Below are 72,089 nucleotides of genomic sequence, written 5' to 3' on the forward strand. Positions count from 1 at the left end.
TGTGGAGGCGGGGGGGGGGGGGGGGTGGTTGTATTTTTGTCGAGCCCAAATGTGAAGGAAGAACGAAGTATTTTTGTATGGGTTTAACGGTATTCCTACATCAGCCAGTTTGTTCAAGCAAGCTGTCTTTTTATGAGCCTTTATAACTATATTTGCTAGCTTCAGCGCAGTTAAGATCTCGATTGGCAACATTACAGATAATATTGTGGTTGGAATCCAATGTGTTATCCTCTAGATATCATAAATAGTTATGTTTGACTTCCTAACAGGTCTGATGTGGTAGTGAATGACTTAATATAACCGCATATCTTGCACTTTTATTTTCTAAACCAAGTTTTTCACAAAAGGTGTCAAATTTTTATAGCTTTCATTTTAAATTTTTGCGTTGAGATAAAACTTTAGGACAATTTTGTGCTGCAGTATTTGAAACACGATAAAACATTTGTTCTGCAACAGACGCCAAACATTGCATAACTTGATCGTTTTCATAATTATTGTTGGTAACATTTTCAATAACATTTTTCAATAGCCGCGAAGCAATAGTGAGGCTAATACTGTTCATCATGGCTTTTTAGATTTTTACAATTCGAAGACTTTGAATTGCATTGCGGTAATATTTTACACAATTGCATTGCAGTAGTTACAGCCCGAAGAGGTTGGCTGGAGTAATTTCTTTTTACAGCTTCTTTCTACGTCTTCTGAAACGAGTGCGTTCGAAACCTAAAAATGTTTAAGTAAAATCGACGAAAAAAATGAAGAGAAGAGTGGAGAAAGGAGCTTTTCTTGGGTCGCATTTTTGAGAGACAACAAAAACTACAGGTGTGAAACTTTTGTAAAGAGCGCATTTTTTTTGTTCGCCTATGGCTTTTTAATCTTTTTTGTTGAATTCACTTACTGCTAAATCTATCATCGTGACTTAATGAAACCGAGTCACCCTGCGAATAAATTAGTTTTGGTATCACTATTGACATGATAACCTCTATTCAATATCAAACCAGAGAGAGCGTGTCCGCAACTATAAATGGATCTTGCGCTCTCAGCTATCAAGATTTTAATAACTTACAACTTCACTTAAGCATAAAACTCCAGTGATGTTTTCCTTTGCGAAATTTCAACTCACTGAGATAACTTATTAACCCTTAATATATTGTGACAAGTTATTAACAGAGAACTTTAAATATTTTTGAAACGTAAAACAATCTTCGGATGTGCAGTAAATCAGATACCACCATCTAATATCTCCTAATTTTAACCTACATTGAAAAGTAACTTAGACTATGTCAGTTTGTGCCTACTTAACACTATTCAAATCGCTCATTGAAATACTTCTATCCCTTCATGCTCAGAGCATATTTGATGCTGTTGAACATTCAAACATTAGTTGATAGTTTCATTCAATTATCTACGCCAATTGACCATATAGCAAGCGTAGAACTAGGGGTTGAAATCTCAACTTATAAATGTTGTGTCACGAGCTTTAGATCTCGTCTTTGCATAAACCACGCAGGAACTTCACTATCTGCTCAATAAATTTTATAACGTTTATTAACGAAAAGTATTATTCATTTTTTAATAGCTGCGATGATAATTGTCGAGCGAAGCATTTTTTGTTCATTATTGTCAAAATTGTTGTTACGACCATATGACCTCATGTTCCCTTCACATCAGCTTTTCTTCTTTCTTGCATTTCGCCCACAAGTTGGAGAATATGTGCTTCATAGACTGTAGCGGAAGGAATGGCAATTTGTTGACACAACACTATTATTTTTTTTAAAAAAATGGCATGGCTTGGAAAGCGTAATCAGAATATTTGTTCTAAATTGTTCAGAATGCAAAGTATAACGCATTTTAGAGTTTTTCTGGAGTTTGCTTTTCTTCGTTTTTGGGAAACAGTTAAAATCCAAATGAAGTAAGTGAAGAGTGTTGCTGTGTTAAACAAAAGTTTATAAACTGGAATCCAGAATCAGCAAAATTTGTGCTTTTTGAAGAATGTCATTATGAACAGAAACTTTTGTCAATAAATGGTTTTTTTTCTAGTTGCTTGCTGGTTCAAAACTCTTTTGATGTCGAGACATTGGCTTATTGGTATTTAAAAAATTGATCTTAAACAAAATGATGCAAAATTTCAGTTTGATATCCACTAATGAGTTTGAAATAGGAGAGAGAAACAGGCCAAGCATGGTTTAAAACCGCACCTATCAACAACACTTTTTAAAGTGTGTGTTTTTTTTAAATCTACGTTTCGTCTATAAATTTAATGAGCTTGAGAATGCTGCAAAACCAAATAAATTCTTATTATATTTATTACCTTGAACGGCATAATGTGTACGATGATATAAACGCGAGTGAAGTTGTACCAGAAACACGGCAATTTGAGTTCGAATTTGCCGTTGTGATCCCACAAGAAACAAAGATGAGTGTGGTTTTAAAGGAATTGTTTGAAACCCAAAAACGGCATCGAAAATAAGTGCAAATTGATTTTCTTAGAAACTGAAAAATTCATACTAAGGTTACACAACAAATCGGGTTCAATTATGTCGTGAGACCGAATTTAGAACGCATTTGGAAACTGAAGTCAGGCTATTACAATAAATAGACCTATGTGTAAAAACTCTAGCGAACGCTTGCAGATTGAAAACAAAATCAATCACGCGCTTTGGTTTGAGTAGTAAAAAATTAAGTTAACTTCATGTTAACATCGGTTAACTTAACCGATGTTGTAATTACTCAAAAAGTTCTAACAACAAATAACTTTAGACAGAATTTCGAAATGAAGTAACGATCCTAAAACTACAAATAGCTGCTAATTTCAACTGAAGCAGTTTTGTGCTGCGGTATGATCGTGATGTCACGAAATGCATATTTTGCGTTGTTTTTATTAACATTTTTTTTAACGAAGAATTTGTAATATTGAATGATTGTCTGTTTCCGAGTTGCATTGTCTTGAGCAAAACTTTTGATTATGAGATATTGTGTCAACTGTTTTCAGAAATGTATCCCAAACAACGTGATTCAAAAATTCAGGAAAATTCCCACAGTATTCGGTTAGGTTTTACTTCCGAAATGCGTAATAAGTTTGTTATCCATCAACATTGTTCCCCGACGTTGTTCCCACTAGAGGTAAGATGGCAATGATACATTGCGAGCTGTTGATTATTAGTAATTTGATTGATTTGCTTCTCCGTATCGATCTGAAAAAAATTGTTCGATGAAAGTTCTGTTTTCAGCACTTCTTTATCTTTTGCAGACAAAAAACCTTTTTTGGAACGGGTTTGCATTTCTCTGCAATGAATAATGTTTTTCATGGGCATATTAATACTAATTTCATATTTCAAGCTCAGTCATCAAAACTCAATTTACATTTGAGGAAACATATCGAAAGTTTACAACGTTGTGTTTCAAACCATTCCAACTATTGTTTCGATTCAAGAAAGTTACGGAAATTTATTCTGAGGATATTTACCTAGCTAAGGACCCATGCTGAGGTCCCAGACCAAAACCAGATATGTCCAGACCGAAATGAACGCACGAACCACTAACAGAGACATGACTACTCGAATCATAAGTTTCCTTTTCCGATAACGGTTGATGCCAGTGCTTCATTTAGCAGGTAAACAAATTTTTGCGAAAATGGATTGCAGCCAAGCATGCTTTTCGATGCTTGTCTGCTCGAGTTGCGTATTCAATTACTGGGAATCAATTAGTCAATGGTCAATTATGCATTCGAGAAACCTGAAATTTTCGTGGTCATACATTATCAGGAGATAGCATCAAACCTAACAAAGTTAATCTAGAAAATTTTCCACAAAGAGTAAATTAAGTTGAACCTGTAAAATCAGCATGAATATTAGTTGGGATTCTTCAGTACTTTCAGAAATTTATTCCAAATTAGGCTAGAACACTGCAACCATTCTTTAGGCGACAACGAAAAAAAAACACGATCATTTTAACTTCGGAACATCACAAAAGCCTTGAAAAGCTGAAGGAAGACCTAGAAAAAGCGTGTTCATTGTCATTAAAGATAGAAAAACGAAACTATCAATTCGTAATCATGTGTGATGCAAACTTCTATGCAGCAGCTTTTGTATAAATCTTCGAAGATTACTGTATTTCCAATAACACCACTTTAATAAAATCTTACATAACAATGGCGTTTGGCTCAAATTTATTCTCTCCAATACAATTAAAACATTCAGTCTATGCCAAGGAATTTCTAAATATACAGTATGCTTTTGAAACGTTTGAATATGACGTATGGGGAGTCGCAAACAAACCAATTATCGTTTGAGAAGACGACAAAGTGTAACACGTTTCCTTCAGGCCAAGCGGCTAAGGGGCAAACACTGCAACGCTGTTGACTGCGTGCCTTCATTCAACTTTATATCGGGCCCTATTCCAGAAAAATCAAAAGCAGCTACGTTTTATTTGCCTCGAGGACTTATAATTCTGGCACCAAAACATAAAATGCAGCCAGAATGTCAAATAAACCTACACAAAATAAAAATTGACATATTAACAAATACACAAGAATATTCATTAACGTCAGCAGATTCTACTGAAGAAATTGCGCCAGAACCTACTCACTGCAACAAATCAGATATCATAGTTACAATAGAGAATATAAAATAGAAGCAGAAATTACAGAGCTGAGTTCAGTGAATTCATAGTTTAACATGTGCATTATCGGAGGAAAACCCACTGGGTGAATTAGTCTTGAGTGAAATCCTCTTACCACTGAATATTGAGAAAGAACAAGGCAAGGACCCAAACATAGTGAAATATAGAAATCGGATATTAAAGAAAGTTAAACCGGAAAAGACCTATTCAACTCACGATTTGAAGAATTAACCAAATCACCTTAACCGACTGAAATTAGAACATAGTACACTGTATGTAATGTTCTTTGATCATATAGGACAAAATTACCATAAACAATTGATTGTTCTTAAACATTTACTAACATAGTTTCCGTATCGTATTCACGACAGTAAAATGAAGGGACACTTGAGAATACAAAAAAAAACTTGAATTCCGAAGAAATCACGGTTTTCCTGGTGTTATTGACTTTATAATAGCGTATATTTGTAATTGCTTAACGAGTGCACAAGCAAAATCGCCACAGCCCAAGTACTAAACACCTGCACTGAGTCCAGTCGGTTCCAACACCAGCCCACCAGCTGAAATGCTCCAAATACACATTGAAGGAAAATTACCTTATAAGAACTATTCGTCAAATCTTTTAACAAAAATAAAAAACTATGATTGAAAAGGAGCCACCGCTCCACTGAAATTGCATGAAAATTTTGTTATGTTGAGGCCAAGTTTGTAAAATAAGCAGGAGAAAATTAGCAATCTACAAGGTAAATGGAATGGTCTATATCAAAAGAGAAAACTTTTTCGAGAAGCAATTACTTAGTCAGAAAAGTTTAAAAAAACATTACGCAAAAAGTCCACAGAGATTGATTAAATTATATCATATCAGAGTAAAGAATAAAAGACCTTGCTAAAGATGACAGTAAACAATTTACTGCAGAGTCTTTAGTGCCAAAGCTTTAGGAGGACCCGAAATTTTTCGAGAGTAGTTTAGAAGAAATGCTGAACAATCAATGAGTTTTAAATAGGGTAACCACAGTAGAAACAGAAATAACAAAACCAAAAACAAATGATCAACTCCAGAAAGGAGAACGGCTGATTCAAGCTTCTCTAATAGCTAAACACAATCAAGTGCTGACTCATTAAATTGGATCTTTAACACTCCGGAATCAATTGGAATTGATCTAGTACATTCAACATCAAATTCAGAAGTTTTAAGTACAGAACCCGTCAATATCAGAAACGCGGACCCACTACCTGAACCAGAAGCACCGGTATCAAATTTAGCAAAAAATAATAGCAGATAAAAAAGGCTGAAAGAGCAACGCAAACAAGTAGTAGTGGTTGAAATTCAATTTCAACAGCTCAAAAAGCAGTCCAATAAACTGTAACAGTGCAAGCTAAACAAAACCAATCACTGCAAATTTTGGCGCGATTCCAAGATTTTTTTGTGTCAGGATGCAGACTGAGCACTTTCAATCTAGTTAAACAACTTTTCGGTTATAGACTTATTCTATTTTATTTACTACAACATTATCTGTTCGTAAAACAACACATTGATTAAAAGAGAATATGGCTTTGTTTATATAAATTTCGTTACTAAGCTAACTATTTTATACACTTAATGAACACAAACCGTTCCAAATTTTCCGCTGGCAAAACTGTGCATTACACAAATCAAATGTGAAGAAGTGAAAATAATTATGCCAGGTTATTCATGTTTTTAATAGGGTAATCATGAGAAAAACCTATCGAAACTCAATTATCTGAAATTACAAAAATAAGGGAAAAATCCGTTAGCCTACGATTGTAGCTGAGGTTCTTGTGCATTCACTGAATCTATACTCATTATCGAAACTTCTCTGTGCTAGCAGCCTAAATCACAATACATTTTTCAAACGTACTTTTATAAGACAATTTGCTTATTTGGCCGCCGTTGATTTTCAACTCCAACACGACGTGTTTGATACGCAATCCAGAGACTTGCCACGCCGGAGAATTTTATTTAATGTAGTTCATTTAACTGCTGTACAGTCTCTGCCAACACCACGGTGCAATCTTATCTGAAGACTTTCTAATAAAATACAAACAATTTTTTATAATTATATTCCTATATTCACTAATTTATTTGCCTATATTAATTGTTACCTATATTTTTATTTTGTTTTTCTTCATACTTTGCTTTTCGATCGGTCAAGAAGAAGCTGCGCCTTACGATTTTAACTTGGATCAGCAGGGCGACGGCGTTTACTTTTATTTTCAATACTAGCAGTATTTTGACCAGAAGAAGCATAAGATTGTAAATGCTCTTGTATTCCACTGAGTCGTCCATGTTGTTTATCGGGAAAACTACTCCATTCAACTGCTTTCTTTATTCCATGAAAGTTAACCACACTTTTGAAAGCATTGTTTTGTAAACCCTTGCAATAATTGTGCCAAACTAGTATCACTTTATTTTTCGGTTGTGAAGGTTATAATTGAATGCGCGCATAAAGCAGTCTGGCAGAGGAAAAAATATTTGTTTAGAATGCAATACAGAAGTTTTTTGTATTTATCTGGACCATTCTTTACAAATTGATTGAAGTTCATAACACTTCTAGGTTGCTTTTCTAGTAATACACATTGTTTGCCACGGTTACGAAGTATACGCAAATAAAAAGTTCCCACCAGTTTTAACCTGTACATCTGTATAATACGGAATAATTTGAAATATCACATCAAAATTAGTAAAAATTAATGACTCGGGAATAGAAAAGGCACATAATCTAAACAAAAAAACTCGGAGAAAACAAAAATTAATATAAATCAGAATCAAGACAGGAATGAGTCCGGTATAGATTCTTGATTCATGGCAGCTGTTTATAACAATTGGAGACAGTTTATATAATTATCAACAAATTCGGTTTTCTTCATCGTTTAAAGAGCAATTATCAATTTTGAATAAATTATAATTTTTTAAGCAACGGGTAAATTCAGCCGGCTGTTATTTAATGAATGATTGAAGACTTGATTGTCAACTCTGCAACAACATCAGACAAGTTTGAAGCCCCTTGAACGTTAATAATTGGGACGGGTTTCTAGCCAATGGACTTTAAGGTCGATTTTTTATAGAAACCGTTCTTAAAAAATTCATTTTATTTCTGTCATGATCGCAAAAGTTTCGGTTTCCTCGGCATATTTCGTCTTAAAAATTTATTCATCATTAGTTAATAACAGAAAAAAGTTTCACGTGTTTTTCTTGAGACCTAAAAAATTGAGTTCGACTTAATTATTAAATTTCAGAGTTTTTTTCAAAGTACATCCCAAAGAGCAGCAATTAAGCATTGCCAGCAGCATACACACAATGCAAAAGTCAGAGAGAACAACCAACCATACTGTAATACTGGCGAGTTCACTTCAACTGATACGCAGGGAAACTCCATGCTATCCGAGGTGAAAACAACCACCCTAGACTCCAAGAAAATGGTTGCATCTTTGCAACATAACACTTTTGTTTAAATGTCTTCATTTATATCATTGAATGCCAGAACCAACAAAAAGAGAAACACAAAAAAACGAAACAAATTTCAACTGAAAACATACTTATCATAAATGATGAAATAAAATTATTAAATAGATTTAAATGAGCCAGAATTTTTTCAAAAGTATGCAGAAATTAGATGAAAAGTTACACATTGAAAGGTGCGGTCCACTATAGCCCACTACAATTTTAGCAGTTTGCAAAAACAAATAGAACATTTCAGCTATTAAACGTTTACAACGAACCAGCGAAGTAAACGCTCAACTTAAACAAGAAGGCTTTCGGAATAAAGAATGCAACAAACTAATCCTAGAATTATTTTGTTCATTTTTAATACAGAATATTGACTGCAGGACTTTTAAAAGGAATCTTATTTCCTAAAAATGTTAATAGCAGCTCCCGTGGATGTTTTCATTTGAGTCTCATTGCTTGAAGTTATTTTTTTTTACAATAATTTGTTGAAACCTCAAAAGGTACAAACTATTCTTAGCTTTGCCCCCTGAGGTTGAAAATCAAATTCTACCAAAAATCTGTTATATTCTCAAAACATGGTTTTGTAAACATATCTAGGTCTAATAGTTACATTAATTATTTCATCAAGGTATTGCAAATATCAAAACAACGGAATAGAATTTTTTTTAAAAAACTTTGCTGAAAATTTATGGACGCTCATTTTTTCGTTCCGTTACCAAAACATAATAAAGCAATTTACGAACAAATCAAACATCTGACCACTACATTGTCAACACCTTGGAACAAATACGAGTGTAACAACCAAGATTCTGACAAGTCATTTCGCTTAGTTATTCTAGCTTGGTAGCTAAAAGTTCGTTGTTCGTTCTTAATAATTTCAATGTACTTTATAAAAATCAGAAATTGAAATTTCATTTGCAGCATGTGGGGCAAAGCCCCGAGGCGCAACAACTCTAAATATCAGATTGTACATAAATTTTTATTTCACTGTACTGATTTCTCACTTAAAATCAAGCCGCAAATAAAAGATATAAAAACACAATCACTTCTCACTGAAACGCTGGAAAACCATCCATAGCATAACGATAAACAATGCTATTAAACTGCTAAAATAAATTATCAGAGGCTTAATGGCTGAAAATCAGTAATTCTACGCACAAGATGAGCTGCTACCAGTGCAAACAAACTTAGCAGCGTCACTGCTTGCAACTAACAATGAGATTAATGCCTACAGAGTCGCTGTTTATTCAGTTTATTGAATTTTGTCATATCAATGGTTTACTAAGTTATACCAATTTCTTCACAACCAGGATCGAGGTTTTTTGAAATTCTAAAAAAGTAGCTTTAACTCAAGTTCGCCAGACAGATAGATTAACGCTTGCTAGCCCAACGAAACAAATTCTTACATATTACGATACAAAGACTTTGGCAAATATAGTTGTAGTCAGTTCAAGAGAAAGTTTCCTTTTAGCAGTGCTCTTTGCATCGAAATCGACAGCTTTCAACTGATACAGAGCAACTCCAGTGTCAAAAGCCAACGGAGTGGAAGATGGTTGCGCGTCTCAATATGATTTGAAACTAAACTATATTGCAATAGATGAATCTACAAGCCGCATAGAATTACCCCAAAAACCACAAATTGACAACTGTGTGGGTTCCAGTAGCTTTTTTATGCGTAAATGGTTTATCATTGTAAACCGCAGAAAAAACGTGTCGTGGTTCCCTATTAGTTGGAAACCAGTTCTCAGCATTGCAGATTTGTAAAATCTTGATGGTCAAACGTCCGATTATAGAAAAAGCAAAACACCTTGGTAAGGGTAAACGGCTGATAACATATTCCAGGAAAAACTTAGATATTTTTCTCAGTGATTTGAGTAAAACGGAACATTTTGAACGAACAAAGATTCTTGGATGTCAGGTATTTGTGTTAGAATTAAAATGCGGAACGAAAATAGAGACTCATCTAATAGAACTGAAAGCGGATATGTATTTTTGCAAAAATTGCTTTGCAATAAAGAGAGACATCAAACTAGCTGATCCGTTACAGCATCTATTTCATATGCTACCAGATTTTTTGAAACTGCCGCACATCTCATCAATCTTTGAAGCTCGCAGAGAATCTCTCGAAAAACTAGATGATACCTCAGAACCTATCACTCTCAACATGAATAAGTTGAGACCAAGCATTCAGAACAATTTTGGAGAAGCTGGAACCTGAAAAATTCCATTGATGATTGGATTTTGTTCTTTTGTTATTATTGCATTTTGTACGAACATATGTTATACATTGTTATCGTCAACGATATGCTAGAGTTATTACATCAGTGGCTGTCGAAAGTATATATAAATCAAAATGGATTTTGGTTTTTTCTGCAACAGATTATCAGCTTTTACAGTTACATCTTTTGTGTAAACTTGCGAACAAAAACATTGTTTTGAATAAGCAGGAGTTGATACAACGATTTAAACTGACGATTCAAAAGAGTGCTCCAGCAGACATTGTTATCGCCAAGGATATGCTAGAGTTATTACATCTGTGGTTGTTGAAAATATAATTAAATCAAATTAGATGTTGGTTTTTTTCTGCAAGAGATTATCAGCATCGACAATTACAGCCTTTGTGTAAACTTGCGAACCAAAATATTGTTTTGAATGAGCAAGAGTTGATACAACTATTTAACCCGATGATTCAAAAGAGTGCTCTTGTAGATATAGCAACATGCATACAGCTTAGATATATAACATCATACAGCTTGTTTTCAAACGAATTGCGCGAAATTTTTATACCACATTTTGATAAATCAATATCTGGAAACTGGATATCCATAACAATGAAAGTCTCAAAATACAAACCATAACACCAAAAGCCTTCCTGTTAATGTAGTTTTTATATGTTCCAAAGAATCAATGCTTTATGAATTAATGCTGAGTAGTGTAAACATTAACATTAGAGAAGTGCAGAAAAATGCCTAACTTGTGATTGGCTTCAGTTCTATTTCATTCAAAGCTATTTCTATTTAGATTTACTTCAATCTTATGGGGAAAAAGTTTGAATTATTGATTGAATCAGTTGTAGATAGCTTACTATTAGAAGGATTGGATTTATAGAACTGAAAGAGTGGAAAGTTTTTGGTTAGTTGAAGGAGCAGAACTAGAAGAAATGAGGATGAGGATTAATTGTTATAAATATTATTGTTTTGGGATGGATAACTGCCAGACCCACGTCCGATGACCTTAAAAATATTTTAATCATCATCAGATGATTAATAATATAATCAGAGATCATAAATATAAGTACAAAAATTTCGTCGAAAAGAGCCAATGCTGGTACAGTGCTGGGAAAGGAGCCAATTCTGGTAAGATTGCATTTGCAGATGTATCCATAAATTATGATTTTACCTCCTCAGTTGAGAACCACTGAGGCTGGGAAATTTTGATGAAGATATAACAGAACCAACAAATTCCTTTTTCCGCTCAAAATCCACTCATAGCGGTCAAAGAAATGTAATGACTTTGAGCGGATTTTGCTCTTTTGTTATTATTGCATTTTGTACGAACATATGTTATACATTGTTATCGTCAACGATATGCTAGAGTTATTACATCAGTGGTTGTCGAAAGTTTATATAAATCAAAATGGATTTTAGTTTTTTCTGCAACAGATTATCAGCTTTTACAGTTACATCTTTTGTGTAAACTTGCGAACAAAAACATTGTTTTGAATAAGCAGGAGTTGATACAACGATTTAAACTGACGATTCAAAAGAGTGCTCCAGCAGACATTGTTATCGCCAAGGATATGCTAGAGTTATTACATCTGTGGTTGTTGAAAATATAATTAAATCAAATTAGATGTTGGTTTTTTTCTGCAAGAGATTATCAGCATCGACAATTACAGCCTTTGTGTAAACTTGCGAACCAAAATATTGTTTTGAATGAGCAAGAGTTGATACAACGATTTAACCCGATGATTCAAAAGAGTGCTCTTGTAGATATAGCAACATGCATACAGCTTAGATATATAACATCATACAGCTTGTTTTCAAACGAATTGCGCGAAATTTTTATACCACATTTTGATAAATCAATATCTGGAAACTGGATATCCATAACAATGAAAGTCTCAAAATACAAACCATAACACCAAAAGCCGTCCTGTTAATGTGGTTTTTATATGTTTCAAAGAATCAATGCTTTATGAATCAATGCTGAGTAGTGTAAACATTAATATTAGAGAAGTGCAGAAAAATGCCTAACTTGTGATTGGCTTCAATTCTATTTCATTCAAAGCTATTTCTATTTAGATTTACTTCAATCTTATGGGGAAAAAGTTTGAATTATTGATTGAATCAGTTGTAGATAGCTTACTATTAGAAGGATTGGATTTATAGAACTGAAAGAGTGGAAAGTTTTTGGTTAGTTGAAGGAGCAGAACTAGAAGAAATGAGGATGAGGATTAATTGTTATAAATATTATTGTTTTGGGATAGATAACTGCCAGACCCACGTCCGATGACCTTAAAAATATTTTAATCATCATCAGATGATTAAAAATATAATCAGAGATCATAAATATAAGTACAAAAATTTCGTCGAAAAGAGCCAATGCTGGTACAGTGCTGGGAAAAGAGCCAATTCTGGTAAGATTGCATTTGCAGATGTATCCTTAAATTATGATTTTACCTCCTCAGTTGAGAACCACTGAGGCTGGGAAATTTTGATGAAGATATAAGAGAACCAACAAATTCCTTTTTCCGCTCAAAATCCACTTATAGCGGTCAAAGAAATGTAATGACTTTGAGCGGATTTTGCCGCTCAATTTTTGCATTTTATCCGCTCATTCCTCGACTAGGGCATTTAAGCGGGCTGGTATCAAATTTCAATGCGAACTTCAGTTTTTTGGACTGCCTTTATGATGCTTGACAACATTCTTGTCATTTTCTGGTATTGAAAAGAACAATTGATTAGTGTAGCGGACGCTGACAGATTGGTCATTTGTTAGGAAAAAAGTCCATGAGTGATTATTGGTCTGAGGGAGGAGAATAATGTTTTTTGTTTTGGTGAAATCATAGTGTTAGCTACTCAAAAGGTATGTTTTTGATTCGGTTTACCCAATATAGTAACGCTTCTGAAAATAAATTAGATGCCGCTCAAATAGGTGGAGGTCCTCTCAATAAGATCTTCTGTCTCGTTGGGACTGCGTTCGATCAAATGTCACCGTAGGGATTCCTAATAAATTATTGCTGAATATGCTGAAGTCCTGCGTTTCTGTAGGTCTTGAATTTATTTTTGCTACAGTAGGAGCAGTGTCTCTTCGTTCCTGAAGGATATAGTTCCAGGTGATGTTCAATCTCACAATGAGATCTATCGTTTCACTCAATGCATTTTGCAGAGTCTCAATGTTTTCCCCGCAATTATCTTCTGATATAACACAATTAGTGCTTGATTCGATTTCTCTTTCCCATAATTGCAAAGTTTCAGGTGTTTAGAATCAGGTGTATTCTTTTTCATTGGTTTTGTCCTCGGTCTATTTGGGAACTTGAGTGCTCTTTTGATGCCTAATTTATTTCACTCTTCAGCTTTTGTGACAAACACTAATGATTTTTGATGTGAACTTTTCTTCTTTGTGTACAATGAACGGCCTCAGGCATTCAAAAATATGAGCCATGTCTCTTCTTCTCCACACAGAGTGCATGCGGTGTGGGTCGGCAATATGACCATAATTGTGGCGGGTTGAACGGCATCGTCCAGCACCCGCCTAGAATCTATTTAAAGCAATTCAGTTTTTCCAGGGCAAGTTGGACCCGGCAAGTAGCTCCAGGTGAGAGGCGATGTTGTTGCCTGGCATTTCAGAACAACGTGTTCACTTCTTGCCTCTGTAATTGTTGATTGGCATGTTTTAGGGGCGAGTCTGTGATAGGAAATATTCTTTTTATTGAAGTTGCAGCGATACTGCACTCCAAACATTGTGTCTGTGATCGATTGTTTGCTTCCAAGCTTTTTCTTTCGCAGCTCCCTCCCGGCGTATGTTAGGTGAAGCTATTTTATTCAGTTTATACGAAAATTTTACCTTTGTCGTCTGCAGACAACCAGCGATTCCTTTCATTGTCTCATCTACACTGATGACAACTTACCGGCAAAGCATATTCAGCGACTGATATTGCGAGACTTAGGTCCGATGTGCGCAGAGTTTTTGGGTCAGCTCCGAAATTCGATATTGTTAGAAGCCGTAGAGGGTTATTTCTACCTGTGACTCTCTTCCGTACACTGAGGTAGTGTCGTTTGTATAATATTTGAGTTCGGGTTTATGTTTAAGCTGCATTCCTTCCCAGATTGTTTTGTGTTAGAATCACTGATTGTCTGCAGACAACAAAGGTAAAGCATTTGCATAAACTGACCGCGATTGCTCAACCTAACAAACGCCGGGAGCAAGCAAACCTCTGTTTTCTCAGGGTTCTACTTCAACTTGTTGGCTCCGCAATAACTGCTCATTTCATTGAGGGCACTATGCATTTTTTGTTTATCCAATATTCTCAATACTTGAATCTTGAAAGTCCATTGCCCTGTCATCAGCGTAAATGCAATTTCAGTAAATGCGTATCCAGTAGGCAGGGGTTGGTCGATCGTGTAGACACTGAACGGTATAGGTGCTAGGAAGCTACAATGTGACAGTCCATTTTTTTTGTTTCTGCCGTCTGCTTTTCTCATTGTCTAGAACAACGTAGTACCTGAAGCTTGTAAGCATTTTACGGATAACTCGACAGAGTTTTGTATTGCCTACTTGATCGTAATGCTTCCGCAGCAAGAGCTGGTGACTGACCGTATCGAATGCGGCCGACAAGTCCAAGAAAACAGTGTAAATATTCTTTGGGTTACGGATTTCCCAAGTCTGAAGCCCGCTTAATCCTGAATCATAATGGGTTCGAATTTTGGGGCCAGTCTTTTTTAATTATTATTCTTTCAAACAGTTTGTATTTGTGGCAGAGAAATGAGAGTGCGGTAGTTTTTTGGACAGAAATTTCCCTGGCTTTGTTAGGGCAATATTTTTTGTCTTATGGCATTCCCTGGGGAATTGTTCAACCTCAGAACCAGCTGAAATAAATTCTAGTAGCCAATAGAAACCCACATTGGCCAGATTTTTTAACAGATAGGATCGAGCACTCTGACTTGAGAAGTGTGAGCTTTTGTCGGATTTAGAGTCTCTGTATTCCCGTTCCTCGGATGCAAGTGGTGAATGCCGTTCTCATCGCTGATTGGGTCTTCTTTTAAACATTTAAATCATTCATATTATAACCCTGAGGTTAGATGTTTACACGCATTCAAAACTTAACTAAATTGATCAGTATTGTTACTAATATAAAAATCTTATAATTGTGGCTGCTCGTTCTCTTAGGTAAAAATAGGGTTTGAAGGCTCCTACTTTTCTTCTAACGGGTACTTTATTGTGCTGATCGAGCAAAAATTCGGTTTAAACATTTTTAAAGCAAATATCACTGTTTTTATTAGAGGCCAATTAGAGTTTTTATTAAAGAAGGCAGTTCATTCCACTTTTGAACGCTTTTCAAGTTTAAAGATTTTTTTACTCCACTTCGTTTTTCTTCTCTTTTTAATAAAAGTTTGATTTTGTTCTCTTGTTATTTCCAGCGTTTTTGCGACAAGTAAACATTCTGAATCTTCAGTCTCGGATGTTTTACAGTGTCTTGCATCTGTTTGCAAGTGCATTTTTTTGAGATAAGCATTTTGGCTGGCAAGATTCAATTCATATTGAGAAGATCAGCGGACTGGTCAAACTTTTGTCGATAATATTAGACTTTCTTCCCCATTTATTTTGCCTATTTATGCGGTTTTAATTTTTTGCTGCGAAAGTTTGAAGAAATACTCCACTGAAAGGAAGATGAGAGAGTACAACTGACTTGAAAGCATAAACTCTTACTTGTAATTGATTTCTTACAAGATACAATGAACGAATTGCATTAGCCATTATGCTTGAAACTGAGTAGAGTGGATTTTGAAACTTTAGGTTTGACGCCTTCTGTATACCAAGATAAAAACAAGCATGAGCCGGTTTGATAAATTCAGCTTTAAAAGTAATCTCTGGGCCCGTATTAGTTTGATTTACAGCACCGATTTAGCGGCATTTAAAGAGTTGATCCTTTGTCGGGTATTTGTCTGTTTGTTCGTATTTTTTTCCATCTATTAAGATAATATTTTCTTTGTTCTCTAATTTGCATATAATACTAGTTTATGCACAAATTGAAGAATGTTATTTTGACCTTCCAGTTTTTCAGAAAAGCGTTGACATATAATAAAAATTGCGGCAATACTCTGTATAAAGTTCTTTGGTGTCACTTGTGAGACCTGGGCATCCACGTGGTATCGATTGCCTCAAAGCGATTTCTAGGAGGTCCACAAATATTCCGAAGTTATCCGGCTTTAGTTTGAAGTAGAAACCGTTTTTGAAAAGGTCTCCAAAAATTTTAAGTCGGGCTTTTTGAAATTAAAACAAGGTCTGAAGGGCGCTTTTGTTTTTTAGTGCTTTATCGATGTGAACTGGAACGTTGAATTAGGAAATGCTCGGAGAATAGAAAATGTAAAAGCTCCTCGATTTACTATAAGTGAGAGGTAACTCTTCCTGCCAATCTCTTCTTACCAATAACCCTCAGGATCAAAACAGGCTGCCGGGCATTTTCTGAGATTACATGCGGAATCAAAAGTTACCACAAAACCCTCTACTCAATTCATGCACCAAAGAAACTAACCAAGAAATTATAAGGATTGCATATAATACTAGTTGCTCTCAAGCGAAATTGGTAGCAATTATTTCAGCCCGGTCGGTCGTTTTTTAATGCGATTTTTCGCTGGAGCAATTTTGTTGTCTGACGTTTTGCACTTTTCGTCCTCAAAAACAAAATAAGCAGATAGAACTCAGCGGGCATTATTTCCTCTTAAAGCCTTTGAGCACTGTTGAAGCTCAAAATGTTTTGAAATCTTATACTTATGGTGTGAAGGGCTTATATATTCTTATGGTTCTTAGAGGTTGAGGACCCCTCAACTGTTGATCCCCCACTATTACACCCAACCCCCCTCCCGCGCTGTAAAACCCCCACCTCACTGTTGTCCCTTGCCCCACCTCACCCAATCAGCCCACGGTGCATCACCCTCCCGTTTCTAGCTACTGACGAACAACTCGCTCAAAAACACGCAATTTTATAGTATAATGCACAAACTTTCTGGCAAGCTTTTTGAAAATTTCTCACATTTTTAAATTTTTATCTGAGCTGGGTGTCAAGGAACCGCCTCTAGGTTCTGATATTAGGTTACTGCGTTGTTTTTAATTGTATTTGAAAAGTTTGAATATTTTAACATCACGAAATTTAAACTTTATCACATTTGACAAAACGTGCAACTTTTTTCAAGTTTTTTTAACTTCATTTTTCCTTATTCAAGTTGCCCACATAAGGGCAAAAAATCGTCCTACGGGTTTTGCTAATAAGTTACCGGCAAATTTTGATTCGCCATGAAATAGTCAATCAGTTTTTTCAATGTCCCATACTTAAGCAATTTTTATATAAAACTTGCTTTGGCGTTATTTTAAGGTCTTTTAAGCCTCAAGAGCAAAGGAACCTCTTCTGGCGTTTAATATGAGGTCCTTGCATAATTTCTAGATGTAATGGAATGTCTTGCAAGATTTTAACATCACAATTTGTAGCATTTTTTGGACGAATAGCCAATTTTTTCAACTTTTTGACATTTTTTGTCATTATTCAGGTTTTTTGAGCCTCAAGGTTCAGAAAACTTCCTTTATGTTGTGATAATACTTTACGGGAAAATTTTCGCAGGTCATGGATGCATTTTCAACTTTTTAATGTCACAAGTTTTAGTATTTTTTTTCTACAAAGCTGTAATTTTGAATTTTTTTTGAAATCTTTGGTTCATTTTTTTTTAAATTAGTGTAACGTCAAGAGCCGGAGAACATCTTCTAGGGTTTGAAATTGTGTTACTGCATATTTAATTGTTGTAATGGAATGTTTATCAAGACTATTTTATCAATAATTTATGCAATTTTTAAAACATTTGGAATTTTTTCACGTTTGACTTTTTCAGGCACCAGGGTCCCTCGAGCCTCCTCCAAGGTTTGATCGTAAGCTGCTGCATAGTTTCTAGAGTTAATGGAATGTTGATCATTTTTTTTATGACTCGAGTTTTCGTAATTTTGGGATAAAATCTAAAATATTTTTAAACTGTCGGAAATTTTTTATGTTCCAAGTGTATGGATCTTTATGAGTCTGTGAAACTATTTTAGGTTTGAAACAAGGATATTGGATACTCTCTGGAGACAATAAATTGAATCTCAGGATCTTAAACTCCCAAAAATTAGCGAGATTTTGTTGAAATTTGAAATTGTTTCTAAAATTTATCAATATTTTCCATCCATTTCAGAGATTAACGACCATTTCTGGCAAACGAAACTTTTTACGTCTTGGAGATTATTTACTTGACAGAATTTTTGAGACAAGAAAAAGCTTTGATTTTTTTCACTGCCAAGTCGAAAACTTTTGTATTTAATATTCCCTTTTCTGTTTGTTTTTTCTGTATGTAGTTGCAAAAGGCTCAATTCCTTGTTGGGGAAGAACATAAAAGCGTACAGGGAATGCTAAAACAACTTTTACAGATAAAAAGGTGATTAAATAAAGACTAAGTCCTGAATAAGAGAAAAAGCATTTCACATAAAAAGAACATGAGTTTTCCAGGTCAAATTATTCAATTCGATGGCGTAAAATTTGGTCAATTGCCTTCGTAACCTGACGTTTAGACAAGTCAAAGTTAATAGTTTTCATTCGCATCAGATGATTTGCGGCCCGTTGAGAACGATTCAAAAAGTGTTCATCCGTCCTAAACTTCTTATTTTTTAAAATTTCAAAATGACCAAACTGATGGGTTCTTGACGTCGAGCAGACAAAATGATTTGTCTGCTCAAGATCATGCCTCCCCACCCTGAAATTATCTTTCGATAGAGACCTGAAATCCCACGTGGTATATGAGATTAAATGTAATGGGTGCGGATCCATCTATGTTGGGCAAACAAGCAGGCATGTTACCACAAGGATAACAGAACATCAAAAGAAGGATTCACAGGTGGGTTAACATCTAGTTGAATGTCGTGGCGCCACGAATGACACTGAATGGAAAATTCTGGACGCCTGTTGGACGGTAGAAAAACTAATGATTATCGAAGCTATATCCATCAGCAAGCTGAAGCCGACACTAAATACACGCGATGAATATAGGGCGCGGGAACTCGCGTTAAAATATTAGTTCAAATTTTGACTAGATGAGGATACATAGGGCAAAAAACATTTTGTGCATGACAAAACAAAATTTGCAAAACCTCAAAAAGAGGGATACTTAAGTTTAGGGCAAATTCGGAATAACCCTAAAAATACAAGAACATGGCCAAAATCGAAAAATCCGGAATTGGAATATTTTTAATTAAATCGATAACGAATGTAAATATTAGTTGTAGATAGGCTAAATATTGTACATATGGAAAAATGTTCGATTGATTTTTTTAGAATAGTTCCTAGAATTGTTTTAAGTGTGGTCTCAGACAAATTTAAATACCTATTTATTTTATCTTTTAGCAATTTGTAAAACAGTTTTAACCTGACGATGAACGTAAAGTTCGAAAACGTTTGTTTTAAATATCGGAAGTAATTTTAATTTGACAAATCGGTTTCTTTTGCTAAATGATTTATTTGAGGCTAGTAAACTAGAAGTTGCAGAGTCGAATCTCATTATGGAAAATATACCTTTCTCTGTCGGTTAGGGTTTCTTTCCTCTTTCTCGTTCACGTTTTATCTCTCTCTCTCTTTTTGATGCAGCAATTCAGTCCCTCCAATCAACTTTTGCACCCCCGCTGCACTCACCTAACGCCCCTTCAATTCATCTAAAGGTAGCCTCACTAGACCGCGGCTAGCTACTGACGAAGCTGACCGCTCGCCGGTCGTTTGAGAGCAATTGGCCTGACGTTTCTTAACCAAGATGTACACAACAGGTAGAAATTTATCAAGGGTAACAAAACTTTGCCACCTCGAAGGTTGCCTAACGTAACAATAGCCTCATTTCATTGAAGTTTACCTTTTCGAGCACCTTATTGTAGGTGAACCCAAGCCTAGTCCCGGTGCTTTCGAAAAACACATTGTCAGGTCTCTCCAGAACACTGACTTAGACGTGGGAGTATTTCTCATAGCCCCCCCCCCCCCCCCAGCTTAGTTAATAAACGAATTGATTGCAATCGCTCTACTTCTTTTCACCCCGATTCACTTAACCCCGCATGTCTTAACCCCATATGACTTAACCCTTCTATCATTTCACGCCTCTATCAAATTATCGCGCCAGTTAGCAGCCGACGTTAAAGGAATGTTCGTAATTAAGCGGATAACTTAATCCCATGTTCGGTTGTGATAGTTTCATGTCAAGTCCCACGCCCGCGGGGCATGGCGGTGATTGTTTAACTGATTTAATAGTACTTAATTTATAGAAGATAAAAATCGGGGTGAAGTGCTGGAGGGGTGAAACGATAGAGGGATTACTTAAAGAGGAGTGAGAAAGTGGGACATCGATTGCAATATGGGTTGGTTCAGCAACTGGTATGATCCACAAGGATGCACATGACCACTGCGGTAGCGAAGGCTTGACTCCTAACTAGTGCACTATTAATTTAACGCTTTGACGCGGCCCCTAGAGCCTGGTTTGTTGCTGTAAGTTTAAAATAAAATTATTTCTTGCGGTAAACACGTATTTTTAGATTATTGATGGCGGCAAAAGAAAAATCCAGTTCTTTCCGGTCTGTTGCTCAGTTATTGGAGAGCAGCGATGGGCTAGCCTCGTTAGACGATTACAAACAGATCAATTCTTTCTCACGAAAATTGAATTATTTTTCGCGTTTCAGTGGAAATCCTACTATGCTCAAAAAACTTGTTCAGCATTTTTCGTTGGGAATTTTATCTGTTACCAGAGCGGACGATTGTGAGAAATTGCAGTTTATTACCGGAACTTTAGCGAATGTCGCTATTGATTTTAATTGCAGGGATTGTCTGCTCAGCAATACACAGGTTTGTTTACAATTTGACGCAAAGATTGTTTGCTCGCAAACGAAGTTTGTAGCATTTATATTAGTCCTGCGGTCTTTTTAATGAGATTTTTTCCTTGACCGTTTTGACTTTTTGTCCGTAAAAACGGGGTAAACAGATAGCGCGCGGAGGGCATTAAGTGGCTGAGCAACTCTTAGAGCCTCACGCCTTATTAGTCTCTAATTATGCGATTGACCGAAACTATATTTAAGGAAAATTTCCTGTTGTGAAGGGTGGTTCTTAATCTTAAAGTTTGCCCTAACCCTTACTCCAGTGCACTTTTGTAGGGTGCCATTTTTTACTCCACCCATTTTCTCACCAACGAGCTACCCCAGAGATCTGAGACCAGTTCCAATCGTTTGGAAATCGAAAATAGAAGAGAAGCGCATAGTTTTGATAGCTCTGGGGTCAAAATTGGAGTTTTTGGGGCTACAAAAATGCACTATTGGGGCTATCAATTTCATTAACTTTTGGGTACTTTTAGACGTCGAGAGTGGTCGCATCCTGCTGTATTTCAAAAGAGGACTACAGGCATTTCTTGTGACTCTAGAGGCAGTAGAAGTTGGCAAATTGACCAATAAACAGAAGTGCGCTTTTGGACACTTTAGCCCCAATTACTCAATCGCGTATTTCTCAAAAACTACTGGACTGTTTCAAAAAATTTGTTGCATTTTTGGATTCCTCTCGAAAAACTAAGGGAACCCAACCCCTTTGGGGCGAACCGTTAGGCCTAGAAAAATTGATCTCTACAGAATCCATATAAGATCGAGTACATGTTTCACCACAGGTTATTTCTCTCCAAAGACCATTCGTGAGTATCCATGGAACGATCTGACTGATTTTTCTGACATTTTTCATGTAGCCATTATTTTGCCCGTAGAGAGCGATCCCGTTGACGCCGTATCAAAATTTAAAGTATTTGTTGACTCATGGCAAAACAGTGTGCACTTTTGGATAAGTGAAAAATTTATCTGGAATTTGATTAGGTTCCCGTCTGAATTTCTCCAACTTTTTAATATGCACGTAGTCCTCAGTTGATGTACTTTACAGGGATATAAGTTTTATTATCCCAGCTGCAATATAACTATTTCAAAATTCCAGTAGAATAAAAAAAAATCGAAACAAAAAGTGGAGTAATAAATTCACTTTTGCGGTACTTATGGTACTCCGATTGTCATAAAACTTATTTTGGCGAAAAGTATGTGAGCCAAGCGTTAAAATGAGCTATATATGAAGTTTCTAGCACCAATATTTGTCTGTTTTTTTGCTTCGAGCACCTCTGTACTACTGTAATCATAGACCTAATTAATCCAGGGGCCATTTCATGGTTAAAACGGTCAAAAAAAGGCTAGTTTTTAAACCCTCGCTCACTTGTCTATTTAAGAGTTCTTCAAAACTCTATAAACGGCTAGTGCCCTTTTCAAAATACTGATCGGAAAGAGCTGCTTTCTAAAAAGTCATAACATTCGTTTTTTCGTTTGTGATTGATGCCCCTTTTAGGAACTCTTATTCCCTGCATTTATATTGAGTAATATAGATAGCTGCAAAGCATAATAAAAGAGCTTTAAAAAGAGCTGTATATTAAAGCAATTTGAGTAACTGACAAGTTGCAAACAAATATGCGACAACACGTTTAAAGAGGCGTACCATTGTCAATGCGGTCAAAAATTCACTTTTCAATCCTCAGAAAACTTTTATAGCAGACCTTTTCAAAACTTTCTGAATGGCTATTGCACCTCCCAAAAGTGGTCGGAAAATGCTAATTTTTAACCAGTCCTAATTGACTCGCTTTGATGTTAATTCAAGAGCTCTTATTGCCCACATGGATATAGAGTAATACAAACTTTTTATGTAAAACAAACATTAGTGACAAATTACCTATCTTGAAAAATGACAATTTTGAGCAGAGTTGATACTTTCTTTGAACCAAAGATCACAACAGTTATTTGACTGCAAAGACGAAATGCAATCCTTTTAAATGAGCTATATAGTGACTCAAAAACACTTTTGACGGAGAGAATTGTGGAGAAATTGTACATCAAACTCCAAATTTTAACTCCGTGACCAGAACTTCTAGCAAGCGTTTTATTGCAAAAACGGTCAAAATGTGGCTGTTTTTTTCTCCTCGCGCTTCTGTCTCGAAGACTTTTTATACGGATAGTGAACCATTCTTAAAAAGGGTCGGAAATAGCCACTAATTACCAAGCCAAGATTGACTCGATTTTTATTTCGTTTGATGCTATTTCAAGCTAACATTGATCTAGAGTAATATACATGGCTGAAAAGCATATTAAAGGAGCTTTAAAATAAGTAATTTGGGCCAATATTTGTTAACTTTTAGGTAAAAAAACATCAGTGACATCTTGACTATCTTTGACATAAATACCCCAGGTAGCCTAAAAAGTGATCGCTTTTTTATCCTCGCGCTTTTGTCAATACAAGGGCTCTCCATAACTTAATGAACGGTTATGGCAGCGTTCATAAAACTAGTCGGTAATAGCTACTTTTTAAGAACTCATAGTGGACTCGCTTTTCTTTTCCACTTGATGACCATTTAGGAACACTTACGGCCATCACTGATTAGAGTAAAACTGTGGCTGCAAAGCTTTTTAAAAGAGCTTTAATATACGCCATATATGAAGCAATTTGAGGCGGTGTTTGTTTCCACCTGGGTTAAACGAACATAGGTGTTTACATGGAAAAATAAGACGTATTTCGTTCCGCTAGGTATTTTTGATTCCTTGAGTGAAACTTAAGAAAGAGGAAGTACAAATTTATTATTTTTTGTACTCGCCTTTATTAGAGGAGATCAAAAATTTTAAATTCACGATTATTAAACGCCAATATATTCGTTTCAGTTTCATCGAATGCATAGAATGTATGTACTTATTTTTTATATGCTAGGTCTTTTTGCTTCGCAGTGTGAAACTTTAGCAAGAGAAAGTTCAAATATATTCCTTTCCTTTGTTTTTCTTTTTCGGCGGAATCAGAGAATAAAGTCAAAGATAATGGACGCACTTTTAAACGCCTCGGGTTGACATTATACACAGAACACATTTAAGTATTTCGTTCATATAGGTTTTTTTGCTTCCTAGAGCGAAAGTTTAGAAAAGGAAAGAAATTTTGTTTTTTTTTTCAGTACTCGTCTTTATATTAGGAATTCAAAAATATCATTATCATACATTGGACGCCAATTTTTAGGCCTCAGGTTGAAAAATACATAGATTACTTGTAAGTTTTTTTGTTCGGCTAGCTATTTTTGCCTGCTAGAGGGAAACTTAAGAAAGAGAAAGTTCCATTTTTTTTTTACTTTTCTGCAATTTTCTTTGTCATAGGAGCTCAGAATTATTATTTTGCTTCTCGTTCGTTAACATCTGGAACCTGCCATTCGCCTCAGTTGCACAGAATACATAGAATGTTTGTAAGTATTTATCCGCTAGGTCTTTTGCTTTGTAGAGTGAAACTTAAGCAAGAGAAAATTCAAATTTATTTTATTTTGGTACTCTACTTATCTTAGGATTTCAGAAAGTTTAATTTCTCTCAGATTGGACGCCGATTCCTACGTCTCAGGGTGACAGAATACATAGAATAGATACACGTTTTTCGTTCCGCTAGGTATTTATGCTTCCTAAAGTGAAACTTAGGCAACAGAAATCTCAATTTTATTGATTTTCTGTAGTTTTCTTTATCAGATGAGATCAGAAAAATTGATATCACATTGGACGAAAATTTGTTCCCCTCAGGTTTACAGGATAAATATAATACATCTAAGTATTTCGTTCCTCTAGGTGTTTTTTGGTCGCTAGAGAAACTTGAGCAAGAGAAAGTTCAAATTTATTATATTTCGGTACTTTAACTTATCTAATTTCATTCAGATTTGACGCCGATTTTTACGTCTCGTGTTGACAGAATACATAGAATACATGTACGTTTTCCGTTCCGCTAAGTAGTTTTTGCTTCCTAGAGTGAAACTTGAGCAAGAGAAAGTTCAAAATTATTATATTTCTGTTTTCTGCTTTAACGTAGGAGTTAAGAATTTTTAATTTCATACACATTGGACGCCGATTTATACGTCTCAGGTTAACAGAATACATGTACGCATTTCGTTTGGCTAGCTCTTTTTGCTTCTTAGAGTGAAACTTAAGCAAGGAAAATTCAAATTTATTTTCTGCAATTTTCTTTATCAGAGGAGTTCAGGAAAATTAAGTTCTGGGGGCCCATTGGATACCGTTGGCCTGCAGTTGTGTATCTTAAACATGGTTCTCCGAGTAGCTCAATTCGAGTGCCGCAAATTCTGAAAACCTACAAACGTTTCGCATCAAAAGGGTCACCAGACTCGCTTGCGCAATATGATATTCGTTATCGTTTATCGTTTTATTTAGGGTGACTCTGAGATTTTCGAATGTCTTTTTGGAGTTGTTTTCCGTCATCAGTTGTTGGAACGGCCGTTCTTTGTATATCTCTTTGTGCCTGCTTCCATCTCTTTGCCCCGGGAGGTTCTGCATTTTCATCAGGGGCTGAATCTCTGAATTTGTTGTATGTCCAGTTTCTGTCTCGTTGATGTTCCAAATTCAGTTACAAGGAAGTTGATAAAGTCCTTGTATGTCCAGCTTCTGTCTCGTTGATGTTCCAAATTCAGTTAAAAGGAAGTTGATAAAGTCCTTGAGAATCAAGCAGAGTTTTAAAGGTGTCTGGAGCATTGCAAACATCTTTGAAGCTCTGCAGCCTATCTGTTAACTTTGACATTTTTGTTAGATCCTCCGTCATCTGGACACATCGGTCCAACCTCTTTGCTATTTTCTTGAGATTGGACTCCTTTACATTCTGAAGTTTTGTCCACTGTTGCTTTGCTGAAGGCGATGCTCCTGATGCTTTTTGATCAGAGGTTTGAAATTGTAGGAGCCGAGCCTGCCTGTTGTTTGTTGGTGCCAATTGAGTCGTTGCTCTTGCCGCTGCTCGTCTTGCCAACTATCATCCTCCTGTTTGGCCTTGTGCATGATTGATTGGGATAGCTCAGACGCACAAGGAAACTTCCAGACGAATGCACGATGATCCTTCATGTTTGCGACACATTGACGCCCGAGTGTGTCATAAACTTTCAAGCATTCTTTGTGCAACCAAACATATTTCACCGTTCTTTTGCTTCTTTGCGTTTGCTCGAACAAATGGGCACGTTGAGTTATGTTGAGATAATTGCCTTCGAGTTTGCGGCCAGCTTTCAGGTGCCTCCTCATTGGATGCTCGCCTGCAAAGGGCTAAAAGTAGAACTTACATCTCAGGCCGCTGCTGGTTAACGATTTCAACGTAGGTCTTTCTTACTTGGCAATCGGCTGAACAAAAACTGCATTGCTTTCGTTTGACAGTCGTAATGTTTGCAGTATTCTTTCGATGTCTTCATCTGGTCCTCTTTCTTTTTCTTTCGCTGCCCCCTGTTTGCTACCACTGGAGCGTTGAAGGAAATCGCCTCGTCATCGCCAGAGTCATCAGAACTGCCGCTTTCTGGTTAATATTCTGATACTGTCTCTGACTCAGATGACTCCTTCCGACTTCTTGGGCTTCTTTTTGGTCGGTTCGCAATAGGTTGGAAGCGTGGTTCAAACATCGGCTCTCCTGCAGGATCTTTATTTGCTGATTGAACTCGTTTGATTCTGTTAACTCTTTTTGCTCGGTCTGGGTTTCGGTCACCATATCGTCATTTTTGGTCAAGTTGGCCTTTTTTTCTGTGGGCAGGCTCCACTTTGGACAGAGTTGGGGATATAATAAAAAAAAGGGCGCAGCGAACCATTTTGGATAAGTTTTTACCAACTTATGAAAAGGTGACTGCGCTCGATGAAGCTTAAGTTTTTCGATCACAGAACTTTGTTTTGGTCAACAAATAATTTTTGTTCCAAGTGGGCTCATTTTTTGTAAACGGGCGCAATTGAGCCATAGTTGGATATAAAATCGAAAAATTGGTCCGTCTCCCTCCGTCTCTTTCGGCTTCTTTTTGATCGGTTCGCAGTAGATTGGAAGCGTGGTACAAACATCGCCTCTCCTGCAGGCTCCGTATCTGCTGGTTGAACTCGTTTGCTTGATTCGGTAACCTCTTCTTGCTCAGTCTGCTTTTCGGTCACCAGATCGTCAGTTTTGGTCCATTTAAACTGCTGGTTGAACTCGTTTGCTTGATTCGGTAACCTCTTTTTGCTCAGTCTGCTTTTCGGTCACCAGATCGTCAGTTTTGGTCCATTTTGTCTCATTTTCTGTTGGTAGGCTCAACTTTAGCCATAGTTGGGGATATAATAAGAAATGGACTCAGCTAACCATTTTGATAAGTTTTTACCGATTTTTGAAAACTTGACTGCACTCGATGAGGCTTAATTTTTTTTGATCACCGAACTTTGTTTTGGTCAACAAATAGTAATTGGTCCAATTGGGCCCATTTTTTTTTGCACGGGCCCCACTTTAGCCATAGTTGGATATAAAATATAAAAATTGGACTCAGTGCACCATTTTGAATAAGTTATACTAATTTCCGTAAAGGTGACTGCGCTTGATGAGGCTTTTTCGATCACTGAACTTTATTTTGGCCACCAAATCGTCAATTTTGGTCCGTTTGAGCTCATTTTCTGTTGGCAGGCTCGACTTTAGCCATGCGTGAGGACAAAATTTAAAAAATTGAACCCAGAAGACCATTTTGATTAAGTTTTTTTCCGAAAAGGTGACTGCGCTTGATGAGGCTTAACTTTTTTGATCATCGAACTTTGTTTTGGTCGCCAAATCGTCATTCTTGCTCCCATTGAGCTGATTTTTTGGGGGCAGGCTCCACTTTAGCCGTACTTGGGGACAAAATGTTAAAAGAGAGGACTCAGCGAACCATTTTGGATGAGTTTTTTTTATCAGTTTCCGAAAAGGTAACTGCGCTCGATGAGGCTTAACTTTTTCGATCACCGAACTTTATTTTGGCCAACAAATAGTAATTTTTGGTCCGAATGAGCTCATTTTTTTGTGGGCAGGCTCCACTTGAGCCGTAGTTGGTGACAAAATTTTAAAAAAAGGCACTCAGCAAACCATTTTTGATGAGTTTTTACCAATTTCTGAAAAGGTGACTGCGCTCAATAAGGCTTAACTTTTTCGATCACCTTACGTTTATCTGGTCATCGAAGCGTCTATTTTGGGCCGATAGGGCTCATTTTTTTTGGGCAGGCTCCACTTTAGCCATTTTTGGGGATAAAATTTTCAAAAAATGGAATCAGCCGACCATTTTGGACAGGTTTTCACCGGTGACCGCGCTTGATAAGGCTTAACTTTTTTGATCACCGAACTTTGTTTTGGTCACCAGATCGTCATTTTCGGTCCGATTGAGCTCATTTTCTGTGGGCAAGATTGACTTTAGCCTAATTTGGGCCAATATTTGTTAACTTTTAGGTAAAAAAACATCAGTGACATCTTGACTATCTTTGACATAAATACCCCAGGTAGCCTAAAAAGTGATCGCTTTTTTATCCTCGCGCTTTTGTCAATACAAGGGCTCTCCATAACTTAATGAACGGTTATGGCAGCGTTCATAAAACTAGTCGGTAATAGCTACTTTTTAAGAACTCATAGTGGACTCGCTTTTCTTTTCCACTTGATGACCATTTAGGAACACTTACGGCCATCACTGATTAGAGTAAAACTGTGGCTGCAAAGCTTTTTAAAAGAGCTTTAATATACGCCATATATGAAGCAATTTGAGGCGGTGTTTGTTTCCACCTGGGTTAAACGAACATAGGTGTTTACATGGAAAAATAAGACGTATTTCGTTCCGCTAGGTATTTTTGATTCCTTGAGTGAAACTTAAGAAAGAGGAAGTACAAATTTATTATTTTTTGTACTCGCCTTTATTAGAGGAGATCAAAAATTTTAAATTCACGATTATTAAACGCCAATATATTCGTTTCAGTTTCATCGAATGCATAGAATGTATGTACTTATTTTTTATATGCTAGGTCTTTTTGCTTCGCAGTGTGAAACTTTAGCAAGAGAAAGTTCAAATATATTCCTTTCCTTTGTTTTTCTTTTTCGGCGGAATCAGAGAATAAAGTCAAAGATAATGGACGCACTTTTAAACGCCTCGGGTTGACATTATACACAGAACACATTTAAGTATTTCGTTCATATAGGTTTTTTTGCTTCCTAGAGCGAAAGTTTAGAAAAGGAAAGAAATTTTGTTTTTTTTTTCAGTACTCGTCTTTATATTAGGAATTCAAAAATATCATTATCATACATTGGACGCCAATTTTTAGGCCTCAGGTTGAAAAATACATAGATTACTTGTAAGTTTTTTTGTTCGGCTAGCTATTTTTGCCTGCTAGAGGGAAACTTAAGAAAGAGAAAGTTCCATTTTTTTTTTACTTTTCTGCAATTTTCTTTGTCATAGGAGCTCAGAATTATTATTTTGCTTCTCGTTCGTTAACATCTGGAACCTGCCATTCGCCTCAGTTGCACAGAATACATAGAATGTTTGTAAGTATTTATCCGCTAGGTCTTTTGCTTTGTAGAGTGAAACTTAAGCAAGAGAAAATTCAAATTTATTTTATTTTGGTACTCTACTTATCTTAGGATTTCAGAAAGTTTAATTTCTCTCAGATTGGACGCCGATTCCTACGTCTCAGGGTGACAGAATACATAGAATAGATACACGTTTTTCGTTCCGCTAGGTATTTATGCTTCCTAAAGTGAAACTTAGGCAACAGAAATCTCAATTTTATTGATTTTCTGTAGTTTTCTTTATCAGATGAGATCAGAAAAATTGATATCACATTGGACGAAAATTTGTTCCCCTCAGGTTTACAGGATAAATATAATACATCTAAGTATTTCGTTCCTCTAGGTGTTTTTTGGTCGCTAGAGAAACTTGAGCAAGAGAAAGTTCAAATTTATTATATTTCGGTACTTTAACTTATCTAATTTCATTCAGATTTGACGCCGATTTTTACGTCTCGTGTTGACAGAATACATAGAATACATGTACGTTTTCCGTTCCGCTAAGTAGTTTTTGCTTCCTAGAGTGAAACTTGAGCAAGAGAAAGTTCAAAATTATTATATTTCTGTTTTCTGCTTTAACGTAGGAGTTAAGAATTTTTAATTTCATACACATTGGACGCCGATTTATACGTCTCAGGTTAACAGAATACATGTACGCATTTCGTTTGGCTAGCTCTTTTTGCTTCTTAGAGTGAAACTTAAGCAAGGAAAATTCAAATTTATTTTCTGCAATTTTCTTTATCAGAGGAGTTCAGGAAAATTAAGTTCTGGGGGCCCATTGGATACCGTTGGCCTGCAGTTGTGTATCTTAAACATGGTTCTCCGAGTAGCTCAATTCGAGTGCCGCAAATTCTGAAAACCTACAAACGTTTCGCATCAAAAGGGTCACCAGACTCGCTTGCGCAATATGATATTCGTTATCGTTTATCGTTTTATTTAGGGTGACTCTGAGATTTTCGAATGTCTTTTTGGAGTTGTTTTCCGTCATCAGTTGTTGGAACGGCCGTTCTTTGTATATCTCTTTGTGCCTGCTTCCATCTCTTTGCCCCGGGAGGTTCTGCATTTTCATCAGGGGCTGAATCTCTGAATTTGTTGTATGTCCAGTTTCTGTCTCGTTGATGTTCCAAATTCAGTTACAAGGAAGTTGATAAAGTCCTTGTATGTCCAGCTTCTGTCTCGTTGATGTTCCAAATTCAGTTAAAAAGAAGTTGATAAAGTCCTTGAGAATCAAGCAGAGTTTTAAAGGTGTCTGGAGCATTGCAAACATCTTTGAAGCTCTGCAGCCTATCTGTTAACTTTGACATTTTTGTTAGATCCTCCGTCATCTGGACACATCGGTCCAACCTCTTTGCTATTTTCTTGAGATTGGACTCCTTTACATTCTGAAGTTTTGTCCACTGTTGCTTTGCTGAAGGCGATGCTCCTGATGCTTTTTGATCAGAGGTTTGAAATTGTAGGAGCCGAGCCTGCCTGTTGTTTGTTGGTGCCAATTGAGTCGTTGCTCTTGCCGCTGCTCGTCTTGCCAACTATCATCCTCCTGTTTGGCCTTGTGCATGATTGATTGGGATAGCTCAGACGCACAAGGAAACTTCCAGACGAATGCACGATGATCCTTCATGTTTGCGACACATTGACGCCCGAGTGTGTCATAAACTTTCAAGCATTCTTTGTGCAACCAAACATATTTCACCGTTCTTTTGCTTCTTTGCGTTTGCTCGAACAAATGGGCACGTTGAGTTATGTTGAGATAATTGCCTTCGAGTTTGCGGCCAGCTTTCAGGTGCCTCCTCATTGGATGCTCGCCTGCAAAGGGCTAAAAGTAGAACTTACATCTCAGGCCGCTGCTGGTTAACGATTTCAACGTAGGTCTTTCTTACTTGGCAATCGGCTGAACAAAAACTGCATTGCTTTCGTTTGACAGTCGTAATGTTTGCAGTATTCTTTCGATGTCTTCATCTGGTCCTCTTTCTTTTTCTTTCGCTGCCCCCTGTTTGCTACCACTGGAGCGTTGAAGGAAATCGCCTCGTCATCGCCAGAGTCATCAGAACTGCCGCTTTCTGGTTAATATTCTGATACTGTCTCTGACTCAGATGACTCCTTCCGACTTCTTGGGCTTCTTTTTGGTCGGTTCGCAATAGGTTGGAAGCGTGGTTCAAACATCGGCTCTCCTGCAGGATCTTTATTTGCTGATTGAACTCGTTTGATTCTGTTAACTCTTTTTGCTCGGTCTGGGTTTCGGTCACCATATCGTCATTTTTGGTCAAGTTGGCCTTTTTTTCTGTGGGCAGGCTCCACTTTGGACAGAGTTGGGGATATAATAAAAAAAAGGGCGCAGCGAACCATTTTGGATAAGTTTTTACCAACTTATGAAAAGGTGACTGCGCTCGATGAAGCTTAAGTTTTTCGATCACAGAACTTTGTTTTGGTCAACAAATAATTTTTGTTCCAAGTGGGCTCATTTTTTGTAAACGGGCGCAATTGAGCCATAGTTGGATATAAAATCGAAAAATTGGTCCGTCTCCCTCCGTCTCTTTCGGCTTCTTTTTGATCGGTTCGCAGTAGATTGGAAGCGTGGTACAAACATCGCCTCTCCTGCAGGCTCCGTATCTGCTGGTTGAACTCGTTTGCTTGATTCGGTAACCTCTTCTTGCTCAGTCTGCTTTTCGGTCACCAGATCGTCAGTTTTGGTCCATTTAAACTGCTGGTTGAACTCGTTTGCTTGATTCGGTAACCTCTTTTTGCTCAGTCTGCTTTTCGGTCACCAGATCGTCAGTTTTGGTCCATTTTGTCTCATTTTCTGTTGGTAGGCTCAACTTTAGCCATAGTTGGGGATATAATAAGAAATGGACTCAGCTAACCATTTTGATAAGTTTTTACCGATTTTTGAAAACTTGACTGCACTCGATGAGGCTTAATTTTTTTTGATCACCGAACTTTGTTTTGGTCAACAAATAGTAATTGGTCCAATTGGGCCCATTTTTTTTTTTGCACGGGCCCCACTTTAGCCATAGTTGGATATAAAATATAAAAATTGGACTCAGTGCACCATTTTGAATAAGTTATACTAATTTCCGTAAAGGTGACTGCGCTTGATGAGGCTTTTTCGATCACTGAACTTTATTTTGGCCACCAAATCGTCAATTTTGGTCCGTTTGAGCTCATTTTCTGTTGGCAGGCTCGACTTTAGCCATGCGTGAGGACAAAATTTAAAAAATTGAACCCAGAAGACCATTTTGATTAAGTTTTTTTCCGAAAAGGTGACTGCGCTTGATGAGGCTTAACTTTTTTGATCATCGAACTTTGTTTTGGTCGCCAAATCGTCATTCTTGCTCCCATTGAGCTGATTTTTTGGGGGCAGGCTCCACTTTAGCCGTACTTGGGGACAAAATGTTAAAAAAGAGGACTCAGCGAACCATTTTGGATGAGTTTTTTTTATCAGTTTCCGAAAAGGTAACTGCGCTCGATGAGGCTTAACTTTTTCGATCACCGAACTTTATTTTGGCCAACAAATAGTAATTTTTGGTCCGAATGAGCTCATTTTTTTGTGGGCAGGCTCCACTTGAGCCGTAGTTGGTGACAAAATTTTAAAAAAAGGGACTCAGCAAACCATTTTTGATGAGTTTTTACCAATTTCTGAAAAGGTGACTGCGCTCAATAAGGCTTAACTTTTTCGATCACCTTACGTTTATCTGGTCATCGAAGCGTCTATTTTGGGCCGATAGGGCTCATTTTTTTTGGGCAGGCTCCACTTTAGCCATTTTTGGGGATAAAATTTTCAAAAAATGGAATCAGCCGACCATTTTGGACAGGTTTTCACCGGTGACCGCGCTTGATAAGGCTTAACTTTTTTGATCACCGAACTTTGTTTTGGTCACCAGATCGTCATTTTCGGTCCGATTGAGCTCATTTTCTGTGGGCAAGATTGACTTTAGCCATAGTTGGAGACACAATTTTAAAAAAGGGGACTCAGCAAACCATTTTGGATGAGTTTTTACCAATTGCCGAAAAGATGACTGCGCTCAATGAGGCTTAACTTTTTCGATCACCGAACGTTTTTCTGGTCATTTTCTGGAACATTTTTTTGTGCCAGAGGAGCTCAAAAAAATTTTTGTTACACACATTGGATGCCAATTTATACTTTTCAGGTGGACAGAATACAAAGTATACATAAAAGCATCTGTTTAAACTTATATATTAAATTACTTCTCTTTCTGAAGTTCAATTGTCACTGTCATTATCAGAAAATTATAGTCTCTCATAATTATTTCGCATTTTATCCTTTTTCGGGAACCCTCCTCCTTTCTCATTACGGACTTGAGACCGGACAATGTTGCGAGTTTAATGCAAAGTGTTTAATTCGAAGCCGGTAAAAATTCACACAAGAATTGTCTACTTTAAACAAAAACTCAGAAAGATCACTTACATCAAAAGTTTCTAATTCGAATCATTACCTCAATAATACAAAACAATATCACCGGAGTATTAATCAACTGCGATAAACGATAAATTAAAAGAAAGGGGATGTTCACTGGAGTCTATGGGTTCAGTTTTGCTGATTAATTTTACACTTCTCCTTTCCACGCCACTTCTACACTTGCTTGAACATCGTTGCAACGTTATCCCTTGTCATGTTATAGCGTCCATTCATCTGAACTTCGTTGACAGTGAATATCATAGGGTGACTTTCTCCATCTTCACAAACATATGCAATCCATATGAAAGTCTTGTCTGTTGCTGTGTACTTCTGTTTAGACTGCTTCTGTGGTCTATTCACCGCAAACTCAAAAATTTTATCTTTAAACTTCGGAGTCACTGTTCTTTGAATCGATAGTTTCAGAATCGTCATCGTCGGGCTCTTCTTCATCTTGATCGTGAACTTCTGCATCTCTGATTTCCTGGCTGTTGGGCTTCAACGTTTGAGTCCACATCTGATACAGATTCGTCTTTTCTTTCTTGATCGGCTTCAGTGTTGTTACGTGCTGCATTGAGGCTCAGTGTTTTTGTAGAGGCTGATGGATTTCCTTCGATTTCTTGCAGAATTTGACTTGATCCAAAAAGTGCTCTCGCTGTAGCCATTGAGGTCAATGCTAGGTTTTCGAACTTGTCCCTCGCTCTCGTAGTTGGTGCGACTCACTGTTCTGCTATTCCCGACGGTTTGGTTGATGTCCTCTTCTCGGTTGTAAGGAACTTATCCTCAGCACATTTTGACTTCATCATCTTTCAAGCATTGTTGGAGCTGAATGGTGAACATTTGAAATCGTTGATAGTTCTTGTTCAAGTTGCTCATCTGATCGATTGTTTTTTAAGCGTCGTCTTTGGTGTGTTGCGGTGAAAATATGAAACGATGGTCCGTGTTTTTCAACGCGAGAAACTTTTGAAGAAGTTCCCACTCTTCTTTGCCAATCAAAATGTCGCCAATCTTTATGTCGCTTACGTGGAAAGTTTCGTGAGTCCCCTGCAACTTCTCGAACAAAATCTTCACTGCCTCTCGTTCGTTAACATCTAGACCCTGCCATAAGTTCGGTGGGGCGCATTGGATACCGTAGGCCTGCAGTTGTGTGTCATAAACATGGTTCTCCAAGTAGCTCAATTCGAGTGCGGCAAATTTCCAAAAATCTACAAACGTTTCGCGTCGTCAAAAAGGTAATCAGACTCGCTTGCGCAATACGTTTTTCGTTATCGTTTCTTGTTGTTGTGTTTAGGGTGACTCTGAGATAATCGAATGTCTTTGTGGAGTTGTTTTCCGTCAACAGTTGTTGGCACGGTCGTTCTTCTTATTTCTCTTTGTGCCTGCTGTCTTATCTTTGCCGGGAGTTTTTGCGTTTTCCACAGGGTCTGAATATCTGTTTGAATTTGTTGTATGTTCAGCTTTTGTCTCATTGATGTTCCAAATTCAGTTACAAGGAAGTTGATAAAGTCCTTGAGAGAATCAGCCAGAGTTTTGAAGGTGTCTGGAGCATTGCAACCATCTTCTTTGAAGCTCTGTAGCCTATCTGTTAACTTTGACATTTTTGTTAGATCCTCCGTCATCTGGACACATCGGTCCAACCTCTTTGCAATTTTCTTGAGATTGGACTCCTTGACATTCTGAAGTTTTGTCCACTGTTGCTTTGCTGAAGGCGATGCTCCTGATGCTTTTTGATCAGAGGTTTGAAATTGTAGGAGCCGAGCCTACGTGTTTGTTGGTGCCAATTGAGTTGTTGTTCTTGTCGCTGCTCGGTTTGCTAACTGTCATCCTCCTGTTTGGCCTTATCCAGTATTGATTGGAGTAGCTAAGACACAAAATTTCCAGGCGAATGCACGATGATCCTCCATGTTTGCGACACATTGACGCCCGAGTGTGTCATAAACTTTCAAGCATTCTTTGTGCAACCAAACATATTTCACCGTTCTTTTGCTTCTTTGCGTTTGCTCGAACAAATGGGCACGTTGAGTTATGTTGAGATAATTGCCTTCGACTTTGTGGACAGCTTTCAGGTGCCTCTTCAAAGGATACTCGCCTGCAAAGGGCTGAAGGCAAAAACCTACATCTCAGATCACTGTTGGTTAACGATTTCAACGTAGGTCTTTCTTCCGGCCGAACAAAAACTGCATCGCTTCTTCCGGTTGACATTCGTAATGTTTGCAGTATTCTCTAAAAGAGTCTTCTGCTCCTCTTTAATTTTCTTTCGCTGCCCCCTCTTTGATACCACTGGAGCGTTGAAGGAGCTGGCCTCGTCATCGCCCGAGTCATCTGAACTGCTGCTTTCTGGTTTAATGTTTTGATCCTCTCTCCGACTCAGATGACTCCCTCCGTCTCTTTCGGCTTTTTTTTGATCGATTCGCAGTAGATTGGAACTGTGGTACAAACATCGGCTCTCCTTCAGGCTCCTCATCTGCTGATTGAACTCGATTGCTTGATTCGGTCACCATATCATCAATTTTGGTCCAATTGGGCTCTTTTTCTGTGGGCAGGCTCCTCTTTTGCCTTAGCTGGTGATATAAAAAAATGGACTCTGCGAACCATTTTGGATAAGTTTTTACCAATTTCCGAAAAGGTGACTGCGCTCGATGAGTCTAAATTTTTTCGATCACCAAACTTTGTTTTGGTCACCAAATCGTCAATTTTGGTCCGATTGAGCTCATTTTTGTGGGCAGAGGAGCTCAGAAAAATTTGTCACACGCATTGGATGCCATTTTATACTTCTCAGGTGGACAGAATACAAAGAATACTAATAAGCATCTGTTTAAACTTATATATTAAGTTAATTCCCTTTCTGACGTTCAATTGTCCATGATATTGTTATCAGCCATTATCAGGCAATTTTAGTCTCTCATAATTGTGTCGTATTTTATCCCTTTTCGGGAACACTACTTTCTCATTAAGGACTTGAGACCGGACAATGGTGGAGTTAAATCCAAATACAAAGTGTTTAATTCAAAGCCGGTACAAATTCACAAAAGAATTGTCTACTTAAAACAAAAACTCACAAAGATCTATTACATCAAAAGTTTCTAATTCAAATCATTACCTCGATAATACATAACTGCATTAGAGTATTAATCTACTGCGATAAATATTAAAATTAAAAGAAAAGGGATGTTCACTGGAGTCTATGGGCTCAGTTTTTGCTGATTAATTTTACACTTCTTTCCACGCCACTTCTACACCTGATTGAAAATCGTTGCAACGTTATCCTTCGTCATGTTATAGCGTCCATTCATCTGAACTTCTTTTGACAGTGAATATCCTAGGGTGGATTTCTCCATCTTCACAAACATATGCAATCCATATGAAAGTCTTGTCTGTTGCTGTGTACTTCTGTTTAGACTGCTTCTGTGGTCTATTCACCGCAAACTCAAAAATTTTATCTTCTTTAAATTCTTCGGAGTCACTGTTCTTTGAATCGATTGTTTCAGAATCGTCATCGTCGGGCTCTTCGTCATCTTGATCGTAAAGTTCTGCATCTTCGTTTTCCTGCCTTTATTGGGCGTCAACGTTTGGGTCCACATCTGATACAGATTCGTCTTCATTCTTGATCGAGTTGTTACTTGTTTCAGTGTTGTTACGGGTTTCAGTAAGGCTCAGTGTATTTGTAGAGGCTGATGGATTTCCTTCGATGTCTTGCAGAATTTGACTTGATCCAAAAAGTGCTCTCTCTGTGGCCATTGAGGTCAAGGCTGCATTTCTGAACTTGTCCCTCGGTGTCTCGTAGTTGGTGCGACTTACTGTTCTGCTATGCCCGACGGCTTGGTTGATGTCATGACGCATCTCGGTTGTAAGTAATGGATCATCAGCCAATTTCGACTTCATCATCTTTCGAACTTTGTCGGAGCTAAATCGTGGATATTTGAAATTGTTCTGTGATGGTTCTTGTTCAAGTTGCTCATCTGCTCGATTGTTTTTCAGCGTTGTCTTCGTGTGTCGCGGTGAAAAGATAAAACGATGGTCCATGTTTTTCAACGCGAGAAGCTTTGGAGAAGTTCCCACTCTTCTTTGCCAATCAAAATTACCTTTATGCCGTTTACGTGGTTTTGTGAGTACCCTGCAACTTCTCGAACAAAATCTTCACTGCCTCTCGTTCGTTAACATCTAGAGCCTGCCATAAGTTCGTTGGGGCGCATTGGATACCGTAGGCCTGCAGTTGTGTGTCATAAACATGGTTCTCCAAGTAGCTCAATTCGAGTGCCACAAATTTCCGAAAATCTACAAACGTTTTGCGTCATTAAAAAGGTAATCAGACCTTATCTAATTTCATTCAGATATGACGCCGATTTTTACGTCTTGGTTGACAGAATACATAGAATACATGTACGTTTTCCGTTCCGCTAGGTAGGTTTTGCTTCCTAGTGTGAAACTTGAGCAAGAGAAAGTTCAAAATTTTTTTATTTCTGTTTTCTCCTTTATCGTAGGAGTTAAGAAATTTTAATTTCATACACATTGGACGCCGATTTATACGTCTCAGATTGACAGAATACATGTACGCATTTCGTTTGGCTATCTCTTTTTGCTTCTTAGAGTGAAACTTAAGCAAGGAAAACTCAAATTTATTTTCTGCAATTTTCTTTATCAGAGGAGTTCAGGAAAATTAAGGTCTGTTGAGTTCGGGGGGCGCATTGGATACCGTTGTGTGTCTTAGACATGGTTCTCCGAAAAGCTCAATTCGAGTGCCGCAAATTCTAAAAACCTACAAACGTTTCGCATCATCAAAAGGGTCACCAGACTCGCTTGCGCAATATGTTATTCGTTATCGTTTATCGTTTTATTTAGGGTGACTCTGAGATTTTCGAATGTCTTTTTGGGATTGTTTTCCGTCATCAGTTGTTGGAACGGTCGTTCTTTGTATCTCTCTTTGTGCCTGCTTCCATCTCTTTGCCGGGAGGTTTTGCATTTTCATCAGGGGCTGAATCTCTGTTTGAATTTGTTGTATGTCCAGCTTCTGTCTTGTTGATGTTCCAAATTCAGTTACAAGGAAGATGATAAAGTCCTTGAGATAATCAAGCAGAGTTTTGCAGGTGTCTGGAGCATTGCAACCATCTTCTTTGAAGCTCTGCAGCCTATCTTAATTTTGACCTTTTTGTTAGATCCTCCGTCATCTGGACACATCGTTCCACCCTCTTGCAATTTTCTTGAGGTTGGACTCCTTAAACGTTCTGAGGTTTTGTTCACTGCTGATTTGCTGAAGGCGATGCTCCTGATGCTTTTTGATCAGAGGTTTGAAATTGTAGGAGCCGAGCCTACGTGTTTGTTGGTGCCAATTGAGTCGTTGCTCTTGCCGCTGCTCGTCTTGCCAACTATCATCCTCCTGTTTGGCCTTGTGCATGATTGATTGGGATAGCTCAGACGCACAAGGAAACTTCCAGACGAATGCACGATGATCCTTCATGTTTCCGACACAATGACGCCGCAGTCTGTCATAAACTTTCAAGCATTCTTTGTGCAACCAAACGTATTTCACCGTTCTTTTGCTTCTTTGCATTTGCTGGAACAAAGGGGAACGTTGAATTATATTGAAATAATTGCCTTCGAATTTGTGGACAGCTTTCAGGTGCCTCTTCAATGGATACTCGCCTGCAAAGGGCTGAAGGCAAAAACCTACATCTCAGATCACTGTTGGTTAACGATTTCAACGTAGGTCTTTCTTCCGGCCGAACAAAAACCGCATCGCTTCTTCCGGTTGACAGTCGTATTGTTTGCAGTATTCTCTCAAAGAGTCTTCTGCTCCTCTTTAATTTTCTTTCGCTGCACCCTCTTTGATACCACGAGCGTTGAAGGACCTGGCCTCGCCTCGTCATCGCCCGAGTAATCAGAACTGTCGCATCCTGGTTGAATGTTTTGATCCTCTCTCCGAATCAGATGACTCCCTCCGACTCCTTGGGCTTCTTTTTGATCGGTTCGCAATAGGTTGGAAGCGTGCTACAAACATCGGCTCCCCTGCAGGCTTCTTATCTGCTGATTGAACTCGATTGCTTGATTCGATTACCTCTTTGGTACCACCTCGATTCGGTTACGACCTCGATTGCTTGATTCGGTCATCATATCATCAATTTTGGTCCGATTGAGCTCATTTGTTGTGGGCAGGCTCCACTTTAGCCGTAGTTGGGAATAAAATAAAAAATGGAATCAGCCGACCATTTCGGACAGGTTTTTACCGATTTCCAAAAAAGTGACCTCGCTCGATGAGGCTTAACTTTTTCGGTCACCGAACTTGTTTTGGTCAACAAATCGTTATTTTTGTCAAATTGGGCTCTTTTTTTGTGGACAGACCTCACTTTAGCCATAGTAGAGGATAATATTAAAATGAACTCAGTGAACCATTTTGGATATGTTTTTCGCATTTTCCGAAAAAGTGACCGGGATCGATGAGGCTTAACTTTTTTGATCACCGAACTTTGTTGTGGTCACGATTTTGTCACTTTTGGTCCAATTGGGCTCAATTTTTTTATGGGTAGGCTCCACTTTAGCCATAGTTGGGGATCAAATAAAAAGTGGACTTGGCGAACCATTTTGGATAAATTTTTACCAATTTCCGAAAAGGTGACCGCGCTCGATTAGGCTTAAGTTTTTTGATCACCTAACGTTTATCTTTGAGCTCATTTTCTGTGGGCAGGCTCGACTTTAGCCATAGTTGAGGACAAAATTTAAAAAAATTGAACTCAGAGGACCATTTTGATTAAGTTTTTTATTTCCGAAAAGGTGACTGCGCTTGATGAGGCTTAACTTTTTCGATCACCGAACTTTGTTTTGGTCACCAAATCGTCAATTTTGGTCCCATTGAGCTCATATTTTGTGGGAAGGCTCCATTTTAGCCGTAGTTGGGTATAAAAAAATGGACTCAGTGGACCTTTTTGGATAAGTTTTTCACTAATTTCCAAAAATGTGCGGCTCAACTTTTTCGATATCGGACTTTGTTTTGGTCTCCAAATGGTCAATTTTTGTCCAGTTGGGCTCAACTTTAGCTATAGTCGGGGATAACAATTTAAAAAAATGGACTCAGCGGACCTTTTTGGATAAGTTTTTCACCATTTTCCGAAAAAAAAGTGAGGCTTGACAGAATAAATGTAAGAGTACATGTAAGTATTTCGTTCCGCTAGATATTTTTGCTTCCTAGAGTGAAACCTAAGCAAGGCAAGGTCCAAATTTTTACTCTTCTGTTATTTTCTTCATCAGAGGAGTTGAGAAATATTAATTTCATGCAAACTGCACGCCAATTTATAACCCTCAGGTTGGGAGAATACATGTTTTTCGTTCCGCTAGATATTTTGTTCCCTAGAGAGAAACTTAAGTAAGGGAAGGTTCAAATTTATTAGAAGAGTTCAGAAATAATAATTTCATGAACTTTGGGTGCCAATTTGTGCGCCTCAGTTAGGCAGTAGACAAAAAATACATTAAGTATTTCGTTCCTGCAGGTATTTCGCTTCCTCGAGCAAAATTTTAGAGAAGTAATATGTGAGTTTATTAATTTTCTGTACTCTCCCTTATCATAGGAGTTCAGAAAATTTTTTTTTGTACACCTTGGACGCCAAATTATAAATCAGGTTAATAGAATACAGAGAATACATAGAATATGTTCGTGTTTCGTTCCTCTAGGTATTTTTGCTTCCAAGAGCAAAAGTATAGAAAGGGAAAGAGCAAATTTAGTAATTTTGTGTACTCGCATTTATATTAGTTGAAAAATATCAATTTGATACTCATGGAAAGCAAATTTTTTTACGCCTCAGGTTGACAAAATACATAGAATGTATGTAAGTTTTTCGTTCGGCTAGGTATTTTGCTTCCTAGAGTGAAACTTAAGCAAGAGAAATTTCAAATTTATTTCTGCAATTTTCTCTATCCAAGGAGTTCAGCAAAATTAATTTCATACACATTTGACACCGTTTACGCTTTAGATTGATATAATACAAATAATACATGTTCGTGTTTCGTTCTGCTAGTTTTTTTGTCTTCCTATATTGAAACTTGAGCAAGAGAAAGTTCAAATTAATTCCTTTTCTGTGTTTTTCTTTATCAGCGGAGTTCAGAAAAAAAATAATGTCACACAATGGAGGCCTCAGGTTGACAAAATACATAGAATACATGTAAGTTTTTCATTCGGGTAGCTCTTTTTGCTTCCTAGAGTGAGACTTAAGAAAGAGAAAGTTCCAATTTTTTTTCTGCAATTTTGTCATAGGAGATCAGAAATGTTAATTTCATACACATTGAACGCGAATTTATACGCCTCAAGTTGACAGAAAACATAGAATGCGTGTACGTATTTCATTCCGCTAGGTATTTTTGCCTCCGAGATAGAAACTTATGCAAGATGAAAGTCAAATTTACTACTTTGTGTTTTTTAGAGGAGTTCAGAAAAAAATAATGTCATACATTGTACGCCAATCTATACGCCTCAGGTTGCCAGAATACATAGAATACATTTAAGTATTTCGTTCTTCTGGCTATTGTTGCTTCCTAGAGCACAACTCCTAGTGCCTACTTTATCAGAAGTGTCATTTTGTACTCTCATTTTTGGAGTGTCATATTGTACTCGCTTTTTGTATGTCACACTTCAAAACTATATGAACGGCTGCTGCCGCTTTCATCCAATATCCGGAAACAGTTACTAATTCACAATTATTGAAAGCTAATTTTTATTTTATACTCCATCCCACTGCAGATACCTTAAATTTCTCATTGGTATGGAGTAAAATATATGGCTAAAAGCTCATTAGATAGGCTTAACAGTGAACTGCATATCAACGAATTGAAGTTAATATATGTATCCCAATTGATCCATACCTAAGCTGTCAAGAATTGCAGGATTCGAAAAGTGCCCAATAATTTGAGCATAAAAAAATCGAATTCTATTTGAGAGCTGTTTTTTTTTTTAGAAAACTTCATATTTTTTAGGTCGCCTAGAGACTGGTCACTTTTCATATCGATGTCTGTTTAATGATAAACCTGATTTACAGTAAAATGACGCCTAATGAACAATAAACACGTTTTCAAGGAATCGCACATGTTTTTTTATGGCTTCGACTCTGAGCTTTTGTAATTTTTAATGAAAATTTGAATTTCTTTTTGAGGTTTTACTGAGTTTTTGGAGCCCTATGGCATAGAATCGTTGATTTAAAGTGCGATGGGTTTCGTAATGAGCATTAGTGAAGCTATTCAGTGCTTTGATTGGACAGCTAATGACTTTTAAGACTTTATATATAATTTTTCGAAATTTTTAAACATTAACCTATCATGAACTTATTTTTGTACACTTTAAGTCAGTCTCAGTACTGACAAGATCCCCCACTTTTCTACTGCAACCAAATTTAATCTGTTTAGCGGTTTTATCTTCTAGCTATTGGTTTTATGACTTCGATGCCACAAGATTTCAAAAACAATTTTAAAATTTTTGGTTATTCCGTATTTTTGATCCTTTTTGAAATTTTATCACATTATTCTAATTTTGATAGCTCCTGTTGGTTTAGGGAAGACGTTCAAAGGATCATAGATAAATTTTCAGAGAAAAGCCTATGGCTTCGACGCTTTCTTCTCGCACTTCCCTGCTGAATTTTCAATAATTTCTGCCTGTATTTGTTGTTTTCTTAGTCAATGACTTATTGTAATGTCTTATCGTATCGATGACTTGTCAATGACAAGCATTCTTGTCGTCCCATCGAGGCATAACTCTTATGCTCCCATCGAACGCTTTTATTGCCTGTCGCTGAAAGCAATTGAGTTTAATGGCGTTGATATTACTGGTTTTCTCAGAAGTTTCTTGGTTTTTATGTAATTGTTCATATTTATTGATATTTTGAAGTCATATTGAAAAAAAAAAATTAATCGATGATAGAAAAGTCACTACTGAAAGGTTATTTCTTAATGGCTTCGACACTTTTCTCGCTCAATTTTTTTTTGAATTAGTGGTTTTTGCCTTTTTTTTTAATCTTTAGGTAGGCGTAAAATGCTGACCGGTCTCAAAATCTTGTAATTGAGTATTCAAGGGTTGATGTTACCCGAGGCAGTCAGTTTATAGCGAATAGTCTTAAAGTTATGGTATTATACATTTTCAATGATTTTTTAATTTTTTCAGTTTTTGTAGTTTTTTTCTAATTCAATTTTTTGTAGTCGAAAAATTTAAATGTCCAGTGATATCATTTCGTAACTGATGTTTTGTTTGTGAACAATATGCGTTGAAATAAAACTTTAGTGGTGTACTTGTGTTTCTTTTTTAGCACATTCGCGTAGTAACAGATCCCAATGGTTTTCAAATGTGGCCCAACTGCACTTATTTAATCTTTCAGTATAATTTCAGTTGCATTTGTATGAATGAAAATGGAAAGAAGAATACATAGCATTCAGATAATAGCTAATGATTTTAATTGCTTCAATAATTAGTGTTTTCGCAAATTGTTTAATTTTTTGAGTTTTTCTGCTTCTGTAGTCCGTTCCTATGGCTTAATCTAACCAACGACAGGTCCTGTTGGTTTCATAGTGATTGTTTAGTAAATTTATTTAGAATTATTTTGTTGAAGGCTAATGATTTTTAAGACTTTGTTTTAAAAAAATGATTGATTTTCCAATTTCGCCTTATTATTTCCTTTTGTCGACTTTGTTACCTAGTCTCATTAAGGAAAATTGTCATCTGCTGTATAGTATAGACAAAGTAAATTTGTGCAGTTAAGGTTTTATACGATTGAATTTTGGCATTGTTACTAGGTACGTTCAAATTTAGATACTTAGTTTTTGGCGTGAAATTTTGTTTTTGCTTCTTTTGTTGTTTGTTTTTTTTGAAAGATCTCGTCAGCGCTGTAATGAGGCATGGCATTATGTAATTCAATAAGTAGTTAGGTTTTAATCGTTTTTTTAAAACTCAAACATCTATTTTTATTATGTCTTCATTTGGTTGACAATTAAGTCAAAAGTGTGGATGAGCTCGGGTCGGAACATCATGTGCGAACGCACATTAACGAGCCTCCTTGTCGATTTAAAGACTTAAAGTTGGCAAAACTTAAATTGAACCCAGCAAGACTGCTCAATTGTAATCCAAGCGATTTATTATTCTTTTTAAGCCCCGCATTGAGGAAAAAAGTTGATTTAAAGCACTGCTGACGGCTCAGCTATCTTTTATTTTGTACCCATCCTTATGAGTTTTCAATTATGTTATCAAAACCGTTCTTCCTATTTTCTCAGAATGAAGCTGCATTTTAATTTAGATTATTTGCAACCTTCAGCAAAAATTAACCTTGAGCAGTTTTCAGTTTCCTCATCACCAGGTTTTTACATATATCATCGCTGCTTAATGTCTCAATATTTTGAATGAGTTTAATTTTATTGAATAGCTGTTTTTTTTCACTATCAGTTGCTTATTTTTTCACTATCAGTTGCTTAATTAATCATTCGTGATCCACGGTTTTTTTTTGTTTTCTTTGAGATTAGCAGTGTTTTTGATCTCAATTGACGCATGCTTCTAGAATAAACACCTAAGAAGATCCTTTTAAGCTCAGAGAAGATCTTATCACGATTTTTTTTGACGTCCTTCAATCGGCAAATGCTAACTCTACTATATTTTCCTGCTGAAAATTTTTTTGATTTCTTGCTAATTTAAATTTTTCAAGTTATTTTGTTTGAGTTCCAAATTGTTATTTTCTGCCACTAGACTATCATTGATCTCTAAAAGAGGTAACCAAATTTTTCATTCTGTTATCTGATTTCTTATTAAACAGTGATCGATAAGTGAACGACTAGCGTGTGGGAGTACCTACATTTGTTAGTTTTTACTTTAACCCGGATGAGAGATCCTTAGCAGGTCTTTGCGGGAACTATTAATTAAGTCAAAAATATAATCAGCAGAAATTCAGAACATTTTAAATTCTGAATGGAACCTTGTTAACAAGAAGTTTCGTTGAAGAGCTTTGAATAGCAACAAAGCCATATTTTGGGCGTTTTTTAGAAAGTCTATGAATATGAAATCTCTGAATATCAGTTAACTTAAGCTTTTTCTAATTAGTAATAATTGCTTAGAGCACAAGTTCGTCTCAGGGGCATTTTGAGGAAAAAATGCCTTAATTTTTAATTCAGTAGGAACATGCTGAACATACTCCAATAAAAATACTCATTTTTCAGTTAAATACTCCTTGTTTAGGTTTTAGACAACATAGAGAAATTGCTGGACTCAGCCACAGTTTCAACTTCAATATTGTCGCGCATAGCTCGACTTATTGCAAACTTAGCCAGAGTCGAATCAGCAGCTGAAGACATGTTCTCGACCAACATTGTGTTCTCACTGTTAAAACATGCTGGCGATTCTGCTCACGCGAGTAACTTCGACTGCACAGAATGTATAGTGAGGGCTGTGAGAATTCTGACTGCGGGGAGGTCTCATCTCCTTAGCATGATGTTGAACCATGGAGGCGTTTCAACCGTGTGTCGCAATTTTTCGCCTCAATCGCAGCCAGCTTCGTTGCAATCGGAGATTCTGAAAACGCTGAAGGTAGAAAATTGTTCATCTTTTCTTTCAGTGACCCCTGTACGTCTGTTATACGACCTATATTGTCAAATTATGGGACATAATGCAGCACGTTACTATGTTCAATATTATGAAATTCTTATGGGTGCTGTATATAGGGTGTCCACCTTTTCACCCCCTATCATTTAACCCCGATTTGTTCATCCCTCTATTTTCTTCAATTTCGAACCATTGTATGTGGTACAATTAACATTAAAAGAAGGAGGTTGGGTAATATGCGTTCGCACATAATGTTTCAACCCAACCGGAACCGTTGCTCCATTCTTTAGCGAATATAGCTCAAAAGGCAAACTTTGAAGAGAAATATAGATTATTTTTAGGGCTTTAAGAACTTCAGAATTATGTTAGGGCTTTAAGAATTTTCTTTCTTTCTTTAAGAATTACAAATGACTTGAAACGAGGAAAACGTTTGTAGTGGGGACTTACGCATTAAAAGTTCATAGCTTCAACAATAAACTGTAGAAATCAGATTCAGCGAAGAGAAATAAAATTTCTGATGCATAAGATGTTTCTCCCTTTAGCAGCACACGGTTGACGCACTTAGATATGCGCTCTCCCAGTAAACTTGAAGCATTGGTCATTGATCTTATTTTAACAAGAAAAGTATGAATGTTTATAACAGTTTTCGATTTTTTTTTAAAAAAAAATAGTCATTTAAATAAATATTAAAATTGTTTTTTGGCAAATTCTGAATCAAAAAATTTCATTAAAAACGCCAGTGACACAAAATTTCATTTAAATGATTCCCTAGAAGATTTAAAAGTTTTCCGTGAGTCCATCGGCAAAAGGTTTGCAAAAAAATATCGCCAGTGTCTTGAGATTTTGGTGTTTTCGTAAATGATCAAATATCTGAAAGTAATTGAGTAAGTACGTCATTAGGGAAAACCTAAGAGTTTAAATCCTGATATCTCAACAAAACGGAATTCCAACTACATTTAGAGTAAATATTTTATGCTGTATTGGTTTTATGGTAGATTTCTATTTCGTTTCTGAAAATTGAGGAGTCGATCAGAAAATTTTGAAGAAGCGATCAGTAGTGGATCGAGAGATTTGATTAATTTCATCGTTTCCGTTAACTTTTCCGCAAACTTTTGGGGGAAAAACTTCAAATTTTGAAAATGTCATAACTTCTAAAGAAAAACGAAATTCGAAAGACCGTTTTGGTAAATTTTAGAAACTGTTAGGGCTTTAGATTGATACCGCTCTCTGTGATCGATATTTAGGGGGATCAAAAATGTTGGAACAAAATAGCCAGGCTATCATATAGTTCCTTCCCTCTTTATATGAGGTCGGAACAATTAAGGGATAAGTTGGGTTTTAGGGGTGAAAAGCTTGGGGGGGGGGGGGGGGGGGCTAAATGTGTCAGAGTTGAAACGATTTGATTTTAAAATATGGCAATTAAGTGATATTGGGGCAATGAATGAGTGGCATAAAAGTCTATCACTGGAAGTTGCGAAGCACTTGCATATTACTCTGATAGAGGTCAATAGAATTTAGACACATTAATGAATTAGGTTAATTTGAGTTCTGCAATTTGAAGTTGAACGTCACTTCAAGAACAATCTCCCGTGTGCATGTGATATCTATATATAATAATGATTAATAGTCGCGAAGTGATAGCGATGTTATTATTGGTCTCATCGTGTTTATATGATTCGCAGAGGATCAATGGTGATCTATTTTTTTAATCAGTTGTTTTCTTCACAGGATGCAAAGTCAAATGCCGCACGTGTTTGGGCCAATCTGCTGAAAAAAGTCAATAGCAGAGAAGTTTAAGAATACTTTTCGTTCATATATTTTTGAGAACGAGTTAAAAAAAGGTGTAAAATTTTTTTGGCTAAGCTAGGCAAAATTTTTGATTGTGTGGCATTTTCAGAACAGTTTTCCTAAATATTTTAACTTCTTCACCTTAAATGGCTTTTCTCACAATTGTAAGCAACAATTGTACGCTTCGGGAGGTTCTTGATTGTTCCAAGTAACCTTTTATTAAACGTTAAGACGAGCTGTTTATTGTTTTTTTTGCTATTTTGGGCGCTTTTGCAGTTTTTATCATTTTTCAGTTTCTACAGGCTGTAGCGAATTTCTTTGAGGCAGCTAGACTTTCGTACAGTTTAAGTGTCTTGTTCATTTGAAGGCAATCAGTATTATATTTTCTTTTTAAGAAAATTGATTATATGAAAGTTATTTCGGACTGTTGTTTGTATAGTAGCCGCCGTCAGTCTCTCAAACAGCTATTATTTAGGCGCTCTCCTTTTTTTTTAATTCGCTTTACCTTTTGACCAACCACGTTTTTCGTTTTACATATGTCAAGATTTTCACGTTCGACTTTTGACTTACTTCACTCACTGTTTAAACTGAATGTATTTTAAATTATTTCAAGCATTGAATTACGTAATTTTGTGAATACTGTCAATGAAAAGAGCAAAACCAAAAGAAACGGGATAAACCGATAAAGCCCTGTCATTAAGTCTTTTTGAATTAGGTTATCAAAATTCATTAAAGCGATTGCTAGTTAATATTGGTATTCAGTTTAATACCCTTCAGTTTAGAAGCTGAAGTAAGTATCGGTTTAGAATCTAACTGAAACTGCACACTGAATTAGAAAAATTTTTGAAACTTAGGAAAAAAAATCGTCGATTTCGATCTCTGCTCTGTTTCTGTTTCAATCCCGACGTGCGTCTAGCGCGTCAAATGCTGCTATTTTCCGGCAATCTGCCGGCTATGGGATTTTTTGTCCATATTTTTGCTGTTTTTCTTTGTATTAAAGAAGGCATTTAAAGTGTTTTTCCTGTAAAATTTTTTATTTAGGTCTTTTTATTTAGGTACCTTTTTACTAAACGTAGACGCTTGAATATTTGGTAGGCAGGAATTTACTGGAATAAACTTCTTGCTACTTAAATTACTGTAGACCTTAAAAAAGTTAGTGTTCCTTCCTTTTTCTCGTTTTCATTGCTGTATTTTTTCTATTTGTGTATTGTGTTGTAATTCATGAGTGAAAAGAATCAATATCACTATTCTGTTGTATAATAATTTCATTTGGAGTCACATCAATAATTTGAAAAGACTTCGGAGTAAGATTTTTCCTTTTTAATCGTTTCCCTTTCTTTTTGAACTGAATTATTGTTCCGACCCCCCACTTTATTGGGGAGGGAGGAACTATATACTCAACTGGGTTTTTTGTTCAGTCAATTTTGGACGACCGATATATTCATCGTAGAGAATTGTGAGTGGTATCATTAAAAAGACCGTCCAGCGTAGAATACGGAATTAAAAAGATTTTTTCGATTTTCGTGTTTTACAGGGAGTTATCGAGGTTTAAAGTTTTGTGAACATTCGACTGTTTTTGTTCACATTTTCAGTAATTTTTGCTTAAATTTGGCACAATTTCCCTAATCTAATTCAAAATAAGTTAAAATTGTTAAGGCAGAGTGTTGTTGTTACCATTTGAGATACACGAGCGTTGCTGAATTGTTTGATTGAAGTTTTTTTTCGGCTAAAATTTTTGATATAAATTTCAAAATTCAAACTTTTATCAAAAATGCCACAAAATATGCTTTTTTGGTCCACTTTGTCAAATTTTGCCAGACTTAATGACCTAGAAACCTTAACACAGACTCCCTAATCTAAAAAAGAGCGCTATTTCAAATTAGGCGCCGTATCAAAGTCTTCTGGAACTAAAACTTTGCCGTTTTTCGCAGATTTAACTCGATAATTATACAAAATGCATCTTTTTTTTTATATATTTGAAGGATTCCACTGGACAATTGGTCGAATTCGCAAATACTTGGAACACTTTGTCGGTTTGCTGGGCGCGCGACAAAATCAGGGAGAGGTTCGATTATATCATGGTTTCTTAGAATCAGAGACTTTTTGGTTTTTATTTTGCTGCTGCCCTTTTTCAAAATATTTTGCTTTTGTTTTTTTAATGTTAATTACTGACAATTTTTTATATTCGCGGCTACGTTAATGACAGCTCCAATTTACGTTAATTTGAGGCCAAATGTAGATACAGTTTGCTTTCAGAGAACCAAAGGGTTTTTATGGCTTTGAAGAGTTTTAGTAAAATTTAACTGAATTCTTGTCGTTTGCCTTCAATTGTTATTCTTTTGGCAGTCTGATATTTAAGTTTAACCACTCAAAGATCCTAATTTATTCCTCAAGAGGTGCAAGTGAACCTTTTCTATTTATTCGGTTGTTAACTAATGTCTCTTATGTTATTGAATGTATTTGTTTTAAGGAAATTTGTGATTTTTTGAACTGGTCAATTTTTTAAATTATTTTAGTGAACAGTTTGCTTATTCTCAGTAAGTAGAGATCAACCTTTCTTCCTTATAGAATAGAAGCTAATTTTGTGGCCAAAGGTTTTCTTGCTTTTGTTACTACGAGTTTTCATACAACATTTTCTGATTTTTTTGCATAATTGCCCATTTTTGTTGATGTTTTTGTTTCTTTTGTGAATTGTCACATTATTTAACAATCTAACTTAAAAAAGCTTTACAACATTTGAAACTGAAAATAATTTTTGTTATCATAACATATGGTTTGCGACACAGTTCTCTTGCAGAAATTGGTATAGTTTTTTTGCCCTTTATTTGTTAATTTTTGTTGTCATATGCCAAATATTGTGTGATTAAAGGTCTCAGTGGCCAACTCTAGGTAAACAATTTAACTTAAATAACTGATATCGGTAAAAAAAACTATTGGCTGTTTTGACTTTCGAATTAAATTTCTAAAAAAATAATAGTTTTCTTCAACTTTGTGAAGAATACTACAACTTCTGGTTTGCGTTTTTTTTTCGTATTTTACAATATTGTATCATTTTCGTAAATTAGCCTCATTTTTTAAAGCTCTTTTTAATGTTTTGTTTAATCAAACAATAATGTTTCTGTTGTTTAAACTTTTTAAATGATGTCTTCAGGGATTAGACAATTTGTTCAGAAGAATTTTGTGAAGTTTAGATACTTTTCTGTTTTTGGTTCTTTTTGTTTTCATTTTGTGATAGTCGTTTTACAAAACATTTAATGATGGAGACGAAAATGAAGATGTTATATTCATTTTCGTATCGAAGGAGACGAAAATGAAGATGTTATATTCTCGCCTTTAATATCTTATATTTAATCGCGGTTAAATTTAATGGCTTGAAAACTGTGGTTTCGTAAAGTTGTTTGTGAGTGAAACTTATTTGTTCAGCTTGTATTTGATGTTATTTTGTAGTCTTATGATTTAGTCTCATTAATAACAGTCGCAATTAGTTTTGCAAGTAGTTGCAAGATAAACTGTCTACTCTTTTAGTCGAAAGCTTTTGTTGGCTATGAATTATGAAAATATTCGTTTTTATTAAAAAAGATAGATTTTGAGATCTGCCAATTTTATTTCTGTTAAATTGTTGCTAAGCATCTCTATGTACAGTTCACATCATTTATCGTTTGAAATACAATTTGCTCTTCATAGCGGTTTTATTTTCCTCAATTGGTCTTTCTTCTTGGAACAACCAGCTTTTATGAAACCAATTTTCGTGGTTTTTGCAAATTAGCCCCTTTTTGAAGGTTTTTGTTTTCTTTTCACAGTATCACAATAATGGGCGTCATTTGACTAAAAAATGTTGTCACCTGCAAAGAATGCAAAAGAAGTTTTTTTTTAGTGATCAGCTTGATATTTAATTGATTGGGGGGACATCGTTTTCGTGCATAATTTTTCGTGCAAATTTTTCGTTTCTGCCTGTATTTGTCGTTCTTTTTGTAGTCGTATGACATATCCTGGATAATGAAAGGCCTCAGTCGCTCTCTATTGAGGTATAAAAGACCTAATTCTTTTTTTTAAAAAAATAATGTTTTAATAAACTTTTGCCGCTTTTGCTCATTTCTAGCCGACTTGTTGCCAAGTCGCATTGAGGAAAAGTCACACATTTTGTTCCAAAATGTACCGGTTAATCTTCTTTGTATAGTTTTTATCTGATGCCATTTTGATTTGGTTATTAGTGGTTTTCAAAAATTGGACAAGGAGTTATTGTCGTAATTAATATTTGTAACTATTTGATTTTTATTGCCGTCTTTTCTGGTAGTCATATTATGGTAGCCACAGGTCTCATAGGCCCTCTAGAGTAGATTGTTATATTCTTTTAGTAGTTTGTTGAACGATATGTTGATATGTTAATTTTCTTTATCTGTTCCTCATTTGGTGGACAATTAAGTGAAAAATGTAGCGGGGACGGAACTTAATGTGCGAATGCACATTACCGAGCCTCCTTGTTTAATAAATAAATACGTGATTCAAATGGAGATTTGACTTCATTTGAATGGATCGTTGGCTAAACCGTCCATAGCTAGATTATACTTCAAGACGGTTCCGACATCTTCCGGTTTTATTTTTTAATTTGTAGTTCTCCCTCCTTTTGTTTACCATTTGATCAAGCGACAAGTAATCAAAGTTCAATTTTTGTGGTGACTTCTGCCACTAAGCAATTAAATTTATCCGCATAACGTCATTTGTCAGTCTCTTGGGCTGAGTTACCTTGACTTGCCTCACTCGAGAAAATGACGTTGTACTCTTATTAAGTCTAAAATGAGAATGCAAACTCGAATTTAAATTCAACAGAGGTCCTATAAGCTCGCTGAATCTTTATAAGGCTGTGTTGAATGAAATAAATCAATAGACGGATAATATGATTCGTTAGCAACTTTGTGTTCCCAGTAATCGTTTCCAAATAACAGCCTCAACAGTCTATGTCGCAGCTCTTTACAGGTAATATACCGGCGTGTTTAAAAATATTTATAAATGATCAAGATTATAGCATCATGTAGACAGACCAAAAATTTTTTGCAATCTTTGTTAGCCACAGTATGGTTGGTAAAAAACGACCCCTTGTGTGGTGCTCTTACTAACTTTTAAATTAAACTCTTGGCGTTTCTCTTTTTAACTTTTAAATTACTTCTTTTAACTTCAGGCGCTATGTGTTACTCACTGCAGTATGGAACTGGCTGGTCAGATAAAAGACAGTGGAATTCTGGCAAGTCTAGTGGACGTTGCACGGGTGTCCTCCTCAACGGACAATGTCAGTTCAGATGCCCACATGGCTCTTAAAGTAATATGCGAAGTTGTTCAGTTCTCAATCACGCGCGGTATTCTGGGCTGCACTGGGTGTGTGGAATTGTTCTTCACTGTTATTAACAATGCCAAGGAACAGTACTCAGCCGTTGAGGTAGCTGCAAAATAGTAGCCAATAATTTTGCTTTTTTTCTAGAGTTTCTTTTCTTCAGCTTTTATCGTTCTTTAGCCGTTCACGATTTTAAATCTCTTTTACATTCACGTGATCAGCGGGAATGAAAGTTGAGCAAAATGTAGATGCACTGAAAGCTGTAATGGCATAACCGGATTCCTGATCAAATAGATGAAAAATTAGATCTCGTAGAACAAAACTGGCATTGGGTTATGTAACCGTCTATCATCGATCAGTTAGAAGTCAGCCGTAGGCCTCTGTTGATGAGAATTTTGGCATGGTGACTAAATGATCTATTACACGTTTGTTTTAGATCAGCAAAAGTATATCGGGTATCTGTTACCTGTCTCGAGAGTGTCTAACTCGCTTGAAAATGAGAGAGCAGGGCTTCCTCCCCCAACTGGTGTCTCTTCTAAGTGATCAAAAGCACAAGAGACAGTTGAACATGATTGTGACGAGTCTTCTCTGTTTCTCAAATGATGAACCGGGTCTTATCATTATGGCCAGACAAGGCAATCTTTTGCGCAACTTATTTGACCTTCTCGACTCTGAGGAGCTTGACTACTTCTCAGATTCAAAATGCAGTGATAAATGCAAGGACAAAGAAAAGCACATGATGCAAATGAGACCAGATCTGTTCAGCTTGGATTTTGGTACCCCGATCGAGTATTCGAGGACATCGATACGTCAGAGAACAAATTCTACAAGTTCACATTCGCCATACCAATCTAGTGGTTTGGCCGGAGGTGTTGGCGATATGTCGCCGCCTTGGAGTAATATGGCATGTTCTCCGAACAGTAACGCAAGTGGAGCCGCGTCGCGGTTTGTCCTAACGTCGCCAACCAGGGTATCTGGTGGAATGGGAGGTTCCAGACAGTGGTTGCCATTCAGCCAGAGTCCTTTTTTGGAACTAAGTCCTCATCATTTTATGATGTCACCTCCGACTACATATTCCGCATCATCGCCATATTCGTATGAGTTCTCGAATGCGACCACTCATAGTTCTACCTTGGAACAGGAAGAGTTGTTTAGTGACGAAGAGGACGAGGAGGAACTACTCGGAGTAGAAACGACCGAGGTTGGAAAAGATGTCTCCGTCTCCGAATGTAAAGTGTCAAGTACTATGCCCCAGCAGCCTGTTGAAGAAAGTGTTGATAAAACGAGCTTTGATTCAGGTAAATTCTCGTCATAAGACATCGGAATCGTAAAGAGGGTAAAGCGGTTTTTGTAAAAAAAAATTGTAAAGCGGTTTCTGAAATACATTTACCTGGCTAATGTTACGTTAAACGCATTTAGTATTTCGAGAAATTTGACCTACGATAGTACGCACGTTTTTACGTTCAGACGGCATAGACACTACCCCATTTCGGGGGTAAAAAAATCGTTCCCTCAATAACTCGTTTTAGCTTGGCCATGATCGGATTATATCCATGTTTGTTGAAGTAGTAAGCAATTTTTAATGTATTTAGGTCTTGGGGAGTCTACTATGAGTCATTCGCCTTTCTGCACTGAACGGACAATTTCAAGAGATATATTATCATCATCTGCGCCCTCAGCTGAAGTTAAAAGCTGTGACGTATGCAAAAAGCGAAAGCGCCAACAGTCGATACAGTCAGATATAGAACCTTTAAGCAAACGCGAGAAAAGTGCCTCCACCAAAGAAAGAAAAATTGTCGAGTCAAAATCGAAAAAAGGCGAACAAGCTTTTGCGAGTAAAAAAGAAAATTCTGAAAGCAAAAGGTCTCTAACTTGTCTCGAATCAAATATCCTTCAGTTACTCACAAAGCTATCAATGGTACAAGAAACTGCGTTCATGCTCTGTCGGTCCAGCTATGTAGAAAGCATGTTGAGCTTTTACTCCAAATTAAGCTCACCTAACGCGCAGCTGCAGCGAATTCTAGAGCGTTTGATAGAAAATGTAGCATTTTTTATGCAGCTGATTCGAAATAACTTTGCGGTTCATTTACACAGAAGGTTTAAGGCCCTGAAATCTGATCAGAAAGATGAACCAATTTATGATCTTATTGTAAATATGCAAAATTTATTAGAATCCAATTCAGAAAATAAATATAATTACAGCGAATTGTATACAGCATTATCGAACAGCCCGATAGAAATGCAATTTTCAGTCGCCGTTTCTTTACCATTTATTTTGAAGAAACCAGAAGCTCAAAAAGTATTCTTTGTGGATCATTTTGCGCTAGATCTGCTAGTCAATAGCTTCTCAAAAACCCAATATTTGAGTGACCAGGATTTAGAAAATGCGGTTCTGGCGCTCAGACAAGTTTTGGTTCTCGTTCGCAAAGAATTAATAGAACAAGCTGAAGCTTCAGAATTAAGTTCCGAATCAGTTGCAAGCCAAAAGTGCGACGATACTGAAACCGTAGAAGATATTTCTGCAGCTCGAGATGAAGTTGAGCTCTGCTTTGACGATTCCGAATCTGCAAAATTTAGCCGACAGTTTTTGTGTGAAAGATCTGACGTTTTAAAAGTAATGCTGGCCAACGATTCTAGTTTCAAAGAACGAAATCAGAAATCGATCGAATTGAAAAATGTCAAAATGGCCGATTTTCAGACTGCAGTTTATTTGGCACAGAATAAAGACACGAAAGAGATTATTCAGTTGCCTGTTGCCCATAAAACTCAGCAAAAATCAGATACAGAATCTGACAATTCAAAAACGGGTTTCGACGCTTTTGGGGTTTTAAACGTTTTCGAAATGTATAATTTATTGACAGCTTGTAATTGCCCGGAAAATGTTGCCGCCAGTTTTCTGAAGTTGATGCAAAGCTGTCAAATTTCGGAAACAGAAGATGTATTTGAAAATTTTGTTTCTAAAACTGCCCAAATGCCATCGATGTCAATGACGTTGTTAAATTTAGTGTGTATTATAGTATTTCAGCAATTGTTTATGTCAGAAAAATTTGTGAGTGAGTCTAAAGCTGTCATTTATATGAAGCAGCTGTTAAACATTCCCCAATTTTCCACTCTTTTATTGGAGTGTTTTTCAGAAAAGGTTGTCAATTTTTACTTTCTGAAATAAAATCTATGTTTTGTACTGTTTTACCGTATAAAATGAGATTTGCTGGCTTAGAGTTAATAATAGGTTTTTTCAGCTCTCAATTTATTTACAGATAGATCTATGGGGGTGCGTATTTCAGCTTGAAAATCAAGTTGTGATCCGTAACATACAAATTTTTTCTTGGAATTATTGCATGTAAAAAAGGAAGAGTTGTTAGTTTTGTGGCTATCGTCTTGGAGCGTAAAAATAGTTTGATGTCGTCAAGCAGCATTAGTCTGATTAATTGCTCTCGAGTAAAGTTGTTGCAGTCGTGTGTCTTTTGTATCAGCTTTTTGTGACCAAGCCGACTAATTATTGCATCGAAGGTGTAAACTGAGCGAAGCTGTATTGCTGTTTTCTTGGTTTTTGTTTAATAACCGCCTCAGCTTTTTAGCCGGCTATTATAGTGCTCCCAATTTTTTGTTCCGACAGCTCTTGAGGGGGGAGGAACTATATACTCAACTGGGTATTTCTTGTTCAGACAATTTTGGTCGATCGATATATTCATCGTAGAGAGTTATCATGGTAGCATTAAAAAGTCCATCCAGCGTAGAATATGGCATTAAAAAGATTTTTCTAATTTCGTTTTCTAGAGCGATTTATCGAGGTTTAAATTTTTGTGAATATTGAGAGTGATTTGCGTTATTTTTGTTCACATTTTCCGGAAGTTTATTAAAAATTTAGTCAATTTTGTCAAAGTATGTTAGAACACTTAACAACATTGTTGTTGATTTGATTTTCAAAGACAAAAAATCAAATTGTTGACTGTTTTTATTCTTTTTTTGGCTGAAGTTTTGGGTAAAAATTCAGACTGTGTTATCAAAAATTGTACGAAATGAGCTTCTTTGGTCCACTTTGATTAAATATGCCGGAAGTACACACCCCTCCGAGGGGCTAGTCCTACTTCCACTTCCATTGGGAGTGCTCTGGAATTAACGTTTGGCAGTTTTTTCCTAACTTAGCTCGATGATTATCAAAAATGCAGCATTTTTTTAATAACAAGTTATCTATATCTATAACATTCGAAACAATTAAGTGTTCTTAGTGGACGAGCAGCAATAGCGAGGCTAGTTTTGGTCCAATCTTGGACTGTTACAAAATAATAATTGGACCAAAAATAATTCGAATTGTAATCATCAGTCGGTCTTTTTTTTTTAAAAAGTTCGATCTTTTTTATGTTAATTAAAGAACAGAACAATTCAAATCAAAGCTCACCGGTGACCGATCCATTTGGCTTCCTAAGCAGTTCCAAATTAATGTATCTAGTTTTTTACTCGAAAACGTGTGGTCGTTTTGACTTTAAAAATTATTAGTTTTTTAAATAAACAATGGCTTTTTTGAACTTTGCCACCATTTTTCTCTTAATTTGGTCAACTTGTCGCTTAGTGTCAGCAAGGAAAAAATGCTTTCTTTCTACTGAATTAAAATTTAATGTTTTTTGTGGTTTTACGCGTTGAGTTAGGATTTTGTGGCCTTGATACTACCAGATTTCACTATTTTTTTTACTTTTAGGCATTTGCCCTTTTTTCACGCCTTTTTTCGTTTTTTTTTCACATTGTGATACTATTGACAGTTCACATAACAAATTACTGGCGTTCAATATAAAGCACTTTTGATCAGATGATATTTTTTATTTTACAGATTATGGTTCTAACGGCTTCGACGCCACTTTCTCGAAGAATTTAATTTTTTCTACTTTTGTCTTTAACTGTCGCTTTCACTCTGTCTTTTAGTCGTATGAAATTTCCTGGAGAATGGAAGGTCTCTCAGGCTTTTTATTGAGCCTATATTCTGATTTGAGGAGATGGATGATGGCTTTCATGACTCTGAAAATAATCGTTCAAAAAACACTTTCTAATTTGTTTTTTTTTGTGCTTTTGTTACCTTGTCTCGTTTTATTAAAGATCACGCATGACATTATTGGCGTCGAGAAAAGGCGCCAGTGTACAAATTCTAAAATTTTTTTTTCACATTTTCGTTGAGACAGTACTGGCTTTGACACTGGTTTTTTGCAACAAAAGATTATTTTTTGATTTGTCTATATATTACGTTGTTTTTGTAAACGGAAGACAAATCTTAAATAATTACAGATCTGAGTTGCTGCCTTTGACGAATAAATGAACCTAAATAAATATTTCATTTTGTAGCTAATGGCTTTGGAGACTTTGAAAAAAGTTGTTATTTCTAAGTATTTCTTAATTTTACTGCTTTTTCGCTTTTGGGTCAACTTCTTACCTAGTCCCATTAATGAGAGGTCTCTCACACCACATTATTCGCATTCGATGAGGGCGCAACCAAGCATATTTTGAGCAGAAAACGGCTTTGGGGCTTCGAGAGCGTTTTGTCTCTATTTGTTGTTCTTTTTGTAAGAGCAAAAAAGTTTGAAAACAGACAGGTTCGAATGCCTTCCTATATATGCATTGGAGATAATTAAACGTTTGGGTAATTTCAGTTCATATCTAATGGTTTTCTTTACTTTGAAATTAATTGTTTTGGAAAATATAAGCTAATTTATTAACTTTCCTTCTTTTTCTTTTTTGTCTAATTTAAACCGAGCCTTATTATGAAATGGTCCAAAATCTTTTCTTTGGAGTACATGTTATTTTGATGAGTTTCAGTTTTATCAGACGCTATCCTTACTTTTTAAGTTTTTATTAAAAAAAAGTGGACATACAATTTCGGATGTAGTTAATGTTTGTTGTTCTTGTTTGATTTTGTTTTTTTGTCTTGCCTTGCTTTCTTAATAATGGCAGATCTCATCAATCTAATGCGGCATTTTTACTCCACTGAAGTGTTTGTTTTGGAGGCGATAATTTTGTTCATACACAAATTTATTGAAAACTACTTGAATATGTGATTTTCTTTCTGTTCTAATGTGGATGATCTGTGTCAAACGCACATCACCGAGTCTCCTTGTTTTTTTACAATTCAAAGTATTTGAATTGTATTGGGGCGCTCTTTTTTTGAAGATCTGTTCACACTTTCATGATTTTTGAAGTCAAATTGGAGTAGTGATTTTGGTCACCCCGAAGCAGGAAGTGGAGCGAAAAAACGAGTGATTTTGCGCTGTGATTTTATTTGCTCTAATTTTAAAGTAGAGTGAGAAACCGGCGTTTGAACAAAAATTCGCTTGCTCGCTAGTGGTTTTTGTTCACATGCGGCAATTTCACTCTGGTTTTTACTTTTTTTCGATTTTTTGGTTTGGATTTTTTATAAATGATTTTCCCAATGCATTCATAGTTCATTCTAGGCCTAGTTTTTTGTTTGAACCAAATTTTCATTTCTGCTAGTGGTTTTTCGTTCACATGCGGCATTTTGACATTGATTTTCTGTTTTTTTTCTTTGATCTGATTTTTTTAGAAATGGTTTTCCCATTTCACCCATAGCTCGTTCTAGGTCTAGTTTTATGTTTAGTCAAGGACAGTTCAGGATTTGTCCTGCTATGATTTTTTTTACTTCGTCGAATAAAAAATTTTTTTTGCTCTACCTTAGTTCACTGCAATTTCTATAAAAATCTTTTTGACTTCTCTAGGCTAGTTTTACTCTTCTCTCATTCTGCTAAAAGTGTTTTTAGACAGCAGTTGCTCAGCAACGCATTTCAAAATGAGCAGAGTCAGCATCAAAAAACAAAATCAGAAATGGAAACGGGATAAATCCATGAAGCCCAATTTTTTGGATGCCTGTTACTCGAACTTTGTTCTTAGTTACCATCTCTAATAGTTTGTTGGTATTGATATTAGCCCCAGTGTCGTCTCACTACGAAGGAGTATGTTCAGCTCCAAAATGCCCATCAGAATAGTCTGCACTTTGAAATTGTTTGTACAAAAATCCGTTTTCAATAGTCTTCTCTTCTTTCAATCCCAATCTTGGTTATTGGAATCAACGGCGGCTATTTTCCGGCAATCTGCCGGGTATTTTTTTTGCATCATCAACTGACACTTTTCTTGTTTCAAATTTCACATAGGAAAACTCAAAAGTGGTTTTGTTCCTGTTTTCATGTGCTCTTCAGCCAGCTGCTTTTATTTGCTTTGTTTTTATTGACGTCATTTGTTACACTTGTCAGCAGTCAGTGTTTCACAGCATTGGTAAAAGTTCTTTTTACCTCTCTCTGAGTGACCTTTTCAAAACTAAAATTAGGGTAATATAAGCTTAACTCTGAATTCTTGTCGAGGTCAACGAAGGACTTCGATGTAATGACGGTGTTAATAACATGGCAGCGTGACCGAAACAACACAATTGAAAACAGTCGTGATTTTTAAGCCTCGTGTATAGAGAAAGGGAACCACCTGAGCCATATTAGATTGCTGTAGTCGTAATAATTCGTGTTTTGGCGCTCATCGTTTTGATTGTTCTCGGACGAACATTGAAGCAATTATAATGGAAGTTTTTCATGCAAAATTTTTGCTGACCGATTTGACTCAAGTGACTTTTATTCCTTGACTTGTTGAGTTTTGCTTGATCTCAATTTTTCTCTTGCGCACAATATTCGGCAGCTGAACTCAGGTGGCAGGAGTTTACGACTAAACGTCAATCTCGATTTTCGCGACAAAAACAATCCGGTTTTGCTGTTTAAATATTGATGGTGATCTGTAATAACATTTAATGACGTCATTTGAAGCAATTTCTCAAACTTCTTTCAAAAATTTGTTGCCGTTGTTGCCTATTCCCTATTTTTAAAACATGTGGCCAGAAATCTTTCTAACTTTTCTTCACTAGTTTCTACCATTGCTCAATTGTTATTGGCAAATTTTCAGCAATGTCCATCACTGAACTTTGTTTTAATGTTCGTTATCAGGTCTCCTTCGTTATTTGTCTCCTTGTATAAGTACTGATTAAATGCTCTGGAACAAAGTTTGAGGCAATTAATGTAAAATTGTGTTTCTTTTTTATGCAAAACGTTTGCGCTTGACTGTTTTTGCGCTTTGTGGTAGAACATTATTTGATTTCGTGAGTGACTTTTTCGCGCTTGAGTTCATTATTTGTGAATATATATGTTGCTCTTATCCTAAAATAAAGTTTTTTCCTTGTATAAAAGATATTGTGAGCGAAAGGGAATCCGAGCCATTGCAGCTTGATGGTTAAGATGTCAGACTGACATCCTGGATGTTCGGTGTTTGAAACCTTGTGGGGTAGTTTTTTTTGCGCACCCATAAAACAATCTTAAGCTAAGCCTCCTATAAATAAATAACCCCGCCTAGCGTTCGAGAGCAATTCAATCGACTTTAATCGGTTTTTCTTTATTTGCCTTTTGAAAAACTGGCAAATGTTTAGCTGCCGATTTCAATTAGAATTAATTTACATTTCCAGTTTTATCTCGAATGTCATTTCTATCGGCTCTATTTCCAGGTTCGAATTGCTATCAAGGTAAAACTGAGTGTTCTTAAGGCTCTTCTAGTAACTAACTAAAAACGAACTGTTTGACTCAATTGGTAGGACAAGAGATAATTGAAGAAAAGCAGGAGAAAAACTATAATTGAAGACATTTTCTTCAACTCTGTCTTATGGTGATCTTTTTATTTTATTTCGCTCATCAGTTAACCAAAAGTGTCAACGAAATTTGCAAAACTCAGTGGAAAACCTTTGTTCCGTTCAAATTGTAATAAGTCAGAATTTTGGTACACTAAAAATAGAAAATTAGACCCAATCTTTTGTCGAAAAAGAAAATGGAGAAAGGCTTATTTCAACTTTTATTTTGTCGGTAAAGATGAAATTAGGAAAGTTTCATCGATTTCCTTTTTTAATGATTCAGAATTTTAAGCGACCCATGTGATAGTCATGTTCTTCATTCATTGATTTATTTCTTTTAAACCTCTAAATATTGACCTTAAAGTCTGATTCAAGTTGATTATCAGTTTCTAAAAAACAGCTTGTTCTAGCAGATCAAAGCGAAATCGAGAAACTTGGGACTCAACCTGGGACTATGCACAAACTCTTAAAGAACCGTCTTGTTTTGGTGTAGTTAAACTAGAAAAAACAAAAATTTTCAAAGTAATCAGAATGTTTTAAAATGTTTTCGAAAGTCTTAATCTCAAAAAAAATTGCGCTACTGTTTACGCATCGGTGTACTTTAAGTTATCTACATTTTATATTTTTGGTTATTCTAACGTTCTTTTAATTTATGCTAAAGATTTTGTTTAGTTTTTGGTCGAGAAATGTTTGTGTAAATTTTATCAAATGATTTATAGGAGCGTTCCAACTGAACTTAAGCTTTTCTTCTGCCTCTTAGGGTTCTATAAAAGATACTGATGAGCAATTTTCTTTTCTAACAATAGTAAGCAGTCTCGCCGCTTAAGTATTATACTTCTGGGACAGATCGTGAGTTCAAGAAAAGTAATGCATGTTTTACTTCAAATTTTTTCATATATGATTCATTGTGAGTAATAGTAAACGTTGATGATGCGATGGAGATTATCTTAATTTTCTTCAAAACTTTTTGTCGCCTCTAAATCTTCGAAGGAAGAAGATTTGAACAACTGGCTACTTTTTAGACGGCTGAGGCTGCCATTTCTGCTATTTTATGTATATAAGAAGTTGTATCATCAATTTGAGACCTTCAATGTTCGCAAGATTTTTTTTGAAAAACGATTGTGAATTATTTAACTAAAGTTGTTTCACAAACCACGTAAATAATTAACAGAGCCTAAGAACAAAACGGCTCAATTAAAAAGACAAAAAACGAAATCTGGTAACAAATTTGTTGTTCTGAAAGCATCAAGAAGTGGAACAAACTGTCTCTCAGGTTAGAGTTGTCAACTGAATGCAAAGTTTGCTTTAAGAAGGATTTAAACGACTTCTTTCAGCCAATAAAAAAACCAGGAACATACAATTAGTAGCATTTAGCACTTACTTATATATATATGAAAGCGGAAGCGAACAGCCACCATTGGTTCAATTGTTTTAATATGAAACTAGGAAATGTTGATGACTGTTAATAAATCGGCAATGTGAATATTTAACTTAGCGGTTATTCATTTGAAGTTAAATATTTCCTTAAAAAACAGACTATTAGAAAATGACCGTAGTTACCTATTTATATTTTATGGGTCATTTATTACAGTTAAATAAGACTTAATAAGCGAATGCTTAAGGACTTGATTCAACGGAGTCTTTTAGGCTACTGACTAGACTTAAATAGAGCTATCTATGCTTATCTAAACGGGTGGGTCGTTCAAATGATCAAATTGAAGAGTGTCGAAGTTCAAGCTTGTGTGTTGTCGTTTCAGATGATTTGTGTTAGTCAACAAAAATGTGACACCTAAGTTAAGTTTCAATGACAAGGTTGAAATTATGCACTCTATACAGTTCGAATTACAACAGAGAATAATTTTCAATTTTCTACGCCGAGAATCTAGCTGCTCTACCTGCTGTTGACAAATTACGCTGGTTAAGCTGCGTTTAATACTTAAATTTGCGATTATAAATTGATCGCCATAACGAATTTAAACAACTCAACCATATCAGCCCAATTAATTGGCCTATGATTGAAATTTGGTTGTCTTAGCGTGCATTTTTTGAAATAAGTTTATTTTTTTTGCTCAACCCGAAGGAGACGGTTACAGTTTTGATTGGTGCATCTCAACATTTATAATTATAAACAGAGTTAGTTATGACTCATAACGAGAAAAGAGCCCACTGGGTTAAAGAGGGATTGTTATCTACGGGAGCGGGTGTCTTGTACGGGTTAACGAGCGTCGCTGTTGGGCACCCTTTGGATACGATTAAAACAAAAATGCAAGCACAAAAGGGTTTCGAGAAGATATCGATGACCAAGTCTTTCGTGGAGGTGGTGAAAACGCAAGGCATTCGAGGACTGTATAGAGGTTGCATTCCACCTTTGATGGGCTCTGGAATTTACCGGTAAGTGGTATAAGGTATAAATAGTTTTGATTGTAAAGTTTGCGGTAAATGAATCGCTAATCTGCAAATTTTCCGAGCTTCAGAACTTCTTCACGTGCGGGAATTTGAATTCATTTTTGCGATCAGTTCAAATTTTTCGTTCCATTATTTGAGAATTAGTTTTTACGATGAATGTAAAGAAATGCGGGTTCGGTTCCAGTCAGAAACGTTTCTTCGAGTCATGTCCGTAATTTTTCATTCAATTTTGAAGTGATGAGAAAACTGATTTTAAGAGAGCTTTGGCTCCTTTCTGGTAGTATGATTTATTCTTGCTGTTTTTTAAATGTTTACGGATTTTAACAAATGGTTTACATTTGATCTCATAGGTTTTCCGACAGGAGGATTGGTCCTCTTTATCAGTGGTTTTTCAGATCAATTCCATTTTTTTTTGGTTTTGTTAATGGTTGTAATGCAATGAGAAGTAAGTGCAAAGAAATCTAAATAAATGCAGTCAAGGTTTAGGCTCGAAATTTGAGATCAAGATGAAAACGGGATAAACTCATATAGTACTGCTTTAGATGTTTATTGCTTTGTACTTCAATTTCGTTTTAATTTAGCCGCTACCTGTTTGAATTGTAATTTTTATTAGTAATAGCTTCGATAGTGATTGCCCGAACAAAGATTTTATTGGCCTTCTATTGGCTTTTTACGAAATACCACGCCGGAAATACTATGTCTTCGGATTGCGTTTTAGTTTTGACCTACGAGCAAAAGTAAGTAAAATTGCTGCATGACGCAATTTTCCTTATAGAGAAAATCGCTTTACATGCTTTGCGTTGACTTTAATGACTTTTCGACCTCGAAGAGTTTTTAAACAATGGCGCAAATAGATAACCCTTTCAAGCCTTTTTTCCTGTATCTCTGAGTTATTTGGATCAGTGATGCAGTGATTTAACTCTATGGATATTACAGTGGTTTTCGGAGCCTACTAGTGCGTGTAAAGTACAAAATGAGCTTAATTAATGTTTTTGTCTCTATTTTTTTGAAAATTTAAACGGATATTTTTGTAATCACGGATCCTACTAGTGCTTTTAAAGTACAAAAACCAGCTGAGTTAATGTTTTTTGTCTCTATTTATTTTTGAAAATCTGAACGGATATTGTTGTAATCAGTGTTTATGTCAAAGGTCCTTTTATAATTTATGCATTGAATGTCTCTGCTTCTGATGATTGGACCTTTATTTTTCATAAATTTGTACTCATATTACTCCAATTTAAGCAGTGTTCTCAATTTGATTCTTAATAGCTGCGATAGAAAGGTGTTATTGGTTCAGTCTCCTTTTTACTCTTACTTGAAATTTTGAGTGATTTGCATATTTGACGTCATTTTTAAATAATATTGGAGCAATTTTTCGTTTATTAACATGATTAAGTTTTTGGTCACACGTGAGTGACTCTAAAAAATTGTTTTCCTAAACTTGACTTTTATTACTTTTTGTCAACTGAATGTTTGACACACTTATGGTATGTTATTTGAAAGTAGATAAAAGAAGCAGCAATAAGTTATACAGATTCTTATCAACTCAGCAATTAAAAAAGAGGATTTTTTCTTTTTCGTTTCTTTTTTCAATAATCTTTGCGGATCTATTAAGCTATCGCAGCTTTTTCCGTGCAATCTGCCAGCTAAATTTGTGTCTTTCTTTGCTTTATTATAATAAGCCCTTCTGTACGCTGTCATGAATTTTTGCTATTTTATCAGAATTTCCAGATATGTCACACTACTTTATGAAGTTTGAAGACATTGAAATGAATTTTCTCTCATTTCATGTGGAAAATTTTTTAGAACTTTTTAATTGTTTGACGTTTTGTGATTGATGTTTCTTGCGTCAGTGATGTCAATGCTGATTTTCAATAGAATTTTTGCTCCTTTGGCAATATGATTTGTTTTTGACCTTTTGAATGTTCTACTGATTTTTACAAATAGTTTCCAATCGATCTCATTGATTTTCCGACATCAGGATTAGTCCTCTTTATCAGTGGTTTTTCATATCAATTACATTTTTTGGTTCTGCCAATGGTTGTAATTCAATGAGAAGGAAGTGCAAAGAAATCTAAATAAATGCAGTCAAAGTTCAGGCTCGAAAATTGAGGCCATGTTTAAAACGGGATAAACTCATATGGCACTGTTTTAGGTAGTTATTCGTTGCTTATCACTTATTCGTTTTAAGTATGCCGTTAACTGTTTTAATTCTAATTGATATTATTAATAGCTTCGATAGTGATTGCTGAACGGAGATTTTTTTTGCCTTCTTGGTTTTCTACTACTCGAAGTATGGTTTTCTCGAGGATTTGTTAACTGGAATTACTAGGTTTTCAGGCGGCGTTTTAGTTTTGACCTACAAGCAAAGGTGAGTAAAATTGCCGCGTGAAGTAGTTTTGCTATAGATAAACATGTTCTTACCTGCCGTCGTTGACAGTGACTTTTCGACTTTGACAAGTTTTCAAAAAATGGAGAGCAGATAGATAACCGTTTTAAGCCGTTTCCCCTATCTGTGATTTATTTTTGATTGATGCTGAATCAATATGTAACGGTATATTTTCAGTTTTCATGGGAGGCGTACATAACACGTGGGCTAAATAGTCTAAGTCAGCTAATGACAAATTCTGTGACTGGTTCAGAATTCAATCAGCTAAATAAATTTTTTGTCATGCGAAATTCGTTTAGAGTCATGCGAATGATGCTATTTCTGATTTCGTCACAGCTATCCTGGATTCTTCTAACATGTTGTGTCTTCACAAGGTTTCAACGTAAGATTTCTCAAGCTTGGAAGAATTTAGTTGCTTTGGAGATATTTTGCAACTTCAAAAAGAAAAAGAGGTCAAATCAGAGGTGGGCGCTATTTCAATACTTTGATAAATAGTGTTTTCATAATGTGATCGGAATGCAGAGCAGGTTTCGATGTTTTTTAGAAAGCATGAAATTATTGAATCTGATTTTTTCAATTCAACGTTGGTTTGTGTCCTCATTTTTTCTCAATTGCCCTCGAAGCAAGTTTGAAGCTATCGTTGTAGTTGTGTGTGTGCCTTTGCTTGCCTGAACGTTTTGGTAATTGGTATTCTTTCGCTCGCTTATGACGCGGCGTTCTTTCTCCTTAGCTCTCTTTGAGCCTTTGGAGGTTCTAAATGTAAGGTTGACCGAAGTTGCTCAGGAATTATAACTTTTGATTGAAGGGCAATTTGAATGTAAGTTTAAGCACACCCAAAGCCCCCATTTATCTCCTCCAACGCCCCCTGTTAACCACTGCGGCTGCCCTCGTTAAACTTACGCTAGCTACAACAACCAAAGTAAACCCCTCGCCTGTCGTTCGGGAGCCAATCATCCGACGGTGGGCGTTTAATTTATTGTTTTGCTACTCTTAAAGATTCGCTTTCACTGAAATTTGGTCTTGCTGGTCAATTTTGATCCTTGAGAATAATGAGTCTTGATCATTTTTTTTACTATGTTCATTACCGATGTTTTATATCTCATTTCTGTCAATAGTTTCGAAATGCACACAAGCAAATTTCAACATTCGTTTTTCTGCTTTTTACATGCTGCTACATTGAAATCAATTTTGAAAACAGTAAATTTTACGACAGATTTAAAAGTTAGTTGGTAATTAGAAGTTAGTAGTTTGTAATTTTAGGCGTTCTTAATTTCGAATGTCAATGAATTTTTTGTAATTTGTTAATTGTCTTCTCTAATTTTCTCGAGTTGTAAGCTTAGTGACGGATTGACTTTCCCCATGATCGAAATCGCTCTAATTCAGAATTGAATTTCATTAGTGTAATACTCAATAAAAGTTTACTGCAAAAAAATTGAATCAAAACAATTTGTCAATTGCTTTAATCCAAACAACTCATCAAGCAAACTAATAGCTTCCTGGATGTCAAGCTATAAAGCTAGAATCTAATCAGACTAGAATTCAGAAAGGCAACCCCCGTTTGAGAGAAAACTTTAGTCGGTTACATATTGCAGAGGAATCAAAATCTACAAAGTTTACCCATGAGTCGATTTATTTCCATCACAAAAGTCATAATATTCCAGTTTAAACCCCCCACCCCCTCCCCGGTATAAATATCTTATTGTAAATTTTCATTGATTTGATGGCTTTAACTTTGGAGCTTAAACATTAAATCGCCATTTTGAATTTGTCTTTGTATGCAAGACCAAAGCCGCATATCGTCAAGACATTTTCTGTTTGATTATTGTCCAATTTATTCATTCTTTAGATCTCTTCAGTTCACAGCTTTCGAAGCAATGTACACGTACTGTGAGGGTACTTGGGCTGCAAATTCTATCATACCACGTCACAACAATACACAAACATCAGGGTTGCAATACAGAGTGCTGATTGGTGGAGCTTGTGCAGCTTTTGTCAGAGCAGCTATAGAGACACCCTTAGAGTAATTCAGCTCACTTTCATTCCTAACATTGTCAGTTTAGAAGTTTAGTAAATTATTGTCCAACGTAAGCATTTTCTTGTCAGGCTGTAAATGATAACGATTAATTATCTGAGCGAAATTATCTTGCATTTGTTATCTTTGATTTTTTCTATTATTGAATTTTCATTAGACAAGGCGGCTCGTTAATGTGCGTTCGCTCATGATGTTCCGACCAGAGCTCATCTACATTTATGAATAAATTGTCAACCAAATGAAGAGATAAAAAAATAGATGTTTGAGTTTAAAACACAACCTTTTGAGTTTACGCAACCTATCTACTAATTGAATTACATAATGCCATGACACAGTACAGCGCCAACGTGATCTGACATTAAAGAAATTAGGCGACAAATAAAAAAACAACAAAATTAGCAAAAACAAAAATTTCACGGCAAAAACGGAATATCTAATTTCAAAAGCACCTAGTAACAACGTCAAAAAGCAGTCAGATAAAACCTTAATTACACAAGTTTAATTTTTCCTAACTATACAGCAGATGGAGAGTTTTCTTAATGAGACTAGGTAACAAGCGGACAAAAAGAACGAACAGTGAGGCGAAACTTATAAATTAATCAACATTTTTTACACCAAGAAATTTCAAAAATCTTAAAAATCATTAGCTTTTGACTAAATAACCCTTGATAAATTACTAAAAAGTTATGACAAAACAAAAAGGACCTGTCTTTGGTTAGACTAAGCCATAGAAACGAACACAAAAGAAAATCAAAAAATTACAAACGATTTGCGAAAACACAAACTATTGCTACCATTAAAATCATTAGCTATCATGTGAATATTGTATTTTTATTTCAATTGTTATTTCTACTAATTCAGCTGATGGATTTACCTTGAGAGATTAAATAAGTTTACTTGGGCCACATTTTAAAACCATTGGGATCTGTTATTACGCGATTGTTCTGAAAGAAGAGAAAAAGAAACACAAAAATTGGCCACTCAATAAACGTTCACAAAAACGCATATTGTCCAACAAACAAAATATTAGTGAAAATTAATATCAACAGGTATGTTATTTCTTGAAATAGAAGAAATTGGATGGGACCTCTCATTGATGAAAATAAGTTACAATTTGACGAAAAGAACAACAAAAACTGAGAAATTGGAAAAATATTTCAAAATGTTTATCATAAACTTTGTGACTATTCGCTATAAACTGACTGCTTCGGGTAACATCAATCTTTCAACCCTTAATTACAAGCATATGAGACCTGTCATCAATTTACGGCTGCCTAAAGAACAAGAACAGTAAATTCAAGAAAAAATTGAGCCAGAAAAGTGTCGAAGGCATTAAAAAAATGAAGTTTTCACTAAAAACTTTTCTATTTTCTTTTATTTTTTGAGAACAATGGGATTTCTCTTTTTCATCAATATAATTTCAAAAAATCAGCAAATATGAACAAATACATTAGAACCACGAAATTTTCGAGAAAACACGTATTATCAACGCCATTAAATTCATTATCTTTCAACGGAAGCCAGTAAATACGCTAAATTATGCCTCGATGGGACAAAAAGTTTGTTTGCCAATCATATTTCATCAGCAAGACCTTACAACAAGTTATTGACTATGAAAACAACAACAGAGACAGGCAAAAACTAAAAATTCAATAGAAAACTGCCAGAAGAAAATGTCGAAGCAATTCAACTCGTAAGCTCTTCACCGAAAACTATCTATGATCCGTTGAACTTCTTCCCTAAACCAATGCGGACTATCAGCAGTAGGTTGATGTGATAAGATTTCAAAAGGATCCAAAAATAAAATAAAAGTACCCGAAAATTTAAAAAAGTAAGAAATCTCGTGTCATTGAAGCTTTAAAACTAATATGTAGAAGATAAAACCGCTAACCAGATTAATTTTGGCTGCAGAAGAACGGAAAGGGATTCTGTTAGTACTGACATTGACCGAGACTTCAAGAAAAAAGTTTTAGGATTGGTTAATGTTCAAAAATATTTTCGAAATTTTTAAAAACTCGTAACAGCCATTAAACTCAATCTTTCAAGTGAGCTCAATAACTACGCTCAGATATAACCCGATGAGAGACAAAGGCTGTTTGTCATACGTTGTTAAATAACAAGGCATCAATATAAGTGTTATGACTGTGAAAACAATAACAGAAACAGGCAAAAACAAAAATTCAGTAGAAAAGTGCGAGAAGAAAGTGTCGAAGCCAATTAAACCATTAGCTTTTCCCTGAAAGATTTATCTATGATGCATTGAACGTCCTCTCTAAGCCAATGGGGCTAGAGTTTTTTTTGATAATGTGTAAAATGTTTGGATAATGTGATAAGAGTTCAAAAGTAACCAATAGTACAAAAATATCAAAAAAAGAACTAAAAAAAAGTTTGAAATCTTGTGTCAGTGAAGTCATATTACCAATAGTTAGAAAATAAAACCGCTAACCAGATTAATTTAGTTGCAATAGAAAGCAAGTGGGTCCTGTCAATACTGACACTGACTAACAGTTCACGAAAAAGTTTAAGATTTGTTAGTGTTCAATAAAAGTTTTCGAAAAATTATTTTTAAATTCTTAACAGCCATTAATTTCAATAGCTTTCAACGGAAGTCAATAAATACGCTCAAAGATGCCTCCATGGGAGTAAATTTATGTTGGTCATGCAGGCATTAAGAAAATGAAGGCATTAAAAAAATGAAGTTTTCACTAAAAACTTTTCTATTTTCTTTTATTTTTTGAGAACAATGGGATTTCTCTTTTTCATCAATATAATTTCAAAAAATCAGCAAATATGAACAAATACATTAGAACCACTAAA

The 72,089-nt window shown here is 36.0% G+C and overlaps 2 protein-coding genes across 2 annotated transcripts in view; both read left to right on the plus strand.

The window, feature by feature from the left end:
* The first annotated feature begins 20,896 nt into the window (after nucleotides 1-20,896).
* On the plus strand, nucleotides 20,897-56,979 carry LOC142335888 (uncharacterized). The gene is made up of 5 exons (XM_075384238.1): nucleotides 20,897-21,200; nucleotides 46,319-46,666; nucleotides 53,646-53,900; nucleotides 54,232-55,093; nucleotides 55,388-56,979. The coding sequence occupies exons 1-5, from the start codon at nucleotides 20,901-20,903 to the stop codon at nucleotides 56,959-56,961; spliced, it is 3,339 nt and encodes a 1,112-aa protein (XP_075240353.1). The 5' UTR covers nucleotides 20,897-20,900; the 3' UTR covers nucleotides 56,962-56,979.
* Nucleotides 56,980-64,206: 7,227 nt separating this feature from the next.
* Nucleotides 64,207-72,089, plus strand: part of LOC142336791 (uncharacterized) — a 17,226-nt gene continuing 9,343 nt past the window's right edge. The window contains exons 1-2 of the mRNA XM_075385711.1: nucleotides 64,207-64,836; nucleotides 69,087-69,260. Of these exons, the coding sequence (XP_075241826.1) occupies nucleotides 64,586-64,836; nucleotides 69,087-69,260 (425 nt within the window). The 5' untranslated portion in view covers nucleotides 64,207-64,585. The remainder of the gene's footprint in view (nucleotides 64,837-69,086; nucleotides 69,261-72,089) is intronic.

Source organism: Convolutriloba macropyga, chromosome 3 (assembly GCF_964194025.1).
Source record: "Convolutriloba macropyga chromosome 3, txConMacr16.3, whole genome shotgun sequence".
Classification (NCBI taxonomy): domain Eukaryota; kingdom Metazoa; phylum Xenacoelomorpha; order Acoela; family Convolutidae; genus Convolutriloba; species Convolutriloba macropyga.

What these genes read in the sequence shown, in the direction of transcription:
- LOC142335888 (XM_075384238.1), top strand. Translation starts at nt 20,901, where the DNA reads ATGGCGGCAAAAGAAAAATCCAGTTCTTTCCGGTCTGTTGCTCAGTTA. An exon ending in AGATTCTGAAAACGCTGAAG is followed by an intron (nt 46,667 to 53,645) that starts GTAGAAAATTGT and finishes TTTTAACTTCAG; the next exon opens with GCGCTATGTGTTACTCACTG. An exon ending in AACAGTACTCAGCCGTTGAG is followed by an intron (nt 53,901 to 54,231) that starts GTAGCTGCAAAA and finishes CGTTTGTTTTAG; the next exon opens with ATCAGCAAAAGTATATCGGG.